Genomic DNA, 72,089 nt, shown 5'->3' with positions numbered 1-72,089 from the left:
TAAAGTTCTAAAATTGGTTATGTTCATGAACTTAACATTTATAAAATAAGGAATGCAATCTTTGCAAACCGTGGCTCTAATGTTCATGAATTGATTCGAGTAAATCAAACCGATTTTTCTCCAATTGTGTTCTTGTATAATTGTATGAGAATATAGGAATTGAACAACTCTTTAACTAGTTTCATTTGAGTCATTTGTAATAGTTATGGTTAAGATGTAAAAGGTTGATATGAGAGTAATCAACATGGTGTACACGTTTAGGTTTGCTTACATAAACCTAAATGAGGGTACATTTCACTTGTGTGTAACAAGCTAAGTTCGATCTAACGGGTGAAATACATTAGCTTGGTTGAATCAGATTTTCATCTAACGGTGAATATTGAATACTCTGCTACCAAGGTAACTTGGATTGCAAACCCTGATTTGAAAACTATATAAAGGAGAACTCTAGCAACTGGGAAACCTAATCCACACACCTCCTGTGTGTTACTAGTTCCATAAACTAGAGTCGATTCTCCTTTAACCTTAGGTTTATCTCGAGACCCTGTAGGTTAACGACTTGAAGACTTCATTGGGATTGTAAAGCCAGACCCAACTCTTTTCTTTGTAGTTGCATGATCTGATCTTGTTGTTTCAATCGTGTTGAGTACAATTGAAATAATTGGCTTGAGATTAATATCTCCGACAGGCAAGATTAAAAGTAATCACAAACACCTTCGTCTCATCGTTTGTGATTCCACAATATCTTGTTTCGCTAGTCGATTAAGATTATTGTGAGGTGATTGATAATACCAGGCTTTTCTTCGGGAATATAAGACTGTTTTATCAATTGGTTCCTGTTCACCTTGATTTATCAAAAGACAGAACAAAAACTCTTCGGTATTTCTGTGGGAGCTAGATTTATTCATTCTATAGACTTTTCTGTGTGAGACAGATTTGTTTATCAAGTCTTCGAGTTTGGGTCGTAACAACTCTTGGTTGTGGGTGAGATCAGCTTAGGGAATCAAGTGCGTAGTATCCTGCTGGGATCATACACGTAAGGAACATAATTGTACCTTGAATCAGCGTGAGATTGATTAGGGTTCAACTATAGTCCAGTCTGAAGTTCATTGGTAGTAGGATAGTGTCTGTAGCGGCTTAATACAGTGTGGTGTTCAAATATGGACTAGGTCCCGGGGTTTTTCTGCATTTTCGGTTTTCCTCGTTAACAAAATTCTGTTATCTGTATTATTTCTTTTTCGTATTATATTTTGTTGTATAATTAGAATATCACAGGTTGTGCGTTGTATGGATCAATTAGGAAATCCAACCTTTGGTTGTTGATTGAAATTGATTGATCCTTGAACATTGGTCTTTGGTTCCGTTTAAGTTTATTTCTCTCATATTCAATCGGGCTGGCAAATTTATATTTGCCGATTGCGGATTGAATTGAGAGATAGAGATATAAACTCTTGTATATACTTTTCTCTAGATTGAGTCTGACTGTCTAATTGATTCTCTAGAAAGTATATTGGAGTAAGTCGGTCCACTCAGTTTGCCAAACGAATTGTTGGGTGTGGTTGTTGTACCCCCGCATTTTCAAATACCAAATCAGGATACTGATTGTTGAAGATACCGTGTCCAGTTAGGATTATGGACTGTCAGTCCCCAGTATCATCGCTTTTCTTCTGTATTACTGATGTGAATCCCATTTGAATTTTAGGGCTTCAGTAAAATCGCAACTGATTTAACTATCTGTAAGGGATGAGTATTCACCGTTTCTTGTGTATTGACCTTCTATATTTAGGGTTTTCACTTACACCAATACATCTTCTTTCGTTCTTGAATCTTCGTGCAGAAGAAAATTCCAATCAAAATCATACCTCATATCAGTATGTCTGATAGTAGCTCATCTCCTCGTAGCGTAACTCCGTCAAAGCGGGGAACTGGAGCACCCAACATGGTATAAAGTACTCTTCCTCTATTTTATTTCGTGTAATCAATAATGGTTGATTAAAAAGAAATTGTTTATTGCAGACGGATCAGGGTGACCGACTTTCATCTTCTTATCCACATAACTCGAGACTTAAACGAACTATTAAGATCCCTGCTCGTGCGGATGATGGAACATCTGTGAGTTTCGGTAGAGATTTTTTTTTTTTTTAAAAAAATGCTTATGCACCTCCATGTTGGACTTGAATGTCTTATTTGTAGGTGGATGTTCACGTTGTTGAAGCTGGGAAGAAGAAGAAAAGAGAGATGACAACTGCTGTTGATGATGATGATCGGGCTGACGATAACTCAATCAACCTTGTAGATGCTGATCTTGGGGCTCCTGTGCGTGAGTACCCGACAGCTGGACTTCCATTTGATATCCCCATGGAGAATTCTTGCCCGGACAATCGAATTATCGGTGGTTTCATCGTGCCCAAGTGTTCCGTTTCTCTTTACACCAGGATCAGGAGAAAGTACGAGCATATTGCCACTATTGAAGTTTGGAGGGATTTTCCATCAACCCTTCTGACCGCGGTCGCTGGACTGTTTTAGCAGACGTTATATATATGAGTTCACGTTGCATTGTGATTAAAGTTTTTGAGAGTCGTTGTTGTAGTAAATAGGATTCGAACTCAAAGATTTGTGAAGATTAAATTTAAATGTTTAATAAAATTATATACAAAAAAAATATTAACAATGGTGAGAGGCACTGGGACTAAGAATTTCACCAAGTTCCATTCATGTGATTCAAATAATAATTCCATTCAATTATATCTCAAATATTAAAAATATGGACTCTTATTCTTTGCCAATATAGATTATCAAAATATTAGTTATAAATCGTAAGCATGGAACATCAAACATTTAAGCAAGCATGACCCATCAAATAAAATGATAACTAATTAATTCGAACCATAAATCAATTAAAAATAAGTGCAAAAGTCATAAAAAGAATTATTAAAATTACCACATGCGTGAAATAGGGCTCCATCCGTCGTCCTAGTGTTGGGATTTAGCTTCTCATATTAATCACTTGCTCAAAATACATGTTTGTTGCTCAAAAGTTGATTAAAATGATAAAAATGAGTAAAACAGTGAATGTACGACCCACAGAAGGCGTCACAAAAAGAACGATAAGAGACATGTGCTGGTGATGTTGAGACTGCACTGCGACCCTCCAGTGTGCGTCTAGACACTGTTGATTAACGACTGTCTACGCCAGTCTGTTCTTCGTGTTCTTGGTGTTCTTCATCAGCAGCAGCAGAAGAAACAGAGTTTGATCAACTCGTGATTTCTTGCTCCTGAGCTATCCTCTCGACCTCCAACTCTTGACACCTCTTCTATGAGTCCCCAACACTCTATATATACTCCACAGGATCAAGAAGTCTCGCTATAACTCGAGATAATTCTCTCTTAACTCGGTTTGATGAAAAAATATTCTGGGAATATTTTCTTCCCTGATTTAGCTTCTCACGCGTAGATTTCCATCCTGGTCACTCTAGAAATGTTTACACACGACCCACAATGTTGCTAGAGCCCTCATGCATGAGCAGAACACGCTCAAATCTTCTCCAATCCCGTGTCCAACCCGTGTTTCCCTGTTTTGCATTCCGTGAATTATCCAGCTAATTCTGGCCAAATTTGATCGAACCAAAAGCCCAAAACCTGTTTTCTAGGACATATCACAACTTCCTACCAAAAATCAGCCATTGAATCGCCCTAGAACACGTTCAAAAATTCCAACAAAACATCTGCCAGTTGATAGTATTTTTTTTTCCGCCAATTTTTGGTTTTTGAATTTGGGAAGAAGATGTCTTCCCCCCGAACCAGAACTGGGGTGCTAATAGCAGCTGCCTTTGGGGTGACCTGGGGTGCCCCTTAGTAATTGAGGTGCCCCTTATCCAACGGTGAGAGTCCGAATAACACGTGTTTTCTGGGGCTTTTACCAACTTTTCGAGCCAAATTTTCCAAAAAATGTTTATTTTCCAAAGGTGCCTACAAACACATAAAACACCAAAATTAGTGCCAACAATATATAGTATTGAGATCAAATTAAACACAAAAATGTGTCTATCACATTGCCATTCGAAATCAAGATATATGTATTAGACTTGTCAACCGTATCATAACTTTTGTAGCACATTCAATATATATTCGAAACCCCTTTACTTGCAGGAGTACATCTTGGATCTGCCGATGATGTTACCGTCAGAGTTTCATTCATGGTGATCCATTCGAACTGGAGAAGCAAAAGGTATTATTGCAGGTCAATTTATTAGGGAACTGTGAACCCGACCAACAAAACGGTAGAGTCTTCACAGGCGGTATTACAGAACATGTACGAGCTCCTTCTAATGGAAAAATAAAAGTCAATGAAGATTTGGTTCATCTCACACTATATATGATGGACTTCCTGCTTTTCTATTTATAACTATTGAGAGTCGGGGATATTATACATAATGTTAATATTCCACCATAAAGTTTTCTTTTAGTTCAAAGCGAATAACATATAGAATCAGAACAAGTAATTGTCGAGACTGGCGCGGGAACATACACCTTTAATTTTAAAGAGAGGGTTTGGAATATATTTATTCTAACTAAGAGGGGGAACACATTGGAGTACCGATGTCTATCATGCTCTCGAATATACATAGGGTAGTGTTCATTTTTTACCAGAAACAAGTCATTTGTAGATATTGTCATGAGTTATCCGTATCTAGTATACAGTAAAACTTCGGTAAATTAATAGTTTTGGGACAACTTTAACAAAATATTAATTTATTGATTAATATATAGAAATATGTCATATTTAAGTCTAAATTTCAAAAATAGTGTCCATGTCTCAGTCCTGAGAATTTTGGTATTTTCTGGTGCACGTTTGAGCAATATTTTGGATTTTCATAAGAGTTTGATCTTTGACTGAACTCTCGATTTTGCTCGAATGAGCAAGTAGAACTTTGCTCGTACGACCAATATTTTTTTAAATAATAATATTTTAATATTTACCGTGAGTAGCCTAGCCGGTCATATGACCATTTGACTTTTTTGACTTTCGACCGTTTGAGCAATATTTGAGAAAACTATGGAAAAACCAGGGTTTTTGCTAAAACGGAGGAGTTTCATAAGATGAAGGAAATAATAATAATGATAAAATAAGGGATCATAATGTGTGGGACCGTCCACGACTAGGGCATGGACGGTCGGCTAGTAGGCTCGGTCCCGTGACACCTTCCTCTATAATTATTTTTTCATCGGCTGGAGGATAATATGGAGAAACTGAAAATTTTGCTCAAACGAGGGAGTTTGCTCAAATGAAGGAGTTTTCATGAGATTAGGAAAATAATAAAATCATGGTAAAATAATGGGCGAGGTGTGGCGCGGGCCACGACGGCATGACCGATCGGCCCAGTCCCCTAGGCGTCTCTTTTATTATTTTATCAACATTATTTTTCCCTATTTGCATTGGTTTCCTCGTTCGTCCATATCATTGAATACTCATTCGTGCATTCGGGTGATCGCTCGTGCATTATTGCTAAGTACACTCACACCATTTTCTCGGGGCTTACTCGGTGGTGGCCCGGATGCCCGATCAGTGAATATTTATTTGCAATTCACGGAATTCAGCTGAGAATCATCCATGAAATGGAGTAATGAAATAAATGATTATCAATTACTAATCCATGAAATCCAACTGAGGATCAGTCATGGAATGAAGTAATGAGATGAATAGGTTATTTTCTAGGAATTCAATTGATGAATGACATGCTAAAACTAACCTATGAGTTGCAGAATCGAGATATGAGATAATGGAAGCACCATACTCTTTAGGGGCATATGTTGAGGAACAACGAATAGCGTGACGTCCTGAAGGCGTTAGGTTCTATACTAGCATGCAATATTTCTAGGAGTCTCCCAATCGTTAGGAGATTCTATACACGTTCTCTATACATAGTCAAGGAACTACGAATAGCATGACGTCCTTGTAGGATCAGAATCTCGCCGCAATAATATTTCAGCGAAATTATCAACAACACAACACAACAGCATCGCAGAACAATTTCAGAAATGATATAATAAACGACATCAGCTAAAATCATGAGAAAGATGTGATGATCCTGCGAAAATTAGAGAGTTCGCGAGATTAACATTTGTAAGGTTGCGAGAATGTCGCAAGCCATATCCGAAAATAAAGGACAGATTAGCTGTCATCCACTATGTATTTCCCTGTAAATAGTCGTTTAAGTTGTAAAGAAAATGAGAGACCTTTTTTGAGTAAGAAACAAGTAAATATGAGAGAGAAAGTCTAGAGCAGAGGTCATTCTTGATTCCTTTATCTTTTCCTGTAAGAACATTCAAAGATTGATCAATAAAATTAAGAGTGTAAATCTAAAAATGAGTTGAGTAATAATGAAATCATATGAGGGGTGTAGTGTAGGATTTCCTGCAACTACATAATGGCGCTAGAAACAGGGAACGATATTGAAGATTATTCTAGAAAAAAATTGAAGATTAATATTGAGATTTGTGAAGGTTTAGAGTGATTGATTAAGAATTTTACATAATTTCTTGCAATTTGTTAACATTGAAGAAATGGCTAGAAGAAGAAATACATCCGAACAACCGACTACTGTTAGAAGAAGCAAGAGAATTGCTGGGAGAGAAAGAAGTGAAATGGGAGAATCTACTAGAATGAGAAGTAATAGAGAAAATCAAATTCAACCACCAATTCAACAAACACTAGTACAAGGGAGGAATACAGATTATGATAGGGTAAGCATACACACTTGGCAATCAAATTCGGCAGAAGAAGTAGAAGAAGAGCAACAAACCAGAAACCATAGACAGGTAGAGAGAAATCAAGAAGCAGATGAAGGAATAATTCATGGAGATGAGGAAATTGGAGCGTTAGAAACGTTGAGACGAAGAATACATGAAGAAAGAAGAGCTGAGGCAGAAGAACGTGCAAATCTAACAAGGCAAAATCACGAATTGAGGATGGAAAATATAAGACTACAGAATAGAAGATCGAGAAGTATTACAAAATCATATTCAAGATCGACTAGAAGAGAAATGAGGCGAATCTCACCCACAATTAATGCTGGAAACAATATTCAAGAAGAAATATCAAATCCTAATGAAAAATATCGCGAAAATAGGGAAAGAGCTGATAGAGAAAGAGCTGATGATCGTTACGTTCCACAAAATGAAACTTTTGATGATGGGCAAAATGGTAGAAATCAAGAGAACGGACAACGTCAGGGACGAAATGACCAAGATGGCGAAGGAAATCGAGAGGAAGGAAGAAGAATTTTACATGAAAGAGAAACTCAAAGAAATCAACAGACGATTGAAGAATAAATTGAAAGACATTATGCTGAACAAGCACGTTTAATTTGCGAACGTGAAAGATTGAGAGCGGAAATAGAAGAACAAGAGCTTCAGGAGAAAATTCGCCAGAACAATCACGAAAATCGAGAAAGAAGGCGTACACAAAACCGGAATAACGATAATATCAATGAACAGTACAATAGAATAAAGAGGATGGCTGAAAGGCATCGAATGGAATTAATAAGAAATGAACAAAATCATGAAGGGGAAAATGAAAGACATAATCATTTGCGAATTCAAGATAAAGATGAAGAAGAAACTCGCAGAAGAAGACGAGATGAGGATAATGAAGAAGAAATGCAAAATTTCGCGAGGGAAAAAAGACATGAACGCAGAAGAAGAGAGGCGAAATTAAAAATACCAATGGATCAAAATTCAAGTGTAAATAAACAAATCTTGAAAGAGTTAGAAGAAATGAGAGGAATGATAAATAATAGAGGAGAAGTAGGCAGAAGAAAATTGGATGAAGCTATAGAAGAAGCTGCGAAAACTCCAATTACAAGGGAAGTACAATTAGGATGAATACCACCGAAATGCAATTTGCCCGCATTAACCAGCATTTTTGATGGAACAACTTGTGCAATTCAACACATTAAAGCCTACGTGAGGTGCATGTTTCAATGGGAAAATCATGATGTCGTATTGTGCAAATATTTCGCATCCAGCTTAACAGGAGAGGCGTTAAAATGGTTTGAAGGTCTACCAAAGAATACAATAACATCCTTCAATCATTTTCATACTACATTCCTAGGGGCATATATAAGTAATAATTCTTCGCGACCTGGTATAGAAGATGTGTTTGGATTAAAACATAGGATTGGCGAAAGTTTGAAGCACCTGACTAAAATATGGAGAACTATGTGTAGCGAAATGGCTGGCCGTGTAGATGAGAGATATATTATATTATCATTTATCAATGCTATGTTTGCAACAAACCTATTGTATGTCCAAATTTTCAGAGTCAAGAATACGATCACAATGACTGAATTGCGAGAACTTCAAGAAGAATACATTGCTCTAGAGGAAAGGCAAAATGAAATGGAATCATATCCAGTTGCGAACACCAGCTCACAAACAGCGAATGCAATCTTATTACCCAAGCTAATAAACACAGTAGTGAATACTTCGCAAGTACAACAAGAGAAGGTGACGGGTAACAATCAACAGAAACTGGTGGCTATGGGAAGCCGAGATCAAGAGGAGTATGAAAGAGAAAGAAATTTCTACAATCGTGGTGGAAATAACAAGATTCAAAGACTCGATCAACCACAAGAAACTTATGGAGGTCAAAGACAAAACTATAATAGAGGACAAGGAGGTCACAAGGTAGTATGGGAAGAAATCAAGATGCCACCTCTAAATGCAAGTGTGGAGAAAATATGGGAAGCTATAATTTTGATGGAGAATATACCAACACCATGGAACATGGGAACGGAACCACCTCCAAACCACAGAAGCCATGAGTTTTGTTCTTATCATCATTTTCATGGACATACAAAAATGATTGCAGAAATGTAAAAAGAATTATTTTGAGAATGATAGATCAAGGAAAACTAAACCACTTTTTGGTAGGGCACCCACAATCTCAACCATTGCCACCACCACCAGAGCATCACAAAGTAACACGATGAAAAAGAAGGAAACATTCTTCATAGAAGTTGGTGCAAAAGCAAAGAATCTATTCTGTCACTCTATCGTACATTCATATAAGACAATTGAAGATTTTCATGACAATGTTTTGAGTAGAGTGTTCGCAAGAGATAACGATGGAAGAGAAATTATGAATATTGCGAAAATCTCGCCACTAGAGGAATGGCAGAAACAGATCATTTCTTTTACCGCAGAAGAAATTCCCGAAGGTGAAGAGGTGCATGATAATCCATTGGTAGTAAAATTAGAAATTAATCCAAAACCGAAAGAAGATGAGGATGATGAAGCTGAAGATTCATGGGCAATTAATAGAATTCTAATCGATACTGGAAGCTCTGTGAACATCTTATTTTATCATACTTATAAAACTATGGGAGGAAGAGATGATGATCTTATACCATCAACATATAAGATATATGGTTTTAATGGTACTGCTAACAAGCCTAAAGGGGAGGTTACTATGCGAATTCCATTGAAGGGAATATCTTGAAATCTTATTCTGTGTCGTTGATGTAGAATCACCCTACAATGCGTTAATTGGTCGACCTTGGCTACATGGGATTCTAGGTGTAGCTTCAACTTTCCACCAGTGCATCAAATTCCCTCACCCCAGTGGTGTAGGAATCATAAAGGGAGATTGGGTTGAAGGAAAGAGGTGTTACGAAACTGAGATAGAATCTTGCGAAGGAAGAGCAAACAAGAAGGAAAATGGCGACACAAAATCAAAGATACACAGAAGTGAGAGGTTGATGGTGGATGCAATCGAAAGAAAAGAAGAAGAGATGTTGCGAAACTAATGCTAGCTCAGAATAAAAATGATGAACATACCACTACCAAGGAAGCAGTAGTAGAAAATAATAAAGAAGCAGAGGATGGCAAAGGTAATAAAAACAGAAATGTATGAATGATTAAGTTGTTGCGACACTCTCGCAATAAGTAAAATTCTCAAATACATTTTATTGAATGACAAAATTGAGATTGCGAAATGCAAATACAATATGATGATGTACGAGACTCTCGCAGAGATAATGAATTTTACAGAAGACAGAGAAAAATGACAAAAGAGAAAGAGGCGAACCTTTATGGCGTACAATACAATTTCGCAAGAGGCAAATGTAAGACCTAAAGTACGTCATATAAGGGGGTACCTGTTGCATGGCTCAGGGAAAGGCTACACCGCCACCGGAACCTGAGTCATGGAGATTTGGGGTCAATAAAGCCCATCCGGGAGAGGCACCTTGGATTCTCAGCTTAAGCATATGACTTAGGTTGGGCGACTAAGGTAATAAGGACTCTCCCAAGGAGTGCAGATCTGATCAAGGCGCCGAGGTACACGGTTGAGTCAAGAGTGCCAGGGACGTTTGAAGCGTACTTTGCCATTCTTGACAAGTCTTGGCTTATACTGCACTCGGCCTGAAGAAAACCCCACTTAGGGTGCAGTCTCGTAACCATAAGCCCTATAGGTAAAAGGGATAAGAGGCTGCGAAAACAACTGGTTGTTGTTAAGACTGGATGGGAGCTAACCTTGTATGGTAGAAGTACGCCTCCTTGAAGGGGCAACCAGGGGGGATAAGGGCGGCACCCTCCATTAGGGAGCTGATAAGTGTCTTAAGACGCAAATGTCATGAGGCTTTTTATTCGCAAGGGTATTAAGGCTTGTCATATTTGTGCAACAATCCTGAAGAGGCAATAATACAAAAGAAAAAGATAAGACGAAATCAAGGGGTTTTCGCATGAAAGTGCGAAGACGTCCTGCGATTTCGTCGCAAGACGGCAATGTCATGGGGCTTTATTTTCGCAAGAATATTTAGGCATGTCATATTGTCGCAACATTCCTGAAGAGGCCACAATATAAAAGAAAAAGTTAAGGCAAGATCAATGGGTTTTTGCATAAAGTGCAAGGACGTCCTGCGATTTTGTCACAATGACAAGATGTGGCATAATAAGACCTTTAATTGTGAAGGCAAAATAAGACCACACAGGAATGAGATTTTGAAAAGAATCAAAATTTACTTCGCATAAGGTTGCGAAATTATACATAATTAACTGCTATGGGAAATTAAGGCATACAATAAGAAAAATTTATAAAATCTCTCATTTGGATAAAAATAACAGAGGCAAGTATGGGAATGAATGAAATTAGAAAGTGTTATTTGTCTCCATATGATAGATTTACACAAAGATTCAAAAATTAATGATTATATTGATTAACTGTATTGCAAGAAGAATTGTTTTAATGAATGCAGGTCAAAATGAAAGAAACACAAATATACAGAAAAAAGGAATAAATGTACAAGTATTACAGAGAATCAAAGAAAGAAACAAAGACTACTTCTTAGTTGATCCTTCATTATCTTCATCAGAATTGTTTCCTTCTTCGTCTGCGTCAGAATCTTCATCACCATCAGAACCTTCATCACCATCAGATTCTTCATCATCAGCTTCGCTATCAGAAATAATCAGACTGGGAGTATTCTGTGGGATCTCTTCCAAGAGACAAGGATAATCAGAATGAGGGATATTATGATCGTCACAAACCATTTGGATAGTTTGATTGCGAAAATGCATAGCATCATTCTTAAAATTCGCAACAGTGATCTTGATTTGATTCTTTAATCTAGAATACTTGTCGTTGCGAGAAGAAAGATTCTTTGCGAGTTCCTCCTTTTCAGCTTCGAGTTCCTCAATCTTTTCACGATATCTACTTTCAGAATCTGCGAGCAAAAGACAATCAATTATTAACTTGATGAAAATTCATAAGAAGCAAAAGATTAGTAAAGAAGAGCAGTTAGTAACCTTCTCTGTCAGAAATCATATCTCTAATCAAGGCTGTATGCTCAACTTGGAGACTAACATTTACACCTAAATCTTTTCTGGCATCATCTAAGATTTTCGCAGCCCAAACAAATTCATCCTCATTACTTATAAGAAGACGAGAACGAATTTGGTTTTCCCTTTCGCAGAGTCGATGTTCTTGCGGTTAGCTTCATCTCGTTCAAGTTGAACTTCAAGAAGAGTCTCTTGGAATTTCGCCAAAGCCTTAGCACCTTGATCAGAGATGCGATCCTTATCATCTATGAGACCGCTAATTTTGGTTCTTAACTCATTGGTTTTCTCTTTAGAATCAAGAAAGACGCTTAAATCGGTTGGCTAAGCCTAAACTAGATCTATGGTCAATTTCTAAGAGGCGAAATTTAGATCTAAGCTCATTTAGAGAAAGAGATGAAATTCTATCATTTGAGAAACTATTTAAGAATTATTAAGACGCTCAAGAAGGGTATCATTATCCAAGGCATTAGGAAATGAACGAAGAAGGGTAGCTTCATCAGAAAGACCATAAATGTCTGCAAAAAGGATCATTTAAATAAGATAAAACAACAAGATGAATGAATGAAGGGAAAAGAGAAAAGTAACATACCGTATAGCTGATTATTAGCTTGCTGAAGACTAGAAATTTTGTTCTTATACGAAGAAGAATCAATTTCTAGTTGTCTATTTTTCTCGCGAAGACCTTTAACTTCAGCTTCCAATTCTTCATTTTTTTGCGAAATTGAAGATTCTTCTTTTCAAGATTTTCGCGTCTCCTCTCTAGATCTGAGGCAACAGCGAAAGAAGCTTTTCCAGCCTGCGAGAAAATATAAAAAATATTAATATAGAAAGAGGTTTTGAGTTATGACAATGAAGAAGTAAAAGGATAAAAGTATACCAGACTATTAAGAGAATGCAAGAAGTCGGGAGTCACTGATCTAGAAACTCCACGAAGAGAACTATCACCATCCAGTAAAGGGACATCGCAAATTGTAGCGAGAGCTTTGCAGGTATTAGCGAATTGGCTATCTCCCATTCCTTGCAGAGAATCAGAAAAGAGGCCAGAGAGCTTAGCCATAGAAGATTCAGGTGGAAATCTTCACTTGCGGCAGATCATCATTATCCTCATCATCCTTGTCACTTTCGGAATTTTCATGAGAGGAATATTTGAAGGAGAAAAGAACGACTTTCCTTTTCTTTGAAGGAGGACAGTTGATTTTTCCTGCGAAGAGCACCTTTGCCTTTATCACCAGTCTTCGCAACATCGCAGGTTCTTCTATTTCAGCAATAATCTTCACACACAGATAGAAATAAGAAATGGAAGCAAGTATACTGTTTAAAATCATAAGAGAAAATTTCTTACCTCATCTGTGTATGAGCGAAGAGCTAACAAGTACTAGCTTCCCAGTCCTGTTATAACTATCTTTCAGTTTTTGGATCTGTAGAATCGCAAGTTAGCGAACAAAAATAAAGACAAATAAAGAAATATAAAGTGAGCAAACTGGAAGAAACATACCTCTTTCTCCTTCTCGGGCCAAGAGAAACCCAAGGTTGATAGGTAGCGAGATTCAGGAAGAATTTGACCCAGCAATGTAAGGCCTTTAGCATCAAGGAAAAACACACCATTTATCATCTTTGGATTGGCGAGGAGTTGTGTTTTACCAGAATGCCAATCAATATCTTGCATGAGAATTTTGCTTCATCAATGTTATCTTTCCTTTTCAAGCGAATACCCCAGCGAGTATTCTCTTTCTTCATGGAGATAATTCATAGTTTCAAAGAAACTCGCTACTGTATTTCTCAGCAATTATCTCTAGGTCTGCGAATTTAGGATCCCTAAGTTCTTTGGAGTACAGAGATCCTTTACCAGCACCACGGTTAGCGAACTCTAGTCAGACGGATGCAATCCCCACTCAGAAGATAGCTCGCGAAAATCCCGAGTGAGCGAGAATTTCATAGAAAGAGGAATATCTGGGTCATAAAGAGGAATGGGGAGACCTGCGAGAATTGACCTAGCGAAATTATGATTGATTGATCATCACAATATGATCAGAGAAAAGTTTGATAGAAAGAATTGATTGGCACTTTCACCAGGAATGGTAGAAAGTGTGAAACCTTTCTCAGCAAGATCTTTTTGGACATCTTTTAAATTTTCTCATGTTATGGCCACTTGGAGCATATTTGAATATAGAGTATGGGAATGAATAAAAAGTAAGAAGATTGAAGAAGGAAAAATACAGTAGCAGAACTTAGAAGAACAATAGAGTTGCAGAGATGAGAGAATAAAAGAGAAGAGAAAGTAAAAAGAAAGTGGAAAGAAGAGTAAGAAGAATATATAAAGGAGATTTTTTACTCGAAGAAATAAACACCATTAAGACGAAAAGACGTGAGCGGTTGAAAAGCAGCGGTTACAGAAGACGTGTCAAGAAACGATGGAAGAAAGAATACGTGTGATAAATGCAGAATATGAAGAGATGAACAGCTGCGGCATTTCTCACATCATTCTCTACTTTGCAGAGAAGATATGAGAAGAGGCAAGATGTAGGATCAGAATCTCGCAGCATAATATTCAGCGAAATTATCAACAACACACAACAACGTCGCAGAACAATTTCAGAAATGATATAATAAACGACATCAGCTAAAATCATGAGAAAGATGTGATGATCCTGCGAAAATTAGAGAGTTTGCGAGATTAACATTTGTAAGGTTGCGAGAATGTCGCAAGCCATATCCGAAAATAAAGGACAGATTAGCTGTCATCCACTATGTATTTCCCTATAAATAGTCGTTCAAGTTGTAAAGAAAAGGAGAGATCTTTTTTGAGTAAGAAACAAGTAAATAGGAGAGAGAAAGTATAGAGCAGAGGTCATTCTTGATTCCTTTATCTTTTCCTGTAAGAACATTCAAAGATTGATCAATAAAATTAAGAGTGTAAATCTAAAAATGAGTTGAGTAATAATGAAATCATATGAGGGGTGTAGTGTAGGATTTCCTGCAACTACAGTCCTGAAGGCGTTAGGCTCTATACTAGCATGCAACATGTCTAGGAGCCGCCCAACCATTTTGATTCTATGTAGAGGTGATGATGAAATGTGTGGAGCATCGAAAGCTCATCTAAGAGGCTTTCCGAGAAACATATTCATCGTAGCTCTGAGAGGATATTCACTCAGTCAGAGATCGTGAAATAGTTCAAGGATCATAAAATATGAATTGTCACGTATATTCCTGAAGCCATGTCAGAAACATGCAGTATCATGATTTTACGATTTTAGCCTTTGTCCAAAATCCACCATCAACAGTAAGTCCCCTTCTTAGTGAGGGACGGTCACATTCCGCAGTAAGCACTAGATGGTGATTTTTCAGTAGACAAGACAAATATTTGAACTTAATCGTAAAAGGCATTTCGAGAATCCCCGATTTGCTCCAATGATATCATGTACAAGAAAATGCGTGGATAAAGACTCTGGTGATATGATAGAGCGTCATCCCGTGAGCACAGAAAGATGAAGCATCGCTGGTTCGGATGATCAGACGCCCATTTTTGGTCGGTTTAGCGTTTATGGGCCCAGGACCAAAAAGGAAATCCTTGTTTGATTAGATTTTTGGAAATAAAATTATTATAAAAGGGAAGAAGCCCTAAATTTTTTTATTTCTTCCTTGACCGACCACCCCCTCCCTGTTGATCTCTTCTCACGTCCGAGCAAGGAAGGAGGAGGAAATTTTTTCTACCGGAGTTAGTCTCCACTAACCGTCACCGACCACCGTCCGGCCAAGTTCCGACCGACACTGATCAGGTAAGACCGTTTTTTTTTGTGTGACTCGTGAATAGTTCATAAAAAAAAACCCATATGTGTATATGCATGCATAGGTCTTTTATGATTTTTTTTTTAGGAAACGGACATCCGCCTGTTTAAGAAATGGACAATAATCCCTAATATGGAAGAGATATGCATATTTTTGAGTAGACATGATCTAATTGCAGTGAAGAAAATTTTGTCTATGAACTTTCATGAATTTTTTATTTTATTTTGAGAGTATGCAGACTTTTACAAAAATAGAAAAGACCCACGTTTGATAGACAAATGCTCGTTTGAGCCAAACAAAATCTTTTTTGTGTACATGAGTTATTCACGTGAAACTTTTTTTTTTGATTTACGTGAGTTATTCACTCACGTCCATTTTTTTTTTAAACATTTACGTGAGTTATTCACGATTAAAACTTTTGTAAAACCAAATTTCGATTTTGGGCAATTGTTAAAAGTAAACAATTATTTATGTTGAAATAATGTTTTCATGAACTTTGTGATTTAATAGTAGATGCTCATGTAGTAGAAAACAGTGAATGTTCACCCGGTGAGATTATATAAATCGCTCACACGGTGAAAACCATGTGAATTACCCGCAGTGAAAATTATGTGAATTACTCAGTTATATGATTTTGAATTTTTTCCGTCTTCGCAGGTTTGAAGAGACGAGAAAATTATTGAAATTCTGACGTTATAATCACTACAGCTTGTGAAATTGTAAACAGGTAAGAGTTGGATTGTTACCATTTTTGTTGCGTGTTTTTTATTGGCATATCCATGACTCCATATTTCTCGCTCCATACAATGGTAAGTAGTGATCATTCTTCTGGATCCTCTGAGGAATACTCCAACACTATCAAGCCAAAGATGAAATCTTCTACAGATGTGCGTGCTGAAATAGATCAGTCTTTGAGAAAGGATGAAAAGATGATACACGATATGCCCCTTGATCATCTGAGAGTCGTTCATGATAAGTTTTCAAAGAGAAAAGCCGAGGATGAAAACTTGCAACTTATCAGCAAAAAAGGCGTCAACTTCAGCAAGCAAGACTAGCGGTTGAGGATGAAATTCGACCACGTGTTGATGGCATAAATTCTGATTCAGACGCCGAGGACGTTCAATCTATCTGGAAGCCTATTGGGCGTAGAATTTAGCCCTATCCACCAGGTATGGGAGATGAATGATTGGCCAAGGCTGATTTCCGAGCCGAATGTGAAGAAGACGACTATTTGGATGCAATGTACGATGATCCTGAAGAACGATTGGAAGGAGTCCCCGGTAAAGATTCTGACAATGACTCTGAAAAAGAACTTGAAGAAGATTCCATGGAGGATGATGATCGTGAAGACGATGATGAATCTGATGATTAGTCTTACTTGCAATCTTCTTCTTGAATAGTTGACAATTTAATTCTCATAGATGTCATTAGATCCTTTGAGTAACTTTGCCGCATATATATAGATATTGTAGTAGGATTTTTTTGAATGACAATTCTTTATTATATATTCTGTTTAATCCTCTTGCGCCTTCAATCGAATGAGGTGGACTAATGTCCATGTGAGCAAAAGTCGATCATAATTCTATGAAGTGTGATTGCACGAGCGAGTTAGGAAAATGTGTGATATGCACGAACGATCAATACTGTTAGAGCATTGCTCTGTCGAACTCGCATGTGTTGCTATCTCAAGCATGTTTTTCAATGTTAGTGATCAAACTGTAAGTCTTGATTTCTAGTCTACTTATAGATGTCTCGGACTAGGACATAGATTGTGTAGTTGAGCCTTATACTTCACGGCGTTCATCATTTGAAGATGAAGAACTACTAAGGAGAGCTTGTGGAACTTCATCAACAAAAGGTATGTGGATACTGAAACTCATCTATCACTTGGAAAGTCTATTTCTACTCTATCTCCTATATGGAGACTGTAATTTTTCTGCCGCCATTGTTGATGATGAAGTTTTTCCCAATGGTGTTAGGTATAATGAGGCTTCCGAAGAAACCTACGCGTAAAGGTCCGAGGGTGTCTTCGTCGACTGATCCTCCTTCACGGATGGATCATCCTGATGCTACGCCATCCCCTCCTCCTGAGGATACTGACGTGCCTGCGATTGCTGATATATCTACGGTTGCTGAGGAGGCCGCGGAGTCTGGGGCTGAAGAGTTTGATGTTGAAGATCTTCCTCCTCCCCCTTCTCATTATGAGCTGCATAGGCTTCAATTACGTAACAAAGATGTCTACGGTCACTTGTCCCTTGCTGAGATCACAAAGAACTTTCGTCTTCACAAGTTTGAGATCTTTTTTGTTAACGGCCCTGATGTCCTCACCGAGTCTCTCATTCGAGATTTTCCTTACGATGAGAACAACCTTTTGATTAGTGTTGGTCAGCTGGCCGCTGGTATGTTTCTTCCTCTTTATAGTAGAAATGATTCTTTCTATTATGATGTCTTATCCGCTAGGGATGACCCGACGAACAAGACTTAAGTTCGAGAAATCTATCAGTATACTGTTAATTACTGGCGTGCCCTTCATGAATGCTGGTACCGTAGTAGGGGAAAGACCACCTTGGAGTCTTATGATCCCTTTGCTGAGGGGAGATCTAAGCGAGAAGACTCTACTCCCGCCAACTTCAGTGCCACCTATGCTGATGTTATTCAAAAGACTAACCTTCTTCCTTGGAGCTTGGACCTCGTCGCATCCATGTTACTGCTAGGAAGATTAGGGAAGGTAACAACCTTCGTTTGCTGGAGGAAATTGACAAGACCGGTTTGACTACGATCCCATACTCCGCTAGGTTGTCTTTGCCAAAGTCTGACCGCATTCATCTTGATCATGATGACCGCTGGGCTCGTACTCCCCTTCATGAGGTTGGTCCTTGGGCTTATGGTTTTACCACTGCGGACCCTTCGGTTCCTCGCTCAACTTGTTCTCTGCCTAAGAAGTATGATGGTTATCAGCCTTGGTTTTTCAATACTGCTGCTTCTCACGAGGTACCCTTGTTGTAGCGCCTTTGTCCTGCTTAGATAGCTTCGTCTGCTATGGTATCTTTTCTAACTTTAGCATATTTATTTCGATGGCTTCCAGTCTTCCCCTGCTTCTTATGCTGGGACTGCTCAAGGCTATGCTGGTAATTCCGTGGCCACCAGGACTATGAAGAGGAAGGCTTCGTCTGGTACACCTGCGGAGGTAAGGATCATACCTTTGTGTTTATATATTCCTTAGTACCTTGCCCCTGATTCTTAGTTTTCGCATGTGTTTCTTTGAAGTCTTCTCATAGGAAGGGAAAGCTGAAGATCGTGGTTGATCTTGATGCCTTGGATGATGACCCTAAGGCCGCCGTTGAGGAACCTGTTGACGAAGATATGGAGGATATCGAGGATACTGGCTTTAGTCCTCACTTGGATGACATTGAAGAGGATTTTTCCAAGGATAACCCTAGCCCAGTCCGAGCTTCTTCCGTTGAGGGTGAGAACCTCCCTGCTGGTGCCGGTCCTCAGTTGATCGAGCCTGTTAGTATTCAAGCGCCTGCGCCTACGTTGTCTTTGAAGATGCCTTCGCTTTCTGCTCCCTGCAAGGCTTTGCCCACCGTTTCTGCTACTGCTGGAGCTGTTGTTGTAGCTTCGAAGAGCCTTCCTTCGTCTCCCGCTACTTCCCTCCAATCTAGCGGTTCATTTGCTAAGGTGTTGCCCCTTCGGCGAGGGCTGGTAGCTCAGATTCTCAGCAGAAGAAGAAGGTTGTGATTTCACTAGCCAGCTTCTCCTTCGATGCTGCTCCTGCTTCACTAGGGAGTGCTCGGTCTGTTTTTACTGCCCTGCTAGCAAAGCTGTTGGAGTTCCACCTTCGTCACCAGACTGGGCCATACTGGGAAATCTTCCTTCTGCTGGTGATATGGATTTGGGCGGCTCTCAGGCTATTCCTTCTGTTCCTAGCTCTTCCACCATGCCATCCCTCCGTCGTGGTGAGGGTTCAGCTGTCGTTGCCCCTTGCTCGCGTGCAAACGAACGAGGGTGCAGTTGCTGAGTCTAGCCAAGGTCGAATGTCGAGAGCTTGAGCTTAGGTAGCTCTGATGATGCTATTCTTGAGGCCATCCTTCGTAATTCCAAGGGTCCCTTTGCTGTTGGAGTTGACCATCATCATCTTGGTAGTTCTTTTGAGATAGCTTCGCAGTTGGATGTCTTGTCTGCTCAGTACCGTGCTGCCAAAGACTTGTTCTTTGATCCTGATTGTCTTCGCTCTATTCAAAGCTTTGGTGAGATCCGCCGGGTAACATTCAAGAAATGGAAGCTTTTATGGATACCTACGCCAGCTTTCTCCCTCGTCTCTCAGCATTCTCGGTAAGTGATTCTTACTTTGTCGCCTTTCTTCTCGATTTACTCCCTCGCCTGCTCTCATACTGCCTTGTTTGCAGCTCTGCAAGCAAATCGATGTTAGTTATACCTTGTTTAAGGTATATAGGGCTAAGTGTACTCATCTGAGTGCCCTGCTGGAGCGTGCTCGTCAAGACTATGCCCTTGCTATTGCTCAGCAGCCTTCGTCTAGTGATGCTGCTTCAATTGCTAGGATATCTTCGTTGGAGGGTGACCTGAGGAAGACGCAGAGGTCTCTGGAAGCTTGCTTATTGGCTCTTGAGAGAGCTAATAACGCTGCTAAGGTTGCCGAGGAGGGTCGTAAAGCTGCTGATTCTGCCTTAGCCACTGAGTCCTCCAAATCTATTGGTTAGTTTTTTCCTTCTCCTTAGCTTGTTTCTTTACTTTGTGGTTGCTTGGTTCTGAGACAACCTTCGTCTGCCAGCCAGTAGTTCTAGTGAACTTAGATATCTCCAAGATCAAGTGGCTAAGCTAACCTCCGACGTCTGGTATTACCAAAAGAAGTCTGATAGGTTGATGAATGTGACCGTTCATAATGAGGCCCAGCTTTCCCTTGAGTCTGCCCATAATGCTGATTTAGTGAAGCAGATGGCGCTTCGTAAGGAGTGTGACGAAGCCCTTAGATGGAAAGAAGGTCTTATTTTAAAGCAAAAGGAGGATATTGCCTTAGTTGAGAAACGTCTCTCTGCTCAAGAAGTTATTCGTAAGAAATATCATGCTGATTTTGAAGATGCTTGCGCTTCTTTAGCCAAGGTCACTGCAGAGCGTAATGTATTGACCTCCGAGGTCTGCTCCCTTAAGAACAAACTTGTCGACGCCGGCTCCGTGCCTTCTTCTATGTCTCATGCATCCTTAGTAAAAAGATTTGAAGAGTTAGAGAATGTGTACCGAGCTTTATCTTCTGAGAATGCGTCGCTCCGCATAGATGTTGACGATCTTCGGACTGAAAGGGATACCCTTTTGGATGATCTTGATACGGCTGAGGTGGACCTTGCTGAAGCTCAACATAGTTTAGAAGAGTCCCATATCCATGCCGGAGGTAGCTTAGGATGACTATTCCCTTCGTAGTATTCCTCGTATCTTTAGTTGCTTTGCATTGTCTCTAATATCCTTCGTATCCGTAGGTCTCCAAGAGCAGCTGGTGGGTGCAAATGCTAAGATCAGCAACCTCGAGGGTCAGATATCCCAGTTGGAAATATCTCGCCAGTTTGATGTGCTGCTAAATTTAAGGCTGAGGCTCTTCAGCGAGCTAACGATCAACTCAGTGCTCAGCTTAGGGAGCTTCGTCAGAAGTCGGCTTCTGATCTGTCAGCTCAGGCTTCTGAGATGGAGGCGCGGTTTAAGCGTTCTGCCATCGATTATATCAACAATGCTTTTGCGGAGGCTGAGCTCCAAGCGGAGGGTGTCACCTTTCCTCGTCTTCCTTATCCTTGATTGTGTTATGCTGACTTCGTTTTTAACCGAACTCCTTTGTTGTATTATGCCCCCAGCTGAGGGGTTCGTTGTCTCCTTTCTTTTGAAACAATGCTCCGTTATTTGTAACTGTCGGACCTTTGTCACCTGCAACTTTTGGGGTGCGTTAGTCTTCTTTTGGTAACTCTATTATGGTACCTTTAAATTCATATACATATATATATATATATATATATATAGACGTATTGTGTCTAATTATTTGCACGTTCGAGTCATCACTAGGTGCTAAGGTATTTTTATCTTTTTAACCTTTGGTGGAACATTCATCGTCCTACGTTAGTATCCTTTGGCCAGAAGGTACCGTGGTGGCGAGGGTTCCTACGTGGGCAATATTTTTCCTGTAACCCTACGCGTTCAGCGTGATTGCTGCTTTACTTCGACAAGGTATCTCTCTTTATGGGATATATTGCTTATTATTTGCCTTTTGGAGGGATTCGTTTGCCCTTAGGATCCGAGATTGACATATGCACAGTTATGTCGTGCCTTGTCTCATCGTCAATTCTGACGGAGGGTGTCTATTCTAACCCACTTTGTTTTAATCAACATACACTTTCTCTTAGCAAAAGTTTCTTTCATTGATTAGTTAGGTTTATAATACCTTTGATCAGGGATAGAACATGGTGGGCTTCCGCCCCTTCCCTTCTTCTCCTGAGTGATAACCATTCTCTTACGGGTAATACTTCTTTAGGTACATTGCGTTCCAAGGGTGTTGTAATACCTCCCCTTTGAGGTTCCTTAGGTAGTATGAACCTTTCCCAGCAATGTCGTGTATGATGTAGGGTCCGTCCCACGTTGGAGCTAGCTTTCCCCATTCCTTCTTCCTTTGGTATGGTGGTGTTTGACGTAACACATATTCTTCTACCACAAAGTTTCTAGGGATTACCCGCTTGTTGTATTCACGAGCTAGCCTTCGCTGATAATTCACCATCCTTTGCAAAGCTACTTCCCGCCTTTCTTCGAGGTCGTCGAGCTTTTCTAGCATGAGGTCAGTTGTTAGGTTCTTTTCCCACGCTTCTGTTTTTGTCGTTGGCAGTATTATCTCCGTTGGAATGACTGCTTCGGCTCCGTAGGTTAGTAAGAACGGAGATTCTCCCGTGGCTGCCCTTCTTGTAGTGTAGGCCCATAGGACATTGTGTAGCTGTTCGCACCATCTCTTCTTGTATGCCCCCAGCTTCTTCTTTAAGTTCATCGCTATCGTCTTGTTAGTGGCCTCCGCTTGTCCATTGCTCTTAGGGTATATCGGAGTGGACTTGTTTTTTGAATGTTGAAGGCGTTAAAGAGCATATCTATGTTCTTTCCCTCCAATTGTTTGCCATTGTCAGAGACTATGGCTGCTGGTATTCCGAACCTGCAGATGATTTGCTCGAACAAGAACTTGAAGACATCCGTGTCCCTAATTCTTGCCAAAGCCCTTGCTTCCACCCATTTGGTGAAGTAATCCGTAGCTACAATAAGATATCTTCTTTTTGACGACCCTTCTATCAAAGGTCCAACGATATCAACACCCCATTTGGCGAATGGCCAAGGGCTGATGACTGAGTTAAGCTCCGTTGCTGGCGCTCTGATTTTTCTTGCGTAGCATTGGCATCTTTCACAACGCCTTGCTACATTCTTCGCATCTTCGTCCATGCTCAGCCAATAGTACCCTTGCATTTTAGCTTTGATTGCTAGTGACCTTCTTCCGCTATGATTGCCGGCCTCTCCTGTGTATATCATGCAATATCCTTTTACCTTCGGTTTGTGAGAGGCATCGCATCAAAGGTCCAAGAAATGACCTTCTATACAATACCCCGTCTCGCAGGCTGTACATTGCTGCTTTTGACGTGAGTTTTCGTGCCTCCTTGACATCTGCTGGTAAAGTACCTTTGTCGAGGTATTGGTGAATTGGAATTCTCCAATCGTCCTCAGCTTCATCTTCATTGTTTTCATCTGACATGGGTTTATCTTCGTCAGACTCCTCGGCTTCATTGTCTGGTTCCTCCATTCTTTCGTCTTCTTTTTTTTTTTGCTTCCCTCATAGCCCTGGTTTGGACAGCTAAGGTACCTTCGGTAGCGGAGGTTAATCCATCTATCGAAGGTTCATAAATTCTCCCAATTTGGATTGAGGTAGTATTTTTGTCCTTCAGCATTGATGATATGAATGCTAAGGCATCTGCGTGTCTGTTGTCTTTTCGGCAGACGTGCCTAAACACGACGTTGTTGATCTTCGCCGCATGCTCCTGTGCCAGCTTTAGGTACGAAGATAGTATTGGATCCAAAGTTTGATACTTGAGTTCTATTTGTCTAATGACCAGCTGCGAGTCACTAGTTAAACGAACATCTGACAAGCCCAACTCCTGTGCCAATCGTAGGCCATGTATGACTGCCTCATACTCTGATGTGTTGGTGTATTGCTCGAATTCTAACCTGAATGCATAGATGAGTCGGTCTCCAGTAGGGGTCGTTATCACGATCCCTATGCCTGCTCCTTCTCCGTTTGAGGAGCCGTCTACGAATATTTCCCACCTTCGTGCGTTCTGCGGTTCCAAGAGGTCTTCTGGTTCCGGCTTTTCTTCCTCCATTCCTGGAATGTCGTCTATCTCCGCTTCGTCGTTTAGAGGTAAGTCCGCCAAGAAGTCTGCCAAGATTTGTGATTTCTCCGCTTTCCTGGTTTCGAAGATTATATGGAACTGTTTGATCATGGCATTCCATTTTGCCACTCTTCCGATCTTCTCCGTGCTGTCAAGGATTTGGCTTATCTGAGCTTTTGTGAAAACTCTGATGGTGTGCGCATCGAAATATATCCTTAGCTTTTTTGTTGCTACTACTAAGGCATATATGAGTTGCTCCACCTTGGTGTAGTTACGCTCCGCCGAACTGAGTGTCTTGCTAACATAGTATATGGGCTTTTCTCCTTGCCCTTGGTCTCTTACCAATACTGCGCTTACAGCGTAGCTCGTTGCTGCTAGGTATAGGGTGAGTGTCTCACCTGGCTCCGGCTTTTGCAGGATGGGTACTGATGCTAAGTATTCCTTGATCTTGTGAAGAGCTTGCTCACACTCTTTGGTCCATGTAAACCTGCTTCCTTTCCTTAGCCTATCGAAGAACGCTTTACACTTATCTGACGACCTGGATATGAATCTTCCCATGAAAGCTAAAATTCCGTTTAGCTTTTGTACTCCTTTTAGTGTTTGCGGGCATCTCCATTATTGCTATGACCCTTTCAGGATCTACTTCGATTCCTCGTTTGGTGACCAAGTAGCCTAAGAATTTTCCTGAGGTAACTCCGAACGTACATTTGTCCGGGTTTACCTTCATGTGAAATTTTCTCATAGCTTCAAATATCTCCCTTAGGTCTGAGAAATGGTTTTTTGCTTCTTTGCTTTTGACAAGCATGTCGTCTACGTAGACCTATAGTATCTTGACTATCCATGGCTTGAATATTTTGTCTACTAATCGTTGGTATGTTGCCCCCGCGTTTTTTAGTCCAAAAGGCATCCTTGTATAGCAATACAAGCCTCGTGGGGTAAAGAACGCAGTTTTCTCCTGGTCTTCTTCTGCAAGGGATATTTGGTTATAGCCTGAGTATCCATCCATGAAGGATAATATTTGATGACCATCTGTTGCATTGACCAGTTGGTCAATATTTGGCAGTGAGTAACTGTCTTTTGGGCACGCTTTGTTAAGATTGCTGAAATCGATGCAAATGCGTACGCCTCCGTTCTTTTTTGGAACGATGACCATGTTGGATATCCACGTGGGATATTTGACTTCTTGTATAAATCCTGATTTAAGTAACTTTTGCAATTCCTTTTCTACCCCTTCATGGTAGATGTCCTCCACCTTACGTATGCGTTGCTTGAATGGTGGTATCTCCGGTTTGAGCCGAAGGTGGTGTGAGACCAAGTTCGGATCAATTCCTGGTATGTCTTCCATTGACCATGCAAAGAGATCTGCGTATTCCTTTAGTAACCTTTGTATCTGCACTTCCTCTTCATCTTCAAGCAACGTTCCGATGCTTAACATCTTTGGTTATGCCTCCGTTCTGATGTTGATTTCTTTGTTGGTTCAATTGGCGAGGAGATGTGAGGAGTGATTTTCTGTAATTGTTATTTGGTGGAGACGTCTGCACCTGGATTGGTGGCGGTGTTTGTTTCTGGTGCTGAGACATCCTTGTGTGCGGAGGCGTCCTTGTGTGCGGAGGGTGCTGCGTTCTGCACTTCCTTAGTATTATCTTTACGCCTCTTTCTTTCATGCTGCTGAGCAGCAGCTCTTTCTTCGTTGAGTCGGATTTCTGCTAAATTGCATAGCCTAGCGTCTTGCTGGTCACCTTTGATCTCCATTTCTCCCATAGGTGTGGGGAAGCGTAGGTACTGATGATACGTTGAAGCTGTTCCTCGTAATCTATGGACCCATAGTATGCCCATGATCACATTGTACGGCGAAGGTGCTTCTACCACGCAGAAGCGTGTGCTGGTTACTAAGGGTCATGCGTGTACCTGCAAAACAATTTCTCCTTTTGGTCTAGATACTGCTCCGTTAAACCCATATATCGTGCAAGTGGAAGAATCCATCTGCTCTGCTGTCAGTCCCATACGTAGGTATGGCTCGTAAAATAGCACATTTAACGAACTGCCTCCGCCGACGAGGACCTTCGTAACATTCCATCTATGTATTGGGAGGGTGATTACCAGTGGATCGTTGTGCATTTCCACTTCTTGGTTGACATCTTTTGTTGAAAAGGTTAATGGTGTAGCCATCCAGTCCTCCAAAGTGCTAGAAGGTGGTCCGCTTAGCTTGAATACTTCGTGGGTTTCGACCTTCTTTCTGTTTCGAGCTAATTCGAGGATATCTTCGAGCATCTCTTCTTGACCTCCGTTGGAGAAGGTGATCATGTTGATGTATTTCCCATCCTGGGGTAGTTCAAACCTTTTCTTTGGGATGTCCTCCGTCTCTGTTGGCTGCAGTTGTACGTACTCCATGAATTTACCTTCATCAATGAATCTTTGAATCACATTGCATATGTGGTAGCATGAATCAGTGGTATGCCCATAGTATTGGTGGTATGCGCAGTACTCCTTAGATTTCTTCGTTCTGTCAGGCTGCTTCCCCTTAGTATTAGGGTAAGGAAAGCCCGTCTTTGGTCCCTCCTTGCTGAGGATGTGAGAAAAAGTTGTGTTCAGATTCGTGTACACTTTATCTGCAAATTCTTCTCTTCCTTTTCCTCTTTTTCCATCTCCGTGTTTGGATCGCTTGTATCGAGAGCTGGCTATGCCCTCTGCTTCCTTGTGTCGCTTAGGTATCTCCGGAATTGATTCCAGAGAGTTGGTCCTTTGCGGAGCTGCTAGTGTCTTTGTTTGTGCCCTGGGGTTGTCCTTCTGGATTTCTTCGAGTCTGATGTATCGGTCTTGGAAAACTATGAGCTCGCCTTCTTCGAGTCTGATGAATCTAAGGCTATGTTGTGGAGCTCCACGAAGATTGTTGAGGTTTTGTCAAGTCCGTACTTATAGCAGTTTATGCTAATTTCTAGATTGACTTTCCCAATTGCTTGGCATGTCTTTTGCCATCTGTCTGTGTACTGCATCAATGTTTCGCGGGGTCCGATGGCTAAAGAAAATACCCTATCTAACCCAGCCTTTTTTGATTTGTTATACATGTACATCTCCAAGAACACCGTGGACAATTGCTCGAAGGAGTCAATTGAGTTTGCTGGTAAGTTGTCATACCATGCTAGTGCTGATCCTGTTAAGCTTGCTGGGAAGTATCTGCAAAGTACTACCTCGTTTTTCTCCCAATGGGCAAGAACATGAGTGTAATACCGTAGGTGTGTTGCGGTATCGGAGGTACCATTGTATGCTTGAAACGTATGTACCGGGCATTTCGGAGGGATGGACTCCCTCAAAATGCGAAAGGATAGCGGAGACGTAGTTGCTTCCTGTAGTACCTCTTCCAATCGCGCGCCTGCGTGACCAGTTTTTAAGCCTTGGATCTCCTCCCGCATTTTCTCCATTTGTTCCATGACTATGTTCACATTGTGAGCATCTTTAGAAAATGCTTCGTCGTAGTAGCTTTGGGAGGGGTTGTATGTTCAATCCGTCTAATCTGGTGATCGGTGCCTAATAATGCGTATTTATAGATCATTTTGTTGTCTTTTATCACATCTCAAGTGCTTTAATGTACTGTTTTATACCAAATCCTGTATTTTATTGTTTTTGAGTAAATATGTTTGTACTGAGTTACTTTTGTAATTTTAGGTAGTTAAATAAAGCTTGGAAATATGGAGAAGCAAGAGGAGCAGAGAAATGGGTAGCTAGTGACAAGCCAAGAAAAGAAGTAGAAGGCAGTAAAGAGTAAAAAGAAGAACCTGTGTTGGCTCACTAAGGCCGTTGATACAGTGAACACGTCAATCACATATTCATGCCTTACACCAGACACTACTTCTTTCCCTAACACCAAACCTAGGTATTACTAAGAAACACCCTAGAAACATCTCTTTTCTTCCCTAAACTCCTCACGACCAGAAGCTTCAGTTTTCTCTCAATTCACCCCATGTTCTCTACTGTGTACTCTTAACCACCACGACCTCACCCCTCTCCATCCACTCCACCTTCGTACCCAGCCTAAGCATACATCAAATCTCCATTTCTCTCTTTCCCTCATTCAATCTTGTCAACAGTGACCTAGGTTTCATTATTCAAACAGTAAGATGGAAATGGATATAATTGAGCATGAAATTTCGCTTCAATCTGTGAAAACTAGGTCAGTAAAAGGCAGCGCCATATCGAAGACAGCGAGTGGTAAAGATGAAGTAGTTCAATTTTGATTAGACAACTAGTAAGTGACAGAATTCTTATACCTAATTTTATGGTTGTCTACTGTTGATATTGAAAGGGAACTTTATGTATAAGTAGAGAGGAGGGTTGTAGAGAAAAATCATGCCCGGAGTAGCCGGTGCACCAAGCTTTAGTAGTAATTTAGGTTTTCTATCTTCAACACTTTCAATGTTTTAATTTTCTCTTTGGGTTTAGATGAAACCCCTAAATAAATAGATTATCTTTGTTTGATTTTACTTGTTCTCCATGGATTTTTATTGAAAAGTATGATTAATCTCTGATTGCATATCAAATTACTTTCACCTTGTATGTCTTGCATCCTTGGTAGTTTGATCAATTCTTTGTTATGTTTTCAAGCTCTATGTAAATTGATTTAGTTCAATTTGTGATTACCTATGCCTTAAATAGATAGGTAATTCTAGGAATTGACATATTTTTCTGAGATTAAATCATCATATTTGTTAGTGATTATATCACATCTTCAAGGTAGTTTGAGGCTAGAACTTCTATAGCTCCTTGATTGAAGGGAGAGCTAGTATATCAAATTAGGGATTTCTATGCATATAGGAGGTGGATTCGAATCCCTTGTTTACCATTTATTGCTCTGTAATCTTATTTCTTTTGTATAATCATCCATCACTTTGTCGTATCGACGCAAACAAAACCACTTTTTGTCACTGTTTGGATTGAATCAGTTGTAGTAAGGCCATAGTTTCAACTCTATACCCACCTTGTCCCTGTGGATCGACCTGTATTTGCACTATACACAATAAGGCACTGTGCACTTGCAGTTTATTGTAGGCTTGTTTAAAGTCCTACCAAGTTTTTTTTTTTTTTAAGATTAAAAAAATAGTTTGAGGCTAGAACTTCTATAGCTCCTTGATTGAAGGGAGAGCTAGTATATCAAATTAGGGATTTCTATGCGTATAGGAGGTAGATTCTAAGCCCTAGTTTACCATTTATTGCTCTGTAATCTTATTTCTTTTGTATAATCATCCATCACTTTGTCGTATCGACGCAAACAAAACCCCCTTTTGTCACTGTTTGGATTGAATCAGTTATAGTAAGGCCATAGTTTCAACTATATACCCACCTTTTCCCTGTGGATCGACCTGTATTTGCACTATACACAATAAGGCACTGTGCACTTGCAGTTATTGTAGGCTTGTTTAAAGTCCTACCAAGTTTTTGGCACCGCTACCGGGGACTCAGTAGCGGTGTGGTTGATGTTATTGGTTCTACTTTACTGATTTCCAGTTAATATTGTAAATATGTGCTAGATTTTCTTTTGTTGTAGTTGTAGCTTATTCTTTAGCATACTAGCTGTAGTTTAATTTCATTCATTCTGTTCACTTGCATTCTCATATCATTTCATTCTTAAAAAAAAAGAAAAAAAAATCGAAACCTGTAGCTGTGCTGTTGTAATGTAGTTTAGTCAGTCCATTTGTTCACATATTTTGCATCATCTTAAATATTTCTATCTTTGCATTATGTAACACATTTGCATCTTGTGATCTGTAACTGAATAATAGTGCATCACATGATATTTTCGTGCCTGTAGCTTCTAAATCAGCCTGTTGTAGCTTTGTAGTATTCTTCCATTTGTTATTTGTAGCGTAACTCTGTAGCATCTTAGTGATAGTTATGTTCTGTAGCTTAGTTTGTGCATTTGTCTGTAATTCGTAGTTTAAAAGCAAATACCAACTGTCTATATCCATCGATAAGTTTAGGGTCTTGTAGGATTGCATTGTTTAGATGATCATTGTTACAGTGTCAACACCTGCTATGTCATTTCAGTAATAGACTTAGTACAATTGTTAGAATTCAGTTGACAACATTCGAGCCTGAAAACGAAAACCTGATCTGTCCATGTTTTGATTGCTAAAACCCTTATCTGTGGTAGATGACCCTTGTGTAGTGGTAGGTGTTACTTAAGTCTGCATTAATTCAGTTCTTTTTGTTAATCTAGGGAATTTTGCATCATTATATTATAGTGTAACTTAGTATAACGTGTGCCATTTCATGCCTTCTGTCATCATCATTTGTAGCCATATCTGTAATTTTAAATCTCAATCATTCTCATCATCTGCATCTCATAGTAGTTTGCATCTAGTCGTATTCTGAACTAGTATCCTGCTATTATAGTTTAGTCTAGACATAGTAAACCATTTGTTAGATACCCTACATCGTGTTTCATCTGCAATCTGTAGCTTGGTTTGTACATTAGTGTAGATGGGGAAAAACGATTTGCTGGCTTTTAAGGAAATGAGGAGACGACCGTACGGAGGAGACTCCTCGAACCGAGCGAAATGTTAAACCTCACACAGATGCACCGCTGCAAAGGGGGTGCTTTAGATTCGAGATATCAATGTGTAGTACTCCGGCCTAAATCAAGACAATGACCGTTCCAAAGTAAATTCGGTTACAAGAGAGGATGGGTTGATCTGTAGGAGGGAATCTGGGAAATGTGCGGAATCAAATGGTAATCAAAGATCTTGGGTGTATGAATTCTGAATATGATAAGTTCTGAATGATTGAAACTGCTCAATTGAGAGTAGTTGCTCAATTGATGAGTTGATGATCTCGTGTTGTCGATGAGACGTGAGATTGATGATACTGATGATTCAATCATGATTCAAAGACTTATTTATATTGCTGGAATTTTAGACACCATGATCCCATGAAGTGTGATAGTTGATGGAATCAAGGAGTGGGTATGTGGAGATCGTGTTTGAAACAAGTTTCTCAACGTGTGGAGACTTGGTCGATTTTCCACCCACTACCTCGTGAATTCCTTCAACTGATTGCACGACTTGGTCACATTCCATCGTGTGTTTGAACACACGTGTCGTAGACCGCCAGACCAAAACCCTAAGTGATATCCCCCCAAAGTGACACGATTGACGTCTCGTGGTATGTTAGTCAATTGATGACTTCGTGGTTTGATGGGACGATGAGTCCATGTAGTTGTTGAGTTGAACATGATGTTCTGAAACTCATGAATTGAATATGTCATGAGACAGAGGTATAGTTCTTACGATGAAGTTAGCAAGTATTGCTCATTCTATGGATCGTTGAATATTGATTGTTGAACCAATATTCCTTGGTTTGAGCAAATCTTTATCATCTGAGCAAGTGTTGCTCATGTGATGAATTGTTGAATATTTGATCGTCTGAGCATGTGTTGCTCATCTGATGGATTATTGGCAGCATACCAAAAATATTAATTAGAATACTGGTCGTTGAACCGAGCATAATTAATAAAATTAATGACCATGAGGTCGTCGTAAAATTGTTAAGGTTAGAATCTGGAATGATGATCCTTGGATTCAGAAACCCTAATTTGATCAATTGATGATCAATTCATGGTTCGTCAGAATTTCAACCATGGGACCAAGGAAGGAGCGACTAAATGGGACCATGGGTCAACCATGTAGTGTCCATATGCTCACGTGAGCAAATACGAAGAACTCCTGAAGAGTTGACGATTTGTTGGTGGAAGAATGATTAAATGCTGGCTTAATCATTTATTCAAAAACGCTCGTCTGAGCCTTAGGTGAGAAAACCTAATTAATTATGACGAGGCGAGGGACCAACCATGGAGTCATGAAATCGTCCCTGGGTTGTCCCGTGACCGCCTGACGATCACTTTATGAAAATCCAAAGTGTTTGGGAGAGTTTTGGACCTAATACGAGCAATTGTGCAAATTAGGCCAAAACTTGTGAAAATTGATGGGACCGGCTTCCGTGAGCCAAAGAGCCAATCTTGGTCGGTCAAGATAGCGTGCTCGTGACCCCAAGGCGTCTGTGTCTCAGTCCTGAGAATTTTGATATTTTCTGGCGTGCAATTGAGCATCCATTCGAGAAAATATGTCAAAATTAGGGTTTCGACGAAACTGAGGAAAACACCATGAGATGATGAAACATAATTATAAAATAAGGAATGAGGAGGCGTGGGAACGCCGTGGTCAAGGCATGGTCGGTCGGTCGTGACCACGGTCTAGTGGTGCCTTTTCCTTAATTTTATAATATTTTGATGATTTTATGAAAAATTCATGAATTTTGAGAAGTTTCATGAATTTAGGGAGTTTCCATGAATTGAAGGAGTTTTCATGATTTCAAGGAAGCAAAAAATATTAAAATAATAAAAACAAGGGCGTGTGGGACCGTGGAAGGCATGGCCGGCCGGCTAGGGCCCGGTCCCACGAGTTTTCCTATTTTTTTTTTAATATTTTTAAGTATTTTGATGATTTGAGGAAATTTTTCCTAATTTGAGAGAAATACCATGAAATCAAGGAATTTGATGAATTCAAGGAAAAATAGAATAAAATAATAAAACAAGGGGCGTGTGGGACCGGCTAGTGGCCCGGTCCCACAAGTTTTCATAATTTTATTTATTATTTGATGATTTGTGCAAAATACCATGAAATCAAGGAGTTTTTTCATGAAATTAGAGAAATAAAAATAATAATAAAATAATGAGGAACCGTGAGGTGTGGGGCCGGCTGGGACCAAGGCATGGTCGGTTGACCAACGGTCACGCCCCACACTTCTTTCCTTAATTTTATATTATTTTTTACGAATTTATGAAAATATCATGAAACCAAGGAGTTTCCTCGAGACGAAGGAGATTTGATAAAATGAGAGAATTTTCATCAAATCATGGAAAATAATAAAAATGCATTAAAAATATAAAACTGGCGTGGGATTGACCACGACACGGTCGGTCTGTCGTGTGTCCGTGCTCCCAGCACCCTGGTCAATATTTTTAATTATTTATTATTTTAGGTTCATCGTTCCGTTGTATTTTGAAATACTCGTTCGTGCGGTGACTGTTAGTGCATCGTCGTTGAACACACTTTCACCATTTGGATCGGGGCTTACTTAGAGGTAGCTCAGACGCCCGGTTGTTGATTATTTATTACTAATTGTGGAATTCAGTGGAGAATAATTCACAAAACTGAGTAATAAGATGTTTATTATTAATTCATAGAATCAGCTGAGGATTCGACTACGAATTCAGAATAATAAAGTGAGCATTACCATTCCATGGGATCGTAGATTCGACCATAGAATCAGAGTAATTAAGTTTTATCTATTACCATTTATGAGACCAGTTGTGGATTCGATCATGAAATCGGAGTAATGAGATAATATAGTTATTGTTATTCTATGAGATCAAGCCATGGATTCGATCATAAAATCAGAACAATTGTTTATTGTCATTCCATGGGACCAGTTGTGGATTCGACCATGGAATAGGAGCAATTTTTATTGCCATTCCATGGGACCAGTCGTGGATTTGACCATGGAATAGGAACAATTCAGTAGTGAATGTCACGGCAGAATTAATCTTAATTAAGAATAATTAACTTTGTTGCTCTATACTAGCAGAGCAAGCTGTCTAGGAGCATTAATTATCCCGATATGAGCTTGTCGGTAAGTCATATCCTTTATATAGTCAGGGTAAACTCGTTGTTTGTTCCTGAAGACGTTATCGCTCTATACTAGCAGAGCAAGCTGTCTAGGAGCCGTCCATCTCATGATACTATATAGAAATAATTACTGAAAGTGTTCAGTGTTCATGAGATATGTCGTTGTCCAGTCGTGAGACTACATATCTACATGTACTCTGAGAGAAAGTACCCTCCGTTGAGAATTCGATGAGAGACCCGTGTCTCAATACTCACGTTTGATTGCTGGATCAGAGCTTCGTATAATTATGAGTTCACGATTATAGCCCTTGTCGAAAATCCACCATCTACATTAATTCCCCTGCTTACTGAGGAAAGCGGTGTTCCTCAGTCAGCATTAAATGGTGATTTTCCGGCCATAAATAACAATACCAGTAATTGAACTTAGTCGTAAGTTGAGACGTTACCGGATTTAGAGAGCATGAGAAGACCACGACTTGATAAAGGATTCAATGTCATGATTGGAGTGTCGTTTGGTGAGCATATAATTGGTGTTGGTTTGGACGACGGAACCTTAGTCGTTTAGGATTTGCGGGCCGGGCCCAATAAGGAAATCCTTGTGAAATTAGGTTTTGGAAATAAAATTTGGTATAAAAGGAATTAAATATTTTTTTGTTTTTATTTCTCCTTCACACACACACGGACAGCACCTTCATCACCTCTCCATCACCTTCACGTCAGCAGCGAGTGGAGGAAAAAAATTTGCCGGAGCTTCGCCGCCGTCCGACCACCGGCCAACTTCCGGCCGACCCGCCCAGGTGTGTTTTTTTTTTTGCTGATGTCCATGAGTATCATGGGTTGTTCATGCTTTGATCATGATGAAGTTATATACATGTGTGTATATTAGTGTGAGTTTTATGAAAAAACCCTCGTTTTTGAAAACGTATGTTCGTTCGATCGTTAGTTTTTAAAACTAACTATAATCCCTGATTTAGGAGAGATTTTTTTTTTAGTATATGAACCTAGGTCTAGTGATAAAACTTAGTGTATGAGCTTTCATGTGTGCCACGGTTTTATCATAAAAGGGGTAAATTTTCACGAAATGAAAATAATCCTTCGTTTTAAAGACAAATTACGACGACTCGAAGGAAAATTCATATGATGAGCTTGTGTCCAGTGATAAAATTTTTCTTATGAGACTTCATATAAATACAAAACTTTATCATATGTATGAGATGTGAGCTTTCACAATATTTTTGAAATAATCCTTCGTTTTAAAGACAAATAATGACGATACGAAGGAAAAATAGTTTTTTTTATTATATGCAGCCGTGACATATATTGTGCAAAATATGATGGTATATTTTATTTGCATGAATTTGTTTTCATTAGATAAAAATCCTTGAGAATTTATGTATGCAAGTTGCATTAATTGCTGCCTTTTTTCGAAAAATCAAAGCGTGTGTTTTGTGGAACCTTGGAAGATAGACGATATATTTATTGCTATAAACTTCATAGGTCAGTTGTGTGAATGCTCACATTATGAAAATTTTGTCCGTGATTTCATGAGAAATCAGTTTCGGAAATTAAATAAAGTTTCGTTCATTTTTGCAGTTTTCGAAGAGACAAACGATTTTGAGGTGTTAACTCTAGCATTACCATCACTATTGTTAGTGTAAGTATAAAAGGTAAGAGTTAAGAGTTACCATTTTTTCTTGTATTTCCTTGATTTATATCTGGACGGCATACTGAAGTAGAATTTTCAGCTACTCAGCAAAGATGACCAATTCCCAAGCTGACGACGCCTTGAGGGAAGAGATGTGCGTTGATGATGGTATCTCCAGAGATGAGACATGCATGGATGAAACTTCCGTTGGGGGAGACGAAGACGAAATACCTGGGATTAAGAATGTCCCGAACATAGATGATGAATTCTTTGAAAAAGATATTCCGGGAGCTGAGCAACATTTGAAATCCCCAGTGTATCATCTTTTGTTAAATCTCAGAACTGTTACTCAGAAGAAATTGGTGACTCCTAAGACAGTGATTCGATTTTGTCTTGAACGAGGGATCTTCACCTCATCAATCATAGAGTTTAAGCTTTCTCGATGACCTTTGGAGAAATATGTCGGCTGGGCGAGGCATATGTTGGGTTTTCCTCATGTGAGGACTATGCTCGACCAGGCGCAGGTGACGAGAGCTATTCAAGCTTCTGGAAAGTTGTTCATTTATCATGACGCAAGTGGTATTGTGGCTCTGTTTGCTCGCTGGTGCATTCCCACTCACACTTTCATATGTAGGTGGGGAGAGTTTACCATTACCTTGGAAGACGTGGCGGCTCTGATGCATCTCCCGGTCACGGGCAATCTTCCTGGGGATCTTTCAGATGAGGAGACCGCCGTTTCTCATGTCTTGACAGCTGCAATGGAGAAATCGAATAAGGATGGTAGTAAAGGATGTTATGCTTCTTGGTTGACACACTGGTGGCCCAAAGACGAGGTTTCCGATAAGCCCATCGACAGTATGTTACCCATTGCTGCTTTCTTGTGTTTATGGTTGTCTAGAGACGTTTTTGAAGACAGTGGAAACTTGTTGAAGCCTTTTGTGATTCCCTTTTCTATTAAGATGGAACTTCCGATAGGTAGTTTATTCTTAGGCTCCTTGTATTACAACCTGGACTCCTTGATTATAGACTCCAGTGTGTCGAACGGCTCCATGAAGATTGAGTGTTATGCCAACACGACGTTTCTTCAAGCTTTGATGTGGGAGCACTTTAAGAATTATGCACCTACTCCACGTAATGTTCTGTAAGGACCAAATACTGATGCGCACCATACTTTCCTTGAGAAAGATAATGCTAGGATCATGCGTTGGTCCACAAAGCAACCTCGTCCTAAAATACGCTTCATTGATGTGTTAGATGAAGAATCTGAGTTCAATTTTCGACCGTGGGTGTCAGTCCCTGATTATGTTTCTCAGCCGATGAATTTCAATACTGGAGAAAGCACGAGTTTGACGTCTGGTACACATCTGAGTGATGGCGAAAGATCTTTCATGTTGAGTTGCACCCCTGGTCATCTGCTATCAGCCACGTTTGGAGAGATTTTAGTGGAGGAGTATAATATTGATAGAGAATCTCGACAAATAGGTATGGATCAGTGTGTTCCAACCATACGGAGAAGGAAGCCACCAGTTGAGCAACTCAGGACTCATTTGGATCATACTCACGTGGAAGGGAGTAGCTACTGGTTTCCTGGTTCTGATAGATTCGCCTATGTAACCCCAGGTTATGTAGAATTCTGGGATCAGCAACTCGGGCGTTTGCGTGGCTTTGTAAGATTTCCCAGACCTCCATTCAAGGATCTTCCTTCGGCTGAGATGATTTCCAGTCGACCAAGATTGAAGTATCTTTCTGGTGATAAACGAAAGTCATCTCCAGGATGATATCAGGTATGTTTCTTCATATAATCTTCACGAAATTATAAGAAATGTATTCTGATTAATTACTGGATTTCACCATAGGACGGTCGTAATATACGACCTCGAATCGGTGTAGATTTCTCAGAGACTGAGGCGGTTATTCATGGCAGAGAAGGCATGCATAAAGGTTATAAGCTGTTACCTAATACCGTAAAGTCCCCAATTGGTGCTTTGGTAAGTTTCCAATATTTTCCTCCTCTTTCTCGCCCATATTATTAGGATCTTGAAACCGATATTGTTATTCCGTTGCATAATTTTTCTCCATCAAGTATTGATGGTCTTCAGCTCTCCGCCTTTGAGCAAGCAATTCCTGACTTGAGCGATGAAGGAGAAGCTGTAAGTATCTCTTCACATGTTCGATTATGATGCTTTATTGATGAAATGCTAATTGTTTGAGAATATGTCCAGGAGGATGTCATTATGGAGATGGAAAGTTCTGCCGCTCGACCATCTCTTGAGAATAGAGACACAGGCGGTGGTAAGGATTTGGAGCTGAATGGAAGTAATGATCCTCCCATCGTTGACACGGACAATCCCAACTCCTTGAATGCTTTGGATACCCCTAAAGTAAGCATATACTATGTACCTTCTTCATGGAAGCATAAAAGTGATGATTTTTGAATGAATGAATGTGAATCCATGTGCGTATATGAAAACGTAGTCAAATTTCGTCGTCAGAAAATTCGGAACCTAGTTGTTTTAGTAAAAATGCCGTAGCATCTTCGTCCGGAATCGGATTTTGATGATATGCATGTGAAAATTCAAGCCCGGAAAATTTCCAAGCTTTTTCAAAGAACATTTTTAAGTTTTGAGCACGTTAAGAGCCTGAAAAAGGCGAAATAGTAAACTTTCAGGAGACTTCCAGGACTTTTTCAGATTGCGCATCACTTGATATTTTGGCCGCATATACTTGCTCGTTCATCGGATTGTCATGAAATTCTTACATGTCCTAGAGGACATCCATACGAAGAGAATGGTATATGACCCATCCTCAAATTCCTTTTAGATTTCTCCCAGTTCGTCTCTTAGTACAGAGCAGAGTTCAGTTTCTTCAGACGGACTCATCGTAAAACGTGTTTTCATGACTTTTATGTTATTTGCTCGTGCCTTGAATTTATTATGATGAACCTTAATGATGTTGCATTGCTGGTATACTGTGTTTCATAATCTCCTTTGGATCCGTGACTCTAACCTCATGTAATCTTCGTATTAGGTGCTAAATACCGAAGTTGAGGATACTGGAGCCAATGATGATAACTCTAACCATTCTGGAGTTATTGATGAAGAGACAACCATCCCTGCACTTCAAGGCCATGAGAAGGTCGCTACTGATGTTATGGAAACCCAGATGGTTGTTTCCTCGGTGATAGGAGAAACCGAGACAGCAACGGAGAATACTGAAGGAATTATTGTTTTGGTTGTGGAAGCCGCTCCAGTGATTGAGAACTATATAATAGTGTATGAATATCCAACTGAAGGAGTTGCTTTTGATCCTCCATTTGACACTTCACTCCCATATCATGAACTGATCGGTGGATTCAACGTTCCCATTGGATATGCACGCTTGTACGAGACCATACGGAAGAAGTTTGGCCACATGATCGTTGATAGGAATCCTGGGCGTGCTTATGCTTTAACCATGCAAGTAGGCGTTATCTTGCGTGTCGTGAGTGATATGCATGCCAAACCTAGGAATACTGTGACTCCAGATATACTCTTTGATTGGGAGTTTAACTTGGAGAATTCAGAGAGACTTGGCCTCAACGTGAAATGGCTCCGCAAGCAAATAAATGTTATCAAGGATTCATGTGAGAAGAACATACCCTTTCCCAATGATGTTGTGAAGGAGAAGGAGGACAAGATTTCTAAGCTGACCGAGGAGTTGAACAAGGAGAGGGCGGCTTTGCAAATCTTGAAGGATGCTGATGAGCGAAAGTCTTTTCTTGCTGATTTCCTTTGATTATATCTTGAACTTCTGAACTTCTGAGAGATGTGAGGTTTATACTTGGGTTTTGATATTTAAATGGTTTTGGATTGACTGATGGTTAGGGATTTTCTTGTAGATTTTATAGAGATTTTTTTTTATGAAATATGAATTGAATTTTGATAAATCGCTTAATTCAAATACTAATTGCAAGTATTGCAAACGTTTTGGAGGAATTGAAATACAAATGAAAGAAAATCCTAAATGTTAAATCCAAACGCCATGAATGCTTCGAACGCCCAATACCTCAAATGTCCAATAATTTCAGATAAACTCCTTGAGCCAATTTTCGTGAATTACTGGCAGTTCTGTCATCTGTGTTGATCAATTTGTAGTATCCTCCGGTCACGGACTTAGCGACCGTGAATGGTCCTTCCCAATTGGAGTTCCTTATAGAATGAAGACCGCGCTGAACTTCTTTGAGAACCAGGTTTCCTTCATGAAATTTGTTAGGCTTGGTCGATCGTTCCTTGAATATCTTCCGCTGATTCGGAATTCCCTGTTTGACGGAATTCCACGATTGTGGCACATATGAACACTCGCGTGGAAGAGAGTATCCAGCATAGTGTTGATCATGCTTAGCCAGGTCTTCAACAATAAACCTCTCGATGGAGTGACCGATTTGAAGAAGTTATGAACCCAACCATTGGGTGTAATATTGCTGCGGTGAAGTTACCCACTCGTAGATTTTGATGACTGCTAAATTGTTCATGGGGAGAAGTCTCTGGACCATAGTAGCATATCTGAATATTGGTAATATTGGAGCATGAGGAGGAATAAGACTTTATTGAGCTCGAAAACTTCTGACAAAGGTGTGAGGATCATCTCCAAGTTCCTGCGTAAGTCCCATCAGAGTTTTTACTTCTTCCAGATGCTCAAACGGTGGTGCGTTCTCCGCTTCGTCTTCTGACTCAGAATCCTTGTCGATGACAGGATGTGTTGAAGGCATCGTTATCCTTCCAGCATGAATCCAAGTTCTTCCAAGGACCATGTCGTATCCAGGGTCTTCCTGGATTATGAAAAACTTGTCCTCAGTGCAGATCAATCTTTCCGTAACTTTGAGAGTGATGAAGCCGTATGCGCCTCTGGAGATTCCTTCATGGTCCCTGATTTTTGTGGGAGCGTGGGTGGATTCCCGCCGAGTAATACCAGCAGCTCTGAGATTTTTCAAAGAGATGATGTTGACGGTGGTACCGACATCGACGAACGCACTCTTGAACTCATTTCCTTTAATGTTCACTGTGGTGAGCAGTCCCAAGTCATACATTTCTGTGTCGATGGCTGAAGGTTCGGTGGTGGTCTCTTGGATCAGCAGGCGTTTTCCGGACACGATGTGGTTCAGTGCAGCAAACATGTTTTTCCTTTGAGCTTTCGAAATATACAACAACTCGCAGACATGTTCGATCAGAGATTGGACCGCTTCCTTGGCAGGAGGTTCAGAGATGGTAAAAGTTCGGACTGGGAGGGGGTTTTTGTGTACTCCCTCAGTCCCTAGGTTGAGCTCTCCTGATTCGACCTTTTCTTTGAATATGCGCTTCAAAATTTTGCAATCACTTGTGGGATGGCTGACGTATCTATGGAAGCGGCAATACCGAGGATTTTCCATGGCTTCTTCAGTTGGTTCCTTCTTGACATAAGGCAATTTCATTGCACCATCTTGGATCCAGGCATCGAGTAGTTCATTAACTTCTTCCATTGAACAGGGAAAATCGGGTGCTTCTGGATCTTCCGTATGCTGAGGAGGGACTTTCGAATTCTCCTTATTGTGTTCCTTTGAAGGGGTGTAGGAAGTATGCTTGTGATGTGGTTATGCTTTTCGCTTACTCCCTTCTGTGACAACATTTTTTGAAGGTTGCAGGTTGTACTGCTTGTTGATCAAACGCCTACTTCCTCGAGTGTCTTTTGAATCCTCAGTCTTTGTAGACGTTGTTCTTTCCAAAAGAGCGGATGCAGTGGTTGCTGACCTCTTCGCAGCTTCATGAAGCTCTGAGAAAGTCTGGAATCGAAGATTCTCCAGCAAGGCCCTGTAGACCGGGAGCATGCCATTGATGCACAAGTCCACCAATTTTTGCTCCGTGACATTTGGGTCATGACAATCCTCTGCGTAGCGGCAGGATAAGGAGGTTGATGACGATGGTCATGCGATGTCTTGCCTTTTCCACGGTTCTCTAAGAGGTGCTCCAGATCCTCGCGAGTAATGAAGTTCGATGATCCCTTCGCTGATGAGTTGTCTGCAGCAGTTTTGCGGACTTCGTCGTCTTCTACTGTATGGGTTGGAATTACTTCAGGATCGTCGTCTGAGGATTTCTCCTTCTCCTTTCCCTTCTCTTGAGTTTTTTTCTGACATCTTTTCAGTAAGAGTTTTAAGATAATCACACAGCTCCTTCTGTGCAGCAGCCATGTCAATCTAATTCTTTGCAAGGGTGTCCTGCACTTTAATAAGATCAGCAAAGGTAGGTGGTGGATTTCCTGACTTCTTCAGGGTGTCGTCCGGACAGTGGATGACCTTCGACGTGAGGAGGAGTAATGTCACCACCATCAGTGTTGGAGGTCGTAATTGTCTCCGGGATATTCTGATTGTTGTTGTTGCTAGTTCTAGCACGGTTTGCGTTAGGATTCGTAGCTGAACCTGACCTGAGATCAACCATCTTGTGAAATTGTGAGATTGCAACCGAGAGAATGATCTCCCACTGTGGTCGCCAATCTGTAGATGGGGAAAAATGATTTGCTGGTTTTTAAGGAATTGAGGAGACGACCGTACGGAGGAGACTCCTCGAACCGAGCGAAATGTTAAACCTCACACAGATGTACCGCTGCAAATGGGGTGATTTAGATTCGAGAGATCAATCTGTAGTACTCCGGCCTAAATCAAGACAATGACCGTTCCAGAGTAAATTCGGTCACAAGAGAGGATGGGTTGATCTGTAGAAGGGAAGCTGGGAAATGTGTGGAATCAAATGGTAATCAAAGATTGTGGGTGTATGAATTCTGAATATGATAAGCTCTGAATGATTGAAACTGCTCAATTGAGAGTAGTTTATCAATTGATGAGTTGGCGATCTCGTTTTGTCGATGAGACGTGAGATTGATGATACTGTTGATGCTGATGATTCAATCATGATTCAAAGACTTATTTATATTGCTGGAATTTTAGACACCATGATCCCATGAAGTGTGACAATTGATGGAATCAAGGAGTGGGGAAGTGGAGATCGTGTTTGAAACCAGTTGCTCAACGTGTGGAGACTTGGTCGATTTTCCACCCACTACCTCGTGAATTCCTTCAACTGATTGCACGACTTGCTCACATTCCATCGTGTGTTTGAACACACGTGCCGTAGACCGCCAGACCAAAACCCGAAGTGATATCCCCCCAAAATGACACGATTGACGTCTCGTGGTATGTTAGTCAGTTGATGACTTCGTGGTTTGATGGGACGATGAGTCCATGTAGTTGCTGAGTTGAACATGATGTTCTGAAACTCGTGAATTGAACATGTCATGAGACAGAGGTATAGTGCTTACGATGAAGTGAGCAAGTATTGCTCATTCGATGGATCGTTGAATATTGATTGTTGAACCAATATTCCTTGGTTTGAGCAAATATTTATCATCTGAGCAAGTGTTTCTCATGTGATGAATTGTTGAATATTTGATCGTCTGAGCATGTGTTGCTCATCTGATGGATTATTGGCAGCGTAACAAAAATATTAATTAGAATACTAGTCGTTGAACCGAGCATAATTAATAAAATTAATGACCATGAGGTCATCGTAAAATTATTAAGGTTGGAATCTGGAATGATGATCCTTGGATTCAGAAACCCTAATTTGATCAATTGATGATCAATTCATGGTTCGTCAGAATTTTAACCATGGGACGAAGGATGGAGCGACTACATGGGATCGTGGATCAACCATGTAGTATCCATATGCTCACGTGAGCAAATACAAAGAACTTCTGAAGAGTTGATGATTTGTTGGTGAAAGAATGATTAAATGCTGGTTTAATTAGGTGAGAAAACCTAATTAATTATGACGGAGTGAGGGACCGACCATGGGGTCATGAAACCGGACCTGGGTAGTCACGTGACCGCCTGATGATCACTTCATGAAAATCCAAAGTGTTTGGAAGAGTCTTGGACCTAATACGTGCAATTGTGCAAATTAGGTCAAAACTGTAAAACTTGATGGGACCGGCTTCTGTAAGCCAAAGAGCCAATCTTGGTCGGTCAAGATAGCGCGCTAGCGTCCCCAAGGCGTCCGCGTCTCAGTCCTGATAATTTTGATATTTTCTGGCGTGCAATTGAGCATCCATTCGAGAAAATATGCCAAAATTAGGGTTTCGACGAAACTGAGGAAAACACCATGAGATGATGGAAAATAATTATAAAATAAGGAATAAGGAGGCGTGGGACGGCCGAGGCCAAGGCATGGTCGGCCGGTCGCGGCCACGGTCCCGTGGTTCCTTTTCCTTAGTTTTATAATATTTTGATGATTTTATGAAAAATTCATGAATTTTGAATTGAAGGAGTTTCCATGAATTGAAGGAGTTTTCATGAGTTCAAGGAAGCAAAAAATATTAAAATAATAAAAACACGGGCGTGTGGGACCGTGGAGGCGTGGCCGGCCGGCTAGGGGACCGATCCCACGAGTTTTCATAATTTTTTAAGTATTTTTCATGATTTGAGGGAATTTTTCCTAATTTGAGAGAAATACCATGAAATCAAGGAATTTGATGAATTCAAGGAAAAATAGAATAAAATAATAAAACAAGGGGCGTGTGAGACCGGCTAGGGCTTGGCCGGCCGGCTAGTGGCCCGGTCCCACAAGTTTTCATAATTTTATTTATTATTCGATGATTTGTGCAAAATACCATGAAATCAAGGAGTTTTTTCATGAAATTAGAGAAATAATAATAATAATAAAATAATGAGGAACCGTGAGGTGTGGGGCCAGCTGGGACCAAGGCATGGCCGGTTGGCCAACGGTCACGCCCCACACTTCTTTCCTTAATTTTATATTATTTTTTACGAATTTATGAAAATATCATGAAATCGAGGAGTTTCCTCGAGACGAAGGAGATTTGATAAAATGAGAGAATTTTCATCAAATCATGGAAAATAATAAAAATGCATTAAAAATATAAAACTGGCATGGGATTGACCACGACACGGTAGGTCAGTCGTGTGTCCGTGCTCCCAGCACCCTGGTCAATATTTTTAATTATTTATTATTTTCTTCCCTATTTTGCATAGGTTCATCGTTTCGTTGTATTTTGAAATACTCATTCGTGCGGTGACTGTCAGTGCATCGTCGTTGAACATACTTTCACCATTTGGATCGGGGCTTACTTAGAGGTAGCTCAGACGCCCGATTGTTGATTATTTATTACTAATTGTGGAATTCAGTGGAGAATAATTCACAAAACTGAGTAATAAGATGTTTATTATTAATTCATAGGATCAGCTGAGGATTCGACTACGAATTCAGAATAATAAAGTGAGCATTACCATTCCATGGGATCGTAGATTCGACCATAGAATCGGAGTAATTAAGTTTTATCTATTACCATTTATGAGACCAGTTGTGGATTCGATCATGAAATCGGAGTAATGAGATAATAAAGTTATTGCTATTCTATGAGATCAAGCCGTGGATTCGATCATAGAATCAGAATAATTTTTTATTGCCATTCCATGGGACCAGTCGTGGATTCGACCATGGAATAGGAGCAATAATAGATTATTCTGGGAATTCAGTAGTGAATGTCACGGCATAATTAATCTTAATTAGGAATAATTAACTTTGTGGCTCTATACTAGCAGAGCAAGCTGTCTAGGAGAATTAATTATCCCGATATGAGCTTGTCGGTAAGTCATATCCTTTATATAGTCAGGGTAAACTCGTTGTTTGTTCCTGAAGACGTTATCGCTCTATACTAGCAGAGCAAGCTGTCTAGGAGTTGTCCATCTCGTGATACTATATAGAAATAATTACTGAAAGTGTTCAGTGTTCATGAGATATTCCGTTGTCCAGTCGTGATACTACATATCTACATGTACTATGAGAGAAAGTACTCTCCGTTGAGAATTCGATGAGAGACCCGTGTCTCAATACTCACGTTTGGTTGCTGGATCAGAGCTTCGTATAATTATGAGTTCACGATTTTATCCCTTGTCGAAATCCACCATCTACAATTAGTTAATTCTCTTGGTTTTGTAGCCTTCAGCATACTGCCATCTGAAAATTTCAATTTAATTGTGTTTCTGTAATTTGTAATCTGCATCTTGTCACTTTGTACATAACTTAGTATAAGCATTCTTGCATTCTCGCATCCCATCCCATGTCCATCAGTGCACCGCTTGTTAGCTTCATCTTACATAATAAACATTCACCTTTTTTCTTGCCTGCAACATATCATTTCAGGTTCAGTGTGTAGTAACAGTTTCATATTTGCTGTCTGTTTACATTTCCGGGTACTGAAACTCTTTCTGAGTAACCAGGTACATGCAAGGCTGAAATTCACAAGCAAATGAGAAGAACAAAAAGGAGCAGCACAATCTGTGGAAGTTCCTAAATCCAGTTTATACTGACAGTATCATTCTCGAACCTTAAAGTTATTATCTCTGATAATTTCCATGATCGCTTGTTGAACTGTAACCCCATGGTTTAGCATTAAACCTCTGAAATTTTGATGATTTTGTCTTGAATGATAAACCATGTTCACCCGATAAACTAGGTGCCTGAAAGTGCATTATCCATAATCCTGGAAAGTTGAACAACCTGTCGGAATACGTGTTGAACTTGTTCTTTTGCTGTGCGCCCCCTTAATCTCAGCAGAACTCGTGCCTGTATGTGTTTATCCCTGAATCTTATTGTCATTCCTATAATCATTACTTCCCTGGTTTGCGTAATACTGCTTGTCTGAAGTGCAGCATTGCAAAGCTATATACACAAATTCTAGGGCTAGCCTTTTAATTATCACGAGCATTGTCTTCCTGTATTGCCAGGTTATCTGATTGTTATCTGTTGAACCAGTCGCCTTGGTACCTTTGCGCATGAATACATGATACTTGAAAGCATGCTACCTGCTTAATCCGTTGTGTTCTGTGTGCATAATTCTGAAAACTATCTTTTGGTTCATATGAGCTTAGCTTCCATGTTTTGAAAAAATCGTTGGTTGTCTGAGTGTTGTAACATGCTTGATGTGTGCTAGGCTAAGATTGTTGCTTTTTGTGACCAAACTGATGGTCTAGATAGTCTACATCAAGACTGCCTACTTCAAACCCCATTTTCCATTATTGACATACCTGTCCAAGTTGAGAAAATGGGTGATGATATCAGTCGGCCCCGTACTCTCCATGAGTACATGTATCCCACAAGAACAAGTCAGTTATGATGTATTGTCTTACCCCAGACTGATGGTCCATTTGAATTGGATGCAAGCATGATACAAATGCTTCCAATATTTCGAGGGGTTGAATCTGAAAACCCCTATCATCATGTTAGAGAGTTTGAGCAAATCTGTCGGACTATGCAGTTTGAAAATATGTCCGAGGACTCTCTAAAGTTGCGTTGGTTTACGTTTTCGTTAAAATAAAGTGCCAAATCATGGTTTTACAGTCTGAGACCGCGGTCAATCACCACTTGGGACCAACTCACAACAAAAATTTTCAAAAAGTTCTTTCCATATCATAGAATCATCAGCATTCGTCAAAGTATTAATTATTTTGTCCAGTTAGATGGAGAGACATTTTTTCATTATTTTGAACGGTTTAATGATTTGTTGTTTGAGTGTCCTCACCATGGCTTTGAGAAGTGGAGACTGGTCGCAATTCTTTATGAAGGATTAGACTTTAATTCTCGAGTCATGGTTGAGTCTATGTGTAATGGCGAATTCATTGATAAAACTGTGGATGATGCATGGTCATTTTTAGCTGAACTTGCAGAGAAAACCCATCAATAGGAATCCTTCAGAGAAACTAGGACTGTGTCACATGATATGGGTGATCTCCATGAGTCAGATGTCGATCTTGACTCTGATACAAATATAGAATTCTTGATTAGGAGAGTTGAAGCTCTAGAGAGGTGTACAGATGAAAATTCTGTTGCACCCAAGTTATGTAACCAGACTGAATTCTCTTTCTGTATCTTGTGTGATAGCTTAGGACATTTGCTTGAGACTTGCTCTGAATTACATGCCACTAAGCAGTCTAAAATGCATTATGCCAATAATTTCCATCAAATGCATGAGAGTAACCTATATTCACCAACTTGTGAACTAGGAAGGAGAAACAACCTGAATCTTTCATGTACTGCTGGCCCTACACAAGGTTTACAACCTGCAGTGAGTCAAGTTGTCACTGTGCCAAATAAAAATGAAAGAAGTGATGAGCACATGGGCTATGAGTGTGAAATGTTTAGTTTTCCCCGTGCACTTAATTCTAAAAATGGTGTTTCTTACCCTGTTGTTGAAAGTGTTAATGCATGTTCACCTATTTTAGAGGCAGATGTATGGGAAGAGAACAGTAATGGTTTGGACGGGGTAAGCTTTTCATGTGTATGTGATGACGATGATGATGATATGGTATTAGAAGAGGTTGTTAATTATGAATGCAGAATTTCAGAGTTTTGCAACTCTGAAACGTTAGACCACATTGTAGAAATTTCCACTACTAATAGTTCATTTGATCTTCATACATCTCAGTCTTTGTATATGCATGAAATTGATGTTGATTTGGGGCTTGTGCAATTGTTTTGTGAAGATGAGCATGCTACACAAATTGTTTGTGACTTAGGGAATGCTGAATTTTCTGTCGACACCAATGATAATATGCATGAAAATAACTTTGATGTGTCTGATTCCCTGCCTAGGTTACCACATGATGTTTCTTCTGGTTTCCTTATGCATGAGACTGAAATTTTTGATGATGATGATTCTGAGTTGGGATTTGTTGATTTGTTCAATGAAAATGAGCATGATATTGCACTTGTTTCTGACTTAGGGAGTGTTGAATCGTGTAATGATACAGATGAAAATAACCTAGACAGATCTGATTCCCTGCTTAAGTCACAACATGATTGCCTTAATGTCGGCCGAAAGCTTATTAAACCCACTTTGTGGACAGTTCCAACCCTTGGGTTAGATTTGTGTGCATCACAAGTCCTCTTGGACTATTTTTCGGCAAAATATGATACCTTTGAGGATCCACAGTTGGAATGTGTATCTCTGCCCGTCCCTTACAATGTCCACTATGAATTAGACCTTGTGCATGATGCACCCCTGAAATTGGTAGATTTTGTGCCCAAAAGTATATCCGTTGAAAAATCCAGGTTTGGGGATAACTCATTTTGTTTTGCAGCCTCACTTGCATTTCTGTGTTATTATAATTGTGTGAGGCTGTTAAAATATCTACACTCCGTCTTTTGGGTTGATCCTCAACTCTTTAGACTGTTAATGTATGGTGAATTCTTCTTGTGTATAATCCAGTAGGTAATTTTTCTATCTCAAGTCAGTTTCATTTTTCTTTTGTATATATTGTGCTAATCCAATGTGATCTTAGCTGAAAAATGTTGGATTCTAGCCGTGAATATTGGAGTTCAGTTCTTTTTTCGTCAAATCTGGTAATCTCGTTCTTTTTCTCTACGCAGCATGGTTCTCTTGGTATGTTGTGGTATAATTCTGATCATCTTTAGAAACATTGAGGACAATTTTTAGTTTAGGTTTGGGGATGAAGAGTAGATACCATGTGACTGTCACTGTGCTATAATCGAAACTGAACTCTGCCATGTTAAAAAAAAATAAAAAAAAATCAAAAGAATATGATAAGAGAGTTTGTTCTTCATCTTGTGCTCTCTTAAGTCAGTATTTCTTTACTTTTTGTTTCAAAGTAGTCAAAGTAATTAGTCTTTGTATATCTCATGTAAATAGTCTTGTAATAAGCAAGGGAGGGTGTATGCCATCGATATAAAAAACGGGTAAGCTGAAATATCACCAACACTTCAGGTGAACATTCACATCTCCCATAAAGCTAGCTTGTCTTTGAATCGGCCCAACTATCTCTTAGTATTGGCAGTCATGACTTAGGTTGATAAATCAGTTTCTATGCATGCTCATGATAGAATTACACTTTACACTCTTATCACATGTTAACTATTCGAACTCTTGGATTTCAAAATATTTTTTGTGTTGGAATCAGTGTGTGTCACTTGTGCCTTTGAAAGCTAGATTGACAGATCCATTTTGTTGTGAGCTTAAACTTAAAAGCAGGTGTCACACATCATACAAGGTGAGCTCTCTTTTGACCTAGAACTTTGTGGGTATGTTCTAAGCAAGACCTCACGAGAATTCAACTCGTCCACTAGGGACACTTAGTGGTTTAAAAGGATTATTGCATTCGCTAAATGCAATCGAGAAACCAGCGACAGTGGTGTAGGTAGGATTTCCTTAGTTTTTGGTTTACTCGAGGTCGAGCAAAACTCAGGTTTGGGGGTGTGATCGGTGCCTAATAATGAGTATTTATAGATCATTTTGTTGTCTTTTATCACATCTCAAGTGCTTTAATGTCCTGTTTTATACCAAATCCTGTATTTTATTGTTTTTGAGTAAATATGTTTGTACTGAGTTATTTTTTTAATTTTAGGTAGTTAAATAAAGCTTTGAAATATGGAGAAGAAAGAGGAGCAGAGAAATGGGTATCTAGTGACAAGACAAGAAAAGAAGTAGAAGGCAGTGAAGAGTAAAAAGAAGAACATGTGTTGGCGCACTCAAGCCGTTAGCACCAGTGAACACGTCAATCACATATTCATGCCTTACACCAGACACTAATTCTTTACCTAACACCAAACCTAGGTATTACTGAGAAACACCCTAGCAACACCTCTTTTCTTCCCTAAACTCCTCACGACCAGAAGCTTCAGTTTTCTCTCAATTCACCCCATGTTATCTACTGTGTACTCTTAACCACCACGACCTCACCCCTCTCCATCCACTCCACCTTCGTACCCAGCCTAAGCATACATCAAATATCCATTTCTCTCTTTACCTCATTCAATCTTGTCAACAACAGTGACCTAGGTTTCATTATTCAAACAGTAAGATGAAGATGGATATAATTGAGCATGAAATTTCGCTTCAATCTGTGAAAACTAGGTCAGTAAAAGGCAGCTCCATATCGAAGACAGCGAGTGGTAAAGATGAAGTGGTTCAATTTTGATTAGACAACTAGTAAGTGACAGAATTCTTATACCTAATTTTATGGTTGTCTAATGTTGATATTGAAAGGGAACTTTATGTATAAGTACAGAGGAGGGTTGTAGTGAAAAATCATGCCCGGAGTAGCCGGTGCACCAAGCTCTAGTAGTAATTTAGGTTTTCTATCTTCAACACTTTCAATGTTTTAATTTTCTCTTTGAGTTTAGATGAAACCCCTAAATAAATAGATTATCTTTGTTTGATTTTACTTGTTCTCCATGGATTTTTATTGAAAAGTATGATTAATCTCTGATTGCATATCAAATTACTTTCACCTTGTATGTCTTGCATCCTTGGTAGTTTGATCAATTCTTTTTTATGTTTTCAAGCTCTACTTAAATTGATTTAGTTCAATTTGTCATTACCTATGCCTTAAATAGATAGGTAATTCTAGGAATTGACATATTTTGCGGAGATTAAATCATCATATTTGTTAGTGATTATATCACATCTTCAAGGTAGTTTGAGGCTAGAACTTCTATAGCTCCTTGATTGAAGGGAGAGCTAGTATATCAAATTAGGGATTTCTATGCGTATATGAGCTGGATTCGAATCCCTAGTTTACCATTTATTGCTCTGTAATCTTATTTCTTTTGTATAATCATCCATCACTTTGTCGTATCAACGCAAATAAAACCCCTTTTTGTCACTGTTTAGATTGAATCAGTTGTAGTAAGGCCATAGTTTCAACTCTATACCCACCTTGTCCCTGTGGATCGACCTGTATTTGCACTATATACAATAAGGCAATGTGGACTTGCAGTTTATTGTAGGCTTATTTAAAGTCCTACCATCTAGATCGTGATGTGCTTTATTTTCTCCTCTAGGTTGAGTCTCCTTTGGTGGATTGGTATCCACCCTTCGTCTTTATGAGATAGATCCGTTGTCACGCCTCCGTTGCGGGGGGTGAGTTTGGGAACCTTCGATCTGTGTGTTTAACATACCTTTGAGGTTCTGATTCTCCTGAGCCATGTTGTGCATGGCATCTTCGTTTTCCTTGTTACGGAGTAACAAAGCTGCTATTTGTGCCACCATTTGATCTTCATCATGGGCTACACCTCCCTGAGAAGTGCTTTCGTCTGGATTTTCGGAGTTTTCCACTCCTTCTTCTATAATTGGCGCGACTGGATCTATCTGAATTGGAGTTAGGTTTCCAAACCCTCGTCCCCTAGGGGCTAAGCTTCTGGACAACCATGCGTTGGCCGCAGGTGGCTTTGCCGTAGTTGCATGCTCCGGTAACGACATGTCGTAGATTGGTTGAGCTCCTGATGTTTGCCCCATCCCTTCAAAAGGAATAGGTGATTTGTTAGCAACTGTTCTTCTTGCTATTTCACTTTGGTCGTCCTCCGTTTCATTTCTTTGGTTTGCTTGAGATGGCTTTTGGGATCTCCCTCTTGTGATAGCTGGTCGTGAGTTTGTTGGTGCATCAGTTGGTTTCTGCATACCTTTGGTTCTTGGTAACCTGCGGTGACAGAAAAGACGAAAAATTTCTGCTACTTGGGTGCCTTCGTTAAAAGTAGCAATTAATGCTCTGACACAGAAGACTGTTAAGCAGCTTTTTCAGAAAAGGACTGAAATAAATCTTTTGAAAGACGGGTATTAAATGCTTATGACACCCTTGGAAAAAACAGCCTTAAAACGTCGAAAACCAATGAAAAAGGGGTGTCATATCTTGCGAAAAACAGGGCTATTAAATGCGTTAGAAGTTATTTTATCCTTAAAATCTTACTAAGAGCCCTCTGTCAGTCAAAGGTTCTCAGATCTGAAACGTGGTGTGTTGTTTTAGTAAAAAACAAACATTTTGGCGTTTTATGAGTGTGTTTTTTGAAATTTTTTTGTGGATTTGTAGTGTGGCACGGTTTTAGAGGCTATGAACTCCAAAAATATACACAAGAAATGGATGAATGAATCACTAGAGAGTGAAATTCACCGCTGAAACACAGACCCCTTCGTTTCAGAAGATATATAAGCAAAATATAAACTGTGTATAAACTCTGGTGCCTGAGAAAAACATGGTGGGCGCCAAACTGTGACTACTCGTTTTCCCGTAGCCTACGTGATGTGTACAACTCAAAGGATCCGATACTAAGGAGTATCGATACCTCTGTTTAACTGATTAAGCTAAGCAATAAATGGTATCTAAGATCACAATAATAACAAAGAACATAAGAGTAATGTAAAAGCCTCTAAGTTATCATGAGACACAAGATGTAACGTGGTTCGACATTTGTCTACGTCCACGGGGTAATGAGTGATATAATCATATTAAGTATGTGGTGGTTACAAAGATCTTAAATGCTTCCCAAAGTAATAGAGATAACTCAAGTTCAAGTAACTACTTAAGTTCTAAACATTAAAGAAGTATAAGCTTAAGACTAGATCTTCTCTCCTAGATATTGAATCCCTTAATTTGTTGGTGAAGCTTGGTATTTATAGCCCCTTCTGCTCCTGGTATATCCTTGCTGCCTCTGGGTCCATCGTCTGCTGATATACCTTCCGTACCAGTGGTACCTTCGTCCACCGCATGCTTCTCCAGTTGTATCTCACCACCTCAGCTGACCCACGTTCCTTTGGGAACTACCCAGCCTCAGTGCGCGTTGTACCTTCGTTCACCACTTGCTTCCGCCAATCGGGTTCTGACACGCTTCCTCTCTCCACGTGCTTTGACTCATGCGTGTAGATAAGAATCAGAGCATTTAATGCTGATTGGATGCGTCATCTACGTCTGTCCCTTTGCCAGCTGACCCTATGTAGACTAGCTTTTTTCTTCCTTTATCTTGACCGTTCACGTCCTTTCTATTGGGATGATATAAAGAAGATATGCAGAGGTATCCCTTGCTACTCAGGCTCCTCTGTCTAGCGAAGGTTATACAGTTTTAGACACGTATGCAGCCACTAAGATCGTGACACGTGCTATGCAAAATATTGGTATTCACACAAGGATAGAGAACATAGAGGGAAATTTGATTCCAAAAGTGATGAAAGAATTTTTCTTGGCTATGCCTCTGATAGCCGTGCCTTCCGGGTATATAACCTCAGAACCAAAGTCATGATGGAATCAATTAATGTTGTTATCAATGACATTAGTGACTTTAGTCAAGATAAACACACTACAACAGAGCTTCCTCCCTATGAGTCTGTTATTAAAGAAAAACAGACTGTAGAAGAACCATCTGTGGTTCCTCTAATTAGTGATATTGATGATAAAGATGATAATGAAAGTATTGTTGAACAACCCAATGATACTGAAGATATTGTCCAAAAACCTGCCAAGTGGGTACATCAAAGACACTCTACTGAAGATTTTATTGGAGATGCCAATGCCAGAGTTATGACTCGAAGAGAACTTCAGAATGTCTGTCACTATTCATGCTATCTATCTTCAATAAAACCAAAAAATATTGAGGAAGCACTCAGTGAACCAGCTTGGGTAAAACCTATGCATGAGGAACTCAATCAATTTAAAAGGCAAGAAGTGTGGGAACTTGTTCCAAAACCGACATGAGTAAACATTGTTGGAACCAAGAGGATCTACAAGAACAAATCAGACGAATTCGGAACAATTGTCAGAAACAAATCCAGGATTGTTGCTCAAGGATATTGTCAAATTGAAGGTATTTATTTTGATGAAACTTTTGCTCATGTTGCTCGTTTAGAATCTATTAGACTTTTACTTGCTTATGCCTGCTATCTTAAGATAAAATTATTTCAAATGGATATTAAGTCTGCATTTTTAAATGGGGATTTAAAATAAGAAGTTTTCGTAGCTCAACCAAAAGGGTTTGAAGACCCATCGTTCCCAGGTCATGTCTTTAAACTTAAGAAGGCCTTGTATGGTCTAAAACAAGCCCCAAGAGCTTGGTATGACAAGTTGACATCCTTTCTACTTCAAAAAGGATTCTCTAGAGGTGGTGCTGATAAAACTCTTTTCACCAAGTGGTGTGGTAAAAATATTCTTATAACACAAATATATGTAGATGATATCATATATGGATCCACCTCAAAAACTCTAACAGATGAATTCCTAAATCTTATGAGTGGAGAATCGAAATGAGTAATGTCGGAGAATTGTCATACTTTCTTGGTTTGGAAATACAGCAACAAAAAGACAATATTATTCTTTCTCAAGAAAAATATGCAAGGAACCTTGTTGAGAAATTCGAACTAAACAAGTCAACACCTATGGCAACTCCAATGCCGACTACTGGGAAACTCCAATCCAATCCAGGAGAAAAATCTGTTGATCAAAAACTATATAGATCCATGATTGGAAGCTTGATGTACTTAACTGCAACAAGGCCAGACATTTCCTTCAGTGTGGGATGTTGTGCCAGATTTCAAGCAAACCCTAAAGAATCACACCTTAAAGATGTAAAACAAATCATTAGATACGTTAATGGTACTGTAGATTATGGCCTTTCATACTCTATGGATACAAACAATAGTCTAGTTGCCTATTCAGATGTTGATTGGGCAGGGTGTGTAGAAGATCAGAAAAGCACCTCTGGTGGTTGCTTCTATGTTGGTCAAAATCTTGTTGCTTGGCACAACAAGAAACAGAATTCACAGTCTTTATCAACTTGTGAAGCATAATACATTGCTGCTGGTACATGCTGTACCCAACTATTATGGATGAAACAGATGCTCATCGACTATGGAATAAATATTTCAACTATGAACATTCTTTGTGATAGCTCAAGTGATATTCGTTTGACTGAGAATCCAGTTGAACATTCTCGTACTAAACACATAGATATTAGATATCACTTTATTAGAGAATTGTATGAGAATGGCGTTATAAAATTAGAGTATGTTCCATCTGAGCGTAAACTAGATGATATTCTTACTGAACCCTTAGATTGAGAAACTTTCGAAAATCTAAGGAAATCCATAGGAATTATCAAGGTACATTAGTACCGTGTGGAACCCTTATTGTTTGGGTGACTTTCTGGTTTAGCAGGATTAAGTTCTAGCCCATGTTGGTAGGATTTATCAAAGGATCATGAGGGGTTCTGGTAGAAACAATATGTGAAAAAGTCACAATATGTTGAATCGGTTTTGGTTTAGCATAAAAGCATATGTTTTTCGACGGTTTTCAACTCTTTCTTGCAATTGTTAAAACCGGTCTTCAACCTTTCTTTGGTAAAGGTTGAGGGTTGTTGTTATTCTTTTGTTTATGCATAAGGATGACAACGTGATAATATTTCGATATCAACTCTCCCTGGACGAAGATGCGAAATTTGAGGTAACAATCTTGTTAGTTAATTGTTTTCCTGTTTAAGAAAAGCCTGAGTTGATATTATATATATTTGTTACTTTTTCTTAACAAAATGTCGGTACAATTGATGTTTACTCCATATGTGTGTGTGGATGTGTGATTAAATTGGTTCCGGTTAAGAAAAACTATTGTTATCTTGCTTTATTGTGTGGTATCAATTGTTTAGGCTTACAAAATTTCGGTACAATTGATGTTGTGTGTGATTCAATTGGTTCCGGTTAAGAAAAACTATTTTTATCTTGCTTTTGCATGGTATCAATTGTTTAGGCTTACAAAATTTTGGTGCAATTGCGGTGCTTTTAATGTCTATGTTGTTTCAATTGCTTCCGGTTGAGGTGAATAATTATGCAAGTTGATTTATTTTGGTTTGTATGAATTATTTATGGCTTAACGAAATAAAAGGTGTACGAGATGAGTTGTTTAGTCCAATTCGATTCCGGATAAGAGAAACTAAGTGAATTTTGATCTTAGTTAGACTTATCGAAGTGAGGTTTTGTTTATTCAAGTCTAATCGAATGCCTTAACAAGAAATGCTAGTTAACTAACCTAGTACTTGCCTTGTTTAAAATTGAAAGGTCTAAGTTTATGGATAATTAGAACCTGATGAGAAAAATAGAGTTTATCTTTATTTTGGTCTTATCGAATTAAGCGGTTGTTTTTGAACAATCGGTTTAGCAAAGAGAATAAAGTGCTTAGTTGATTTTTGGTTTGCTAAACTAAATTGGAAAAAAAATTTCGGACAATTGTTTCTTTTTAACATATCAAAATAAAACTAGGTGTAGTTTCGGTTTTGATATTGGTTATCAGAGCATGATGTGTGGAACCCTCGTGCCTAACTCTACAGGTTTGCAAGTCTATTTTGAGATTTGTAAGATTCTTTTCGTGTTATCCTTTATTTTTTCGTTTCTTTGTCATTTTTGTGAAAAAAAGGGGGAGAAAAATATATGGAGTAAACAAGTGATACTGGCATTGATTTTATATTGATTGGTATCGTTAAAGAAAAGAACAATGGTGCTTGAATGTTTATCTAACGAAAGAGTGAAAGCACAGACTAAGGGGGAGTAACATGTCATATGAATTGGTATAACAAAGACTTGCGGATTGAATATCTACCTATCTTCCTTAGGGGGAGTAATAGCTTTGTTATTATAATGTTAACAGCGACATTTTCAAAGATTGAATGTAAGCAGTTTTAATGTGATGTTGAATCGGGAATCAAGCGGATGTGTAATGAATTCTTGTAATTTGTTTATCCATATGATGTAAGGGTTTTGTCACTAAAATTGACAAAGGGGGAGATTGTTAGAGCATGGCTCGGTAAACTCACCAAGCGTTGGTATGTCAAGTTTGGTTGTTATATTTTAGTGAATCAAAACTCATGTTAAGAGTCGCTTGATTATGTACTAGAGTCAACTTCGTATAGGTTAGCTTGAAAGTATTAGGATATGAGATATTACAAGTATTAAAAAGTCTTGAAGATGTGAATAAGCAAGGAGCTACAACAAAACAATCATCCTTCCACTTGAGGTTAGTGATATTTGACTTGAACTGTTTCATTTCCTAACGTATCTTTCAAGTCGTGCATATTGAAAACATAACTGTGAAGCAGATTTGAACTCTAAATAGACATAGTATTAAGGAATACAATACGATGTTTATTTCTTAACCATTAAACTTTATAGATAAGACATTGCCATAATCATTTGAATGCTATGTGATTATGTATGGGTATGAGGTGAGGATTTCATCCGAGGGAACAATGTTTACATGTGTTCTAAGGAAGTAAGTTCATAAACTTGTTTGTGAACCGAAAAGGAAATTGCCAGGTGTTATTGGTTTTGTTATTAATTGCATATCTTATGAACAACCAACATGTGTGATTGAGTATAACCGCTCACAATTTGTTTGTGTTCTTGGTAGAACTATTCACAAAGGCCTGACTTATGTATTGGTATGGCTTTTATTAGTGAAACCGATCTTAAGTAATCACCTGAGATGGTATGATCGGGTTTGTGTTTTGTCTGACCAAATATGGGAAAGGGGAACCGATCCTAGTAAGAGGTGCAATACATCACAAAGGGGAACCGATCCTTGTATGGGGTGCAGCAAGGTTTATAGCAGAAAGGGGAACCGATCCTATGGACATGTGCAACACGTTTTTAGGCAAAGGGGAACTGATCCTATGAACATGTGCAACACATATAAGTTAGATACCGTATATATGTGGGGAACCGATCCTAGTACCTAGTTAACCGAATTTTGGAAAGCTAGTGTCACTATGCACAATACTCACATGGAGGTAGAACCGAAACTTGTTTTGGTAGAACCGTTAAACCCATGATTGTGATTGAATGTTGGTTTGATCAATCGCATAGTTCTTGAAAGTCAGATGAACCAATTCTAAACTTGTTTGGAAGTGTGGCAAATCGGTTTCAAGGTTGTAAGTGTGAAAGAGAACTTACAAAGTAAGGATGTCGACATACTTTGAACACGTGCTATGAATGTTTATTTCTTTAATTGTTCAAAGATATTCCTTAATGGCTAAGGGAAGAGAATCCAGGATCGAAACATAAGTAAGTTAAGAATCTTTTAATTAAGGTTATTAATTTCATTTTGTAGGTAAATTCCGAAATTAGTAATGTGCATTTACTAATTAGATTTTCCGAGAGATTTCGATCATTATTTTTGGACAGAGCATTTCCAGGTATTATGAAAACCGAATTTGTTCTTTAATGAATATCTTGAGAATATTTTCGGTTTTGGAAATTCCTTGGTGTCCAAACTTCCTTGTCTATAAAAACTTGAAGTTTTCCTTTCTAACAAACTAATCCTTCGTAACAACAGACTTCCTTTTTTGTTGTTGTTACTGGTGTAGCCTCCTATTTGGAGAGGAGAGTAACCTAATTAGGCGAAATTTCTTAAGGCCTCTCAGTTTAAAGTCTTCTTTGGGATTGAGAAGCTCTAGCGTGTACTGTTGGTGGAAAACTAGATAATTGCGGTTTACCTTTTGTTTTCATTGATTTGATTGACTAACGGTGGTTCAAATCTGATTGCACCTAGTTTTTTTATTCTTGAGAATCTTCTCTTCTGATATAAGATTCACTCAAACTAGTTCAGAGTTTCGACAGGGATCTTTAGACTGTTGTGAGTTCTAAAGACGATCTTGTGATAATCCATTGTTAACAGATTCTGTTCTGTGCGTGATTGATCACAAGAGATTCAAGTGATTGTGTGCAGGTTTTTATTGAAGATTTAAGAAGATTTGAAGACAAAGAAGATATTGAAGATCTGACTTGGGTTTTATAATCTTTTGTGTGCACAATACTTGTTTTGGTAAAAGAGGATCCAATTAATAATCGGTTTATCCTTATGGTAGATTGGATTGATTAATTGAGTAGATCGGCATCAACACAATTCTTTGTATTAAGAGTGTTGTTGTCTTAATCTTAAACGATTACTTCGGTAATTGAATATAAGATAGATCTAAGGACCTGACGAAGGAGTTTATGTTAAGATAAACGGAAGAGCCTGTGTCCGACTCATATCACTTGGTTGAATAGTGTTGATACCAAACAGATTTGTTGTTTCTTTAATGTTTGGAATACGAACCAAAGGAATTGTTCCAAGTACGTGACTTATTTATAAGTTGGAGGCGTGGGAATACATACGGAACTAGGTGAACTATTGGTTTAGTTGCTTGGTCTCAACTATACGAAGTTGGTGTAGTTTTGTGTAGCGGCTTAATCCTGAGAGTATTCAATTCTGGACAAGGTCCCGGGGTTTTTCTGCATTTGCGGTTTCCTTGTTAACAAAATCTTGTTGTGTCACTTACTTTATATTTCCGCATTATAATTTTTTTATTATAATTAAAGTAAATCGCACAAACGTTAATTCCTATTTACTTGATAAGAAATCCTATTGTGTTTGGTTAAGTCCGAACCTTTGTATCAAGTAAACATACTTCGTTGTTGTATTCTCTCGATCTCGTATCCATAGACGATCACACGAAGTGTGAACCGATTAGTTATATTGTCTCGACTCAGTCCATAGACAATCACTTTCGGAGAAAGGACTTATAGGTATGAAAAGTTTTAGCTTGAGGTATATTTGGGTACCCTAGCCTTTTCACTTTTACTTGGACTAGTAATAGTCATGGTACTGGCAGAATAAAGTATAGACTTGATAGAGCTATAGTTAATAGTGAATGGACTCTTAGTTACCCTGACGCTAAACCTTTGCATTTAACTCAAAAAGGTTCTGATTATTTGCTTATTCTTTTATCCATGTATAACAAGCCTAATCAAAAAGGGAAAAACTGGAAGTTATTTGAACATTGGTTACAAAACAATTCTTGTAGAGATACTATTATAAATGCTTGGAATTCTAATAAAACAGGTTCTGCAACTTTCATCTTCTCTGATAAACTGTCTAATACTACATATTCTATCTCAATGGAGTAAGAATATTTTTGGAGAAATTAATGCTAAAGTTACTAATCTTCAATAAGAGTTGTCTCATCTCCAAGCAACTGATGTTCATGGTTCTAATACAGCTGAAGTCTTAAGGTTAGAGAAAGAGATTGATGCTCTTAATGAAATACAAGCTAAATCTAATAGACAGAAATCCAGGGATCACTTCTATAATGATATGGATAGGAATTTCAAGTACTTCCATATTAGAGCTAATCAAAAAAGAATTAGGAACAAAATTGACTCCTTGCAAGCAGCAGATGGAACATGGTGCCAGGATAGAAGTTCAATAGAAATCCTCTTGGTTTCTCACTTCAAGAATATCAGCTCTACTTCAAATCCTTCAGACAGTTCAGCTTTCCTTCAGCACATACCATCTCTTATCTCAAATCAAGATAATGTTGTTTTAGTAGCCATTACTCCTGAGCTAGAAATTCATCAAGCTTTAATGAGCATGGAACCTTGGACTTCACCTGGTCCAGATGGTTTCCCACCAGGATTTTATCAATCCCAATGGCAGATACTTGAAGAAGATGTTTGTAACACAGGGAAAGCCTTCTTTACTTCTGGTTTTCTTCTCAAGAAACTGAATTTCACAAGAGTTTTTTTAATTCCCAAGACTTCTACAGCACACAAGCCATAGGATTTCAGGCATATAGCATTGTGTAACACTATTTACAAATTGATATCAAAAATCATCTCTTTAAGGCTCAAAAAGCATATGGTTAACATTATTTCTCCAATGCAGTCAGCCTATGTCCCAGGCAGATTAATTTCTGAAAACATATGTTTAGTACAAGAGTTGGTTAAAGCCATGAAAAGAAAAAAAGGGAAGAACAGGTCATCTAGCTCTCAAGATGGACATGTCAAAAGCATTTGACACACTAGAGTGGTCCTTTCTTATAGAAGTTCTAAGCAAGTTTGGTTTATGTGACAAGTTTTTCCATCTTATTATGCAATGCATAAGCACAACTCAAATTGAAGTTATGATCAATGGCTCTCCTTCACAAGCTTTTAAACCAACCAGAGGCATAAGACAAGGGGATCCTCTTTCCCCTTATCTTTTTATACTGGCTATGGAAGCCTTCTCAAGAAAATTGAACCAATAAGAAAGGAGTAATAATATAACAGGTATGAAAATCTCCAGATCTTCCCCAAAAATCAATCGTCTTCTTTTTTCATATGATTGTCTTTTATTCTGCAAAGCAAATCAAACTCAGACTAATAAACTTCTTCAAGTTATTGAGAATTTCAGTGCATGCTCAGGGCAACTAATTAATTTTCACAAGTCAGCTGTGTACTTAATTAAAAATGCTTCTCCCTCAACTTGTCAGCTTATAAGTGGTCTTCTTCAAGTCAGAGAACTAAATATCTTTGAAGAGAAATATCTAGGATTGCCTTTCTTTGTGGGAAGAAACAAATCAATACCTTTTTCTTATCTTATTCAAAAAATGGATACAAGTTTTTCAAGATGGGCTGGTATCAACTTATCTGAAGCTGGCAGATCTGTCATGATTAAGAATGTTAGTAATGCCATTCCTATACATCATATGACATCTTTTAAGCTGCCTGACACAACCATTGCTGCAATGAGTTCAAGATAGCAAATGTTTTGGAGAACCAAAAATAATAAAGGCAAACATTACATTGCTTTCAGACATGTTAATAAACCTAAGGAGGAAGGTGGTCTAGGATTTAGAGATTTTGAAGTTTTCAATAGAGCTCTACTAGCTAAATCTTCCTGGAGATTGTGTGAAGATGATACTTCCATATGTGTTCAGTCACTGAAGGCAAAATACTTTCCAGATGGTCAAATATTCAACATTCAGAACAACCCCAACTCAACATGGTCTTGGAGGAGTATTAGTTCTGACCTCCTTTTCATCAAAAAATTTAGTTGTTGGTCAGTTGGTAATGGCAAAAAAGTTATGATTTGGAAAGACAGGTGGATTGAAGAATTATATAATCCCCCAAGTCCAAGAAATGGAGCAATAAATACTCAAGAGTATATTTTTGTTCATCAACTTATTGATACTGCTTCAGGGGGGTGAAATATAAATCTTATCTTTAATCTTTTTGAGGACTCTACTGCAAGACTCATCCAAAATATCTCTATTCATAGTAACTACAATGACAGACTGGTTTGGTTACTGGAAAAGAATGAAAGGTTCACTCTTAAATCAACATACAGGAAAATGATGGAGGATAAGATTGCTAATGAAACTGTATACAAGAAGCTCTGGAAGTTAAAAATTCTACCAAGGATAAAGCATGTCACTTGGAAATGCATTCAAGGCATTCTTCCCACAAGAGATAAACTTCATGATGTTTTCCAAGATGAAGATTTTTCTTGTCCTCTCTGTGCACAAGTTCTTGAATCTCCAGCGCATAGTATTCTGAATTGTGCTTTCTCCAAAGCAATATGATTTGCAGTGTTGGGTATCCGTACACCAAATGAAGTAACCCTGAAGGATTGATTGTGTGAATGGTTTGATAAGCTCTTGGTACATCAGATTGATGAAAGCTTAATCTGCAAAATCTCCATTATAACTTGGTGTATTTGTTCTTCCAGGTGCGAGAGAGCTTTTAATAATAGCATTCTACTCCAGAGACAGTGATTTAGAGATGCAAGAAAGAGATTGCAGAATATGAAATATTGCCATCTGCATCTACAAACAATGCCTCTATTGTGCATACAAGAGAAAATATGCATTGGTCTCCCCCTCAAAGGGGTTTTTTTAAAATTAATATTGATGGCTCTTACTTGCATTCTAATCATTCATGTGGAATTGGACTAATCATCCGTGACTTTGCAGGTACTCACAAGGGCTCAAAATATTTCTACTTAACGAGGCTGTCAAATGCAGAACATGCTGAAAGTAAAGCGCTATGGGAAGCAACAAAATGGAAAGAAGAGAAAGCTTTGCAGCACGTAGTGTTCGATATGGACTCAAAGCTAGATAGTAGTAGATGTGATTAATAACAACAACTTCAACATTGATTGGAGACTGCGTAATTCAATTCTGGATATTAAATTTCTTTTTAGTAGATTTAGCTCTTGGCATTGTGTTTATGTGCCCAAAGAGAAAAATAAGGTAACGGACTCTTTATCTAAACTAGCTAGAATTGAGTGTTTGAGTAGTGTATGGTTGCTAGAACCTCCACAAGAGATCTCTACCAAAGTGCGGGAAGAAGCAAACTTTGTACTATCCCACTCTTAATCAAATTCATCTTTCAGTTTCAAAAAAAAAAAAAAAAGAGTTACACAACGAGTACAAACAACAATATCAATTTTTTGTTTTTCGTGAAAAAATCGGAGGTGATCTTCATTTTAGGCAAAATTTTCGAAAACTTGATACATAACCATTATGGAGCCACCAAAAACGATGCATAACAAATTATGCAGACCCAACAAAAGATGCATAAAACGTTATGCAACCATATCTTAGTTCACGCATTTACTAATTTAGTTTTGCAACTACTAAAACGATATATACGTCTAAAAAAATAACATCAGAAAAAACAAAAGACGCATAACGAATTACGCAATAATTTTCTCAACTACATAATACGTTATGCATCTATTGTTTTGGTTAATTTCAGTTCTTACAAAAAAAAGTTGATGCATATGCAACCATATTTTTGGATGCATATCAAGTTATGCATCAATTTTTTTATTTCAGTGCTTACAAAAAAGTGGTCGTATAATGCTTTATGCATCCATTATCACGACTGCATAACATGTTATGCTTATATTATTGTAGGTGCATGACAAGTTATGCAGTCTTTGTTTTTGCTGGTTTCAATAGTAACAAATTTTTTGATGCATAACGTGTTATGCAACCGTTTTCTGGAATGCATAACAAGTTATGCAACAACTTTTGTAGATGCATAACATGTTAGGCATCCATTTTCACAACCGCATAACATGTTATGCATATATTATTGTAGGCGCATGACAAGTTATGCAGTCTTTTTCTTGTTGTTGGTTTCAATGCTAACAAAAAAGTTAGCACCATTGCAATCCACCATTTTATGTAGATAAGAGAATAAACATGAACAATGTACCCCACTGACAAAATGATCAAAAAAGGACTCGAAGTTCCCTAAAATGAAGATAAAAATTCATTCACCTGCATCTTAACCAACCTGTAATGATAACTCCTAACATACATCTAGCTTTTACTGTACCCAAAAACCGTCCTCACAAAATGATCAGTACCACTAGAATCCCATGAGCTATTTCTTGACAGAAGAGAGAGAGCACGTCGAAAATCCGTAGTTGGATCCAGGTTAGACGCAACCAAAGTAGATGCTTCTAATCCTTCTGCAACAAAAACAAACATGTATTCCATTAAAGTAAGTGCGTCAGACAAGCTCTCCTCAGATATACCCCTTTCATAAATATGGACCAGTCAATGTCCAAGTTTTTCCATACAAGGTAACTTGGAAAAGCTTAATCTAAGGAAAATTCAAAATAATAGTGGCCGAAACAAGTGGCAACTGAAATAAGTTAAGTTATTTAACTTCCCAAGAGATTGGAGTCTGACTTCTGGCAGTGAACAAGGTTAATTGTGAGCTATGTTAGTGAACATAATTTAATTGGTTTGGGAGTGTTATAACTAAGTGGACTTTACAAGTTCTCCTCTTGGCTTGTACACGGAGTTCCAGTAAAGGCTAGGTATGGCATGGCTGTCAAGTGGCCAAGTAAAGATGGGACATTGTGGCGCATCACCGGTGGATTTTCCAAAGTGTCAGATATGCGGAGTGCATGTCTGAGTTGCAACTAGACAATGGCATGTGCCAAACAGGGTTTGGACATGGCCAAAGATGCGAGATTAGCATCACGAGATGCCAAATGAGTTTGGCATGTAACCTGTATGCATGTGGTGTGCAGGCATGCAAGCAAGACTTGCGTTAGCACACTTGCATCATTGGCAAAATGATGCTCAGCAGTGATGGCGCGACTGGAAGACGCAATCATCATGCAACCAAGGCTGGATGACATGTGCCGGTCACATGGCCTTGACGGTTTCGAGTTGGTTACACGGAAGTTTCTTTACTTTATGTATTTTTAAAGTCTAGGACTTGTTTGGCGAGTTTTAGAGGGTAGTGGCGTCAGTTGGCACAGTTGGCTAACTGCCTAGCATAAAGTGAATCTGTAACTTCTAAGGCTATATAAGCCTGATCTTGTGAAGGGATTGGGTATTCCGGAACAAGAAGAGTTGTAACCCTAAGTGTGCAATAAATAAAAGGCTACGGCCTAGTTTAAAGCTAAGTTCTGTTGGTGCATTGATCCCTTTGTTTTGGATTATGTTTATTCATCAAGTGGAGTGTGTGTATTTGGTTTAAAGCTTGGAAGATTTGTGAGCAGAACCTCTATTTAGTATGGGCTTAATAGAGAATTAATCAAGAAGTTGAAGTATTGGCTAAGTGCGAGTTGGCTGAAATCGTGATGTGGAGCATAATTGCCATTGTCAAGTTGGTTATAGCATTTGGGTGTTGTGAACCGGTGACAATTAGGGTATCAGAGCCCTGGTTAAGGGTCTCTCTGTTCACGTTGAGATATAAAAGGCTGGTTGAGTTCGTTGTTGTTCCAAAAGGTTGTTGTGAATTGCATTTTAAGTGAAGGATCCACACTGAGAGTGTAAGGCATGGAAGGAAAAGCAAGGACGAGTCGAAGATCATGCCAGAAGTTTGTATTCAGGTTATGTGAACGTTATATTCAACAATCTGCAAGCAATAATCATACACGAAGGATGTCCTCATAACAACTTGATAAGGGTGAAACGAGTTGTTCTACATATCATAGTTGCACTAAGGGTACCGGAGACGCTGCAAGTGCCGATTAGAAACAACACGCTGCTGGGAAGGCTCAGCATACTGTTGGCAGGGCCAATCGCAACGTCAGTCGTTTGCTAGGGAGCAAAGCACATACTAAGAAGAATATATCTTCTGGACTGATGATGTACATTGGTGTGAAGATCAATGAAAAATGGGTATTAGCGTTGGCTGATACCGGTGCTACCAAGTCTTTCATTCATCCATACATTGCCATGACATTGAACTTAACAGTTACTAGAGCGCCTAGTACCATCAAAGTTGTTAACGCAGAACCACAAGACAGTCGAGGGAAAGTTCGCAATGCAGATGTGAAAGTTGGAGAATGGAAAGGAAAACTAGATTTTCTAGTGATGGTCATGGATGATTTTGACCTAATTTTGGGCATGGATTTCTTTTGCGCGGGGAAGGCGTCGCCATTACCTCATATAAATGGGATATTGATACAACACCCTCAATACCCATGTTTTGTACCTATGGTGAGACAAAAAGAACCAGACAAGACACTTAAGCCATGTTTGTCTGCGATTCAGGTGAAAGAAGGTATACGCCAAGGCTTGGATACTTTCCTATGCGTGTTGGTTGAGATCAAACCAGGAAAGGTAGTGGAAGTGGAGGATGGAATATCTGAGGTCTTTGAAGAATTTGCAGACAGGATGCCTGCAGAACTGCCTAAGACACTACCACCACGGTGTAGGATCGATCATATGATTGAGTTGGTGACAGGGGCGAGGCCGCCTGCACAAGCACCATATCGTATGTCACCGCTAGAACTTGAGGAGATGTGCAAGCAGATTTCTGAACTGCTGGAAGCCGGTTACATACAACCGTCTAAAGCTCTATTTGGTGCTCCAGTTCTGTTCCAAAAGAAGCAAGATGACTCGCTTTGTATGTGTGTTAATTAAAGAGATTTGAACAAGATAACTGTGAAGAACAAGTACCCAATTCCGCTAGTGGCAGACTTATCTGATCGGTTGGCCAAGGATAAATTATTCACCAAGTTGGATTTGCGCTCAGGTTACTACCAAGTGCGCATAGCAGAAGGAGATGAACCAAAGACTGCAATGGTAACAAGGTATGGCTCATTTGAGTACCTTGTAATGCCATTCGGCTTGACAAATGCTCCAGCAACATTTTGCAACCTGGTGAATGATGTGTTTGCTGAGTACATTGACCGCTTTGTAGTGGTATACTTGGATGACATGGTCATTTACAGTGAGACTTTGGAAGAGCATGCGATGCAACTTCGCAAAGTGTTTGCAAAGCTTAGAGAAGCAAGTTAGTATGTGAAGAAGGAAAATTGTGAGTTTTCCCAGACCACAATTACTTTCCTTGGCCATGTGATATCGCAAGGGTGCGTGCATATGAACCAAAAAAAGGTAGAGGCCATTATGGATTGGCCTCAACCAAAGAAGCTTGGAGAGCTTCGTTCTTTCTTAGGTTTAGCTAACTATTACCGACGCTTCATAGTTGGATATTCAAAGAAAGTAGCCCCATTGACAGATTTGCTGAGGAAGGACAAATCATGGGCATGTACTGACAAGTGTCAGCGGTCATTCGATGCATTGAAGGAAGTGGTCTCGACAGAACCAGTTATTCGCTTGCCTGGCTTCGATATACCATTTGAAGTACACACTGATGCTTCAGACATGGCTCTAGGGGGAGTCTTGGTGCAAGATGGCCATCCAGTGGCTTACGAGAGTCGTAAGCTTAATGATACTGAAGGGAGATACATTGTGCATGAGAAAGAGATGTTGGCAGTAATACATTGCCTAAGAACGTGGCGCCATTATTTGTTGGGAACTTATTTCATCATAAGGACGGATAATGTGGCCATTACGTTCTTTTCCATCCAGAAGAAACTATCTCCAAAACAAGCAAGGTGGCTTGACTTTTTGAGAGAGTTCGACTACAAGTTCGAGCATAAGCCAGGAAGGCTCAATTCTGTGCCAGATGCGTTAAGAAGAAAGTTGGTGGCAGAATATGTTGCGGCACTGACCATGATTGAGGCAGAGTTGTTGCCTCGAATCAAAGAAGAGACGAAGAATGATCAGGCATGTGTGCGCCTGACGAAGCAGATCAGTGATGAGATCGTTCGTCGATATTGGCTAGATGATGGAGTCATTTACGCCAAAGGAGGAATAATTTATGTACCTAATTCAGGTGGACTGAGAAGGGAACTCTTGCGAGAGACGCATGATTCCATTTGGGCTGGTCATCCAGGCATGGAATAAACACATGCTTTGATAGCTCGTTCCTATTACTGGCCTAAGATGGAAGAAGATGTTGAATTGTATGTGAAGACATGCTTAGTGTGTCAACTGGATAAGACGGAAAGGAGAAGTGTAGCAGGATTGCTACAACCTTTGCCGATTCCAGACAAGCCATGACAGTGCTTGTCGATGGACTTTATTAACGGGATGCCAAAGGTGCAAGGCTTTAGCTCGATAATGGTCGTCGTTGATCGCTTTTCGAAGTATGCTACATTCATTCCCTATCCCCATTCTTGTAATGCAGATGTTGCAGCAGATCTGTTCTTCAAGAATGTAGTGAAGTATTGGGGACTTCCTCGAGATACTGTGAGTGATAGAGACTCACGGTTTACAGGTGTAGATGGGGAAAAAAGATTTGCTGGTTTTTAAGAAATTGAGGAGACGACCGTACGGAGGAGACTCCTCGAACCGAGCGAAATGTTAAACCTCACACAGATGCAACGCTGCAAAGGGGGTGCTTTAGATTCGAGAAATCAATCTGTAATACTCCGGCCTAAATCAAGACAATGACCGTTCCAGAGTAAATTCAGTCACAAGAGAGGATGTGTTGATCTGTAGGAGGGAAGATGAGAAATGTGTGGAATCAATGGTATTCAAAGATTGTGGGTGTGTGAATTCTGAATAAGATAAGCTTTGAATGATTGAAATTGCTCAATTGAGAGTAGTTGCTCAATTGATGAGTTGATGATCTTGTGTTTTCGATGAGACGCGAGATTGATGATACTGATGATGCCGATGATTCAAAGACTTATTTATATTGCTGGAATTTTAGACACCATGATTCCATGAAGTGTGACAGTTGATGAAATCAAGGAGTGGGGAAGTGGAGATCGTGTTTGAAACCAGTTTCTCAACATGTGGAGACTTGGTCGATTTTCCACCCACTACCTCGTGAATTCCTTCAACTGATTGCACGACTTGCTCACATTCCATCGTGTATTTAAACACACGTGCCGTAGACCGCCAGACCAAAACCCTAAGTGATATCCCCCCAAGTGACACGATTGACGTCTCGTGGTTTGTTAGTCAATTGATGACTTCATGGTTTTAAGGGACGATGAGTCCACGTAGTTGTTGAGTTGAACATGATGTTCTGAAACTCATGAATTGAACATGTCATGAGACATATGTATAGTTCTTATGCTGAAGTGAGAAAGTATTGCTCATTCGATGGATCCTTGAATATTGATTGTTGAACCAATATTCCTTGGTTTGAGCAAATATTTATCATCTGAGAAAGTGTTGATCATGTGATGAATTGTTGAATATTTGATCGTCTGAGCAAGTGTTGCTCATCTGATGGATTATTGGCAGCGTGACCAAAATATTAATTAAAGTACTGGTTGTTGAACAGAGCATAATTAATAAGATTAATAATCATGATGTCGTCGTAAAATTATTAAGGTTGGAATCTGGAATGATGATCCTTGGATTCAGAAACCCTAATTTGATCAATTGATGATCAATTCATGGTTCGTCAGAATTTTAACCATGGGAAGAAGGAGGGAGCGACTACATGGGACCGTGGATCAACCATGTAGTGTCCATATTCTCACGTGAGCAAATACAAAGAACTCCTAAAAAGTTGACGATTTGTTGGTGAAAGAATGATCAAATGCTGGTTTAATCATTTATTCGAAAATGCCCGTCTGAGCCTTAGGTGAGAAAACCTAATTAATTATGACGAGGTGAGGTACCGACCATGGAGTCATGAAACCGTCCCTGGGTTGTCACGTGACCGCCTGACGATCACATCATGAAAATCCAAAGTGTTTGGAAGAGTTTTGGACCTAATACGAGCAATTGTGCAAATTAGGTCAAAACTGTGAAAATTGATGGGACCGGATTCCGTGAGCCAAAGAGCCGATCTTGGTCGGTCAAGATAGCGTGCTCATGTCCCCAAGGCGTCCGCGTCTCAGTCCTGAGAATTTTGATATTTTCTGGCGTGCAATTGAGCATCCATTCGAGAAAATATGCCAAAATTAGGGTTTCGACGAAACTGAGGAAAACACCATGAGATAATGAAAAATAATTATAAAATAAGGAATGAGGAGGCGTGGGAACGCCGTGGTCAAGGCATGGTCGGCCGGTCGTGACCACGGTCCCGTGGTGCCTTTTCCTTAATTTTATAATATTTTGATGATTTTATGAAAAATTCATGAATTTTGAGAAATTTGATGAATTTAGGGAGTTTCCATGAATTGAAGGAGTTTTCATGAGTTCAGGGAAGCAAAAAATATTAAAATAATAAAAACAAGGGTGTGTGGGACCATGGAGGCATGGTCGGCCGGCTATGGACCGGTCCCACGAGTTTTTCATAATTTTTTAATATTTATTAGGTATTTTGATGATTTGAGGGAAATTTTCCTAATTTGAGATAAATACCATAAAATCAAGGAATTTGATGAATTCAAGGAAAAAATAGGATAAATAATAATAAAATAATAAAGCAAAGGGCATGTGGGACCGGATAGGGCATGGTCGGCCGGCTAGTGGCCCGGTCCCACAAGTTTTTCATAATTTTATTTTATTTATTATTATATGATGATTTGTGCAAAAATACCATGAAATCAAGGGATTTTTTCATGAAATTAGAGAAATAATAATAATAATAAAAAAATAATAAGGAACCGTGGGATGTGGGGCCGGTTGGGACCAAGGCATGGCCGGTTGGCCCATGGTCACGCCCCACACTCCTTTCCTCAATTTTACATTATTTTTTATGGATTTTTTTGGAAGTACCATGAAACCGAGGAGTTTCCTCGAAACGAAGGAGATTTGATAAAATGAGAGAATTTTCATCAAATCATGGAAAATAATAAAAATGCATTAAAAATATAAAATTGGCGTGGGATTGACCACGACACGGTCGGTCGGTCGTGTGTCCGTGTTCCCAGCACCCTGGTCAATATTTTTAATAATTTATTATTTTCTTCTCTATTTTGCATAGGTTCATCGTTTCGTTGTATTTTGAAATACTCGTTCGTGCGGTGAATGTTAGTGTATCGTCGTTGAATACACCTTCACCATTTGAATCAGGGCTTACTTAGAGGTAGCTCAAACGCCCGGTTGTTGATTATTTATTACTAATTGTGGAATTCGGTGGAGAATAATTCACAAAACTGAGCAATAAAATGTTTATTATTAATTCGTAAGATCAACTGAGGATTCGACTACGAATTCAGAATAATAAAGTGAGCATTACCATTCCATGGGATCGTAGATTCGACCATAGAATCGGAGTAATTAAGATTTATCTATTACCATTTATGAGACCAGTTGTGGATTCGATCATGAAATCGGAGTAATGAGATAATATAGTGATTGATATTCTATGAGATCAATTTGTGGATTCGATCATATAATCAGAACAATAGTTTATTGCCATTCCATGGGACCATTCGTGGATTCGACCATGGAATAGGAGCAATTGTTATTGCCATTCCATGGGACCAGTCGTGGATTCGACCATGGAATAGGAGCAATAATAGATTATTCTGGGAATTCAGTAGTGAATGTCACGGCGGAATTAATCTTAATTAGGAATAATTAACTTTGTGGATCTATACTAGCAGAGCAAGCTGTCTAGGAGCATTAATTATCCCGATATGAGCTTGTCGGTAAGTCATATCCTTTATATAGTCAGGGTAAACTTGTTGTTTGTTCCTGAAGACGTTATCGCTCTATACTAGCAGAGCAAGTTGTCTAGGAGCCGTCCATCTCGTGATACTATATAGAAATAATCACTGAAAGTATTCAGTATTCATGAGATATGCCGTTGTCCAGTCGTGAGACTACATATCTACATGTACTC

The sequence above is a fragment of the Papaver somniferum genome, chromosome 7 (genome assembly GCF_003573695.1).
Source record: "Papaver somniferum cultivar HN1 chromosome 7, ASM357369v1, whole genome shotgun sequence".
Classification (NCBI taxonomy): Eukaryota; Viridiplantae; Streptophyta; class Magnoliopsida; order Ranunculales; family Papaveraceae; genus Papaver; species Papaver somniferum.
The sequence above is the reverse complement of the archived record's forward strand: the minus strand, read 5'-3'. Positions refer to the sequence as shown.